The sequence below is a fragment of the Pediculus humanus genome, genomic scaffold (genome assembly GCF_000006295.1).
Source record: "Pediculus humanus corporis 1103172108220 genomic scaffold, whole genome shotgun sequence".
Lineage (NCBI taxonomy): Eukaryota > Metazoa > Arthropoda > Insecta > Psocodea > Pediculidae > Pediculus > Pediculus humanus.
Genome location: NW_002987790.1, coordinates 169,720 through 241,808, shown reverse-complemented (window position 1 = coordinate 241,808; position 72,089 = coordinate 169,720). Strand labels below are relative to the sequence as shown.

General features: G+C 28.7%; 8 protein-coding genes across 8 annotated transcripts; 2 read left to right on the top strand and 6 right to left on the bottom strand.

Moving 5' to 3' along the window:
- Positions 1-1,648: 1,648 nt before the first annotated feature.
- On the bottom strand, positions 1,649-2,658 carry Phum_PHUM449160 (uncharacterized protein; the record flags this gene model as incomplete). The annotated part of the gene is made up of 2 exons (XM_002429682.1): positions 1,649-1,744; positions 2,593-2,658. 2 exons carry the CDS (start codon positions 2,656-2,658, stop codon positions 1,649-1,651), a joined length of 162 nt encoding a protein of 53 aa, XP_002429727.1.
- Positions 2,659-8,597: 5,939 nt separating this feature from the next.
- Phum_PHUM449150 (protein tramtrack, beta isoform, putative) lies at positions 8,598-14,686 on the bottom strand (the record flags this gene model as incomplete). Its single annotated transcript, XM_002429681.1, has 2 exons — positions 8,598-9,338; positions 14,516-14,686. The coding sequence occupies 2 exons, from the start codon at positions 14,684-14,686 to the stop codon at positions 8,598-8,600; spliced, it is 912 nt and encodes a 303-aa protein (XP_002429726.1).
- Positions 14,687-16,755: 2,069 nt separating this feature from the next.
- On the bottom strand, positions 16,756-19,632 carry Phum_PHUM449140 (pentatricopeptide repeat-containing protein, putative; the record flags this gene model as incomplete). The annotated part of the gene is made up of 8 exons (XM_002429680.1): positions 16,756-16,993; positions 17,091-17,221; positions 17,316-17,414; positions 17,748-17,871; positions 17,970-18,352; positions 18,433-18,740; positions 18,864-19,166; positions 19,314-19,632. The coding sequence occupies 8 exons, from the start codon at positions 19,630-19,632 to the stop codon at positions 16,756-16,758; spliced, it is 1,905 nt and encodes a 634-aa protein (XP_002429725.1).
- Positions 19,633-21,159: 1,527 nt separating this feature from the next.
- On the bottom strand, positions 21,160-23,412 carry Phum_PHUM449130 (lztr-1, putative; the record flags this gene model as incomplete). Its single annotated transcript, XM_002429679.1, has 2 exons — positions 21,160-23,186; positions 23,229-23,412. 2 exons carry the CDS (start codon positions 23,410-23,412, stop codon positions 21,160-21,162), a joined length of 2,211 nt encoding a protein of 736 aa, XP_002429724.1.
- A 1,024-nt stretch (positions 23,413-24,436) lies between these two features.
- Phum_PHUM449120 (equilibrative nucleoside transporter, putative) lies at positions 24,437-26,811 on the top strand (the record flags this gene model as incomplete). Its single annotated transcript, XM_002429678.1, has 9 exons — positions 24,437-24,600; positions 24,686-24,840; positions 24,909-25,040; positions 25,129-25,203; positions 25,281-25,504; positions 25,589-25,835; positions 25,913-26,100; positions 26,195-26,435; positions 26,507-26,811. The coding sequence occupies 9 exons, from the start codon at positions 24,437-24,439 to the stop codon at positions 26,809-26,811; spliced, it is 1,731 nt and encodes a 576-aa protein (XP_002429723.1).
- A 689-nt stretch (positions 26,812-27,500) lies between these two features.
- Positions 27,501-29,539, bottom strand: Phum_PHUM449110 (uncharacterized protein; the record flags this gene model as incomplete). Its single annotated transcript, XM_002429677.1, has 5 exons — positions 27,501-27,608; positions 27,731-27,919; positions 28,007-28,281; positions 28,381-28,683; positions 29,527-29,539. The coding sequence occupies 5 exons, from the start codon at positions 29,537-29,539 to the stop codon at positions 27,501-27,503; spliced, it is 888 nt and encodes a 295-aa protein (XP_002429722.1).
- Positions 29,540-31,689: 2,150 nt separating this feature from the next.
- Positions 31,690-51,341, bottom strand: Phum_PHUM449100 (low-density lipoprotein receptor, putative; the record flags this gene model as incomplete). The annotated part of the gene is made up of 64 exons (XM_002429676.1): positions 31,690-31,809; positions 31,888-32,008; positions 32,091-32,276; positions 32,347-32,463; positions 32,552-32,721; positions 32,806-33,038; positions 33,145-33,333; positions 33,428-33,587; positions 33,672-35,318; positions 35,417-35,599; positions 35,683-35,850; positions 35,960-36,126; positions 36,202-36,346; positions 36,430-36,655; positions 36,731-36,948; positions 37,022-37,252; positions 37,327-37,711; positions 37,791-37,978; positions 38,076-38,278; positions 38,360-38,553; positions 38,640-38,829; positions 38,902-39,082; positions 39,165-39,358; positions 39,445-39,684; positions 39,777-39,947; positions 40,026-40,141; positions 40,238-40,352; positions 40,437-40,724; positions 40,828-41,017; positions 41,102-41,306; positions 41,391-41,625; positions 41,705-41,938; positions 42,012-42,256; positions 42,347-42,495; positions 42,586-42,851; positions 42,929-43,219; positions 43,307-43,480; positions 43,557-43,799; positions 43,886-44,066; positions 44,173-44,291; positions 44,376-44,606; positions 44,683-44,898; positions 44,975-45,138; positions 45,213-45,383; positions 45,462-45,666; positions 45,740-45,940; positions 46,017-46,262; positions 46,331-46,513; positions 46,602-46,869; positions 46,944-47,086; positions 47,168-47,247; positions 47,336-47,507; positions 47,585-47,714; positions 47,783-47,922; positions 48,021-48,213; positions 48,302-48,515; positions 48,788-49,021; positions 49,098-49,430; positions 49,514-49,668; positions 49,764-49,917; positions 50,001-50,235; positions 50,332-50,583; positions 50,651-50,773; positions 51,251-51,341. The coding sequence occupies 64 exons, from the start codon at positions 51,339-51,341 to the stop codon at positions 31,690-31,692; spliced, it is 13,812 nt and encodes a 4,603-aa protein (XP_002429721.1).
- A 10,972-nt stretch (positions 51,342-62,313) lies between these two features.
- Positions 62,314-62,998, top strand: Phum_PHUM449090 (Antolefinin, putative; the record flags this gene model as incomplete). The annotated part of the gene is made up of 3 exons (XM_002429675.1): positions 62,314-62,492; positions 62,593-62,776; positions 62,843-62,998. 3 exons carry the CDS (start codon positions 62,314-62,316, stop codon positions 62,996-62,998), a joined length of 519 nt encoding a protein of 172 aa, XP_002429720.1.
- Positions 62,999-72,089: the final 9,091 nt, after the last annotated feature.

Genomic DNA, 72,089 nt, shown 5'->3' with positions numbered 1-72,089 from the left:
ATACAAGTTCAGGCACTTTTTTTTTTTATATTTTATTCTTTGCTTTTATGACGTACTAAAGTTAGTGTAATATTATTATTATATCGAATAATATGTCAAAAATAAAGTCACAAAAACAATGAATAGTTTCATGTATTATTACGGGGGGGGGAGGGGGTAACACCGTTTCGGTATTGCGTGCGTCTCTTTCATCAAATTTTCCTTTTTTTCAAAAGTAATAATAATAATAGTAATACGTACGTAAAAAAAAAAAAAAACGTAAATAACGTAAAATAAATAAAAAAAAGATTTTTCAAATTTTCCTAACAAACAATTAAAAAACCGTAATAATTCAAAAAATGCATAAATTGATTATTTCAATGCAATACCGAAACAAGTCAAAGTGAATACTATAAAGAATACACATAAAATTCTATCTGTAACTATGTACTCTTTAAATTTATATGATAGGGGCTATTTTATATATATATTTTCATTTTTTTTGATTTTGTCGTCGAATTTTTATTGTACATAGATTATGTCTAAACAGGATACGGTATCACTGCGCCAAATATCATTCTTATAAAAATTTTTTAATTTTTTTTTTTTTGAAAATATTTAAAATTTTACTTTTCAACGGAACCTTTTTTTTATATAATATAAAAGTGACGATCGACAAAGAACCTTTACTTTTTTTTTTTTTTTTTTAAATTTGAAAACGAACGTGTAAATAATATTTGGCGATCAAGTGAATTTTTTTTTTTTTTTTTTTTTTTAGACATATTCTTTTCATAATTGCGAATATTTTAAAAAATAAAAAAAAAATAATTGAAATGTCTGTCTTACCTTGACCATCCCGATGATCTCCATCCTGTGTTCCGCCATAAAATTCTCCAAATTCTGAAACAAACAAAGAAGAAAAAAAAAAAAAACAATTTTTAACAATTTTCAACAATTTTTCTTTTTGGAGGAAAAATAATTTTCCGAACAAAAATTTTGCTTTGATATTTCGTACATAAAATAATTTTTAATTTCACGCCTCTTTGTAATAAATAATTGTAGAGGGGGGAGGGGTGGAGAAAAATCATTATTAATTCGAAAATCTCGAAACGACAATTTCTCTGACATAAATATATAACTCAAAACACGATTTGAAAACGCCGCCGCCATTTTGACAATAATTTCCAGCAACGAAATCATTTGCTAGGATTTTTAAATACATACATATATATATACAAATACAAAATACGCAATTTAAAAAATGGTGGTGGGGGGGAAAAAAGTTAAATTTCAATTATTTTAATTCAATTCTAAACGGAAGCAAAACATTTAAAACAATAAATAAAATTAAAAAAAAAAAAAAATATCAATATTATTGCGCGGCTGTAAATCGAAGATGATTTCCACTAAATAAACAAAAAATTATTGTTCGTAAATATAAAACCCACGTAGGGAAAATATTGATTATAAAAAAAAAAAAAAAAAATGAATAAGACAAAGAGAAAATTGCCAACAGGGCTAAACATGCCAACATGGCGTGAAAGAGAGAGAGAGAGAGAGACAAAAAAAAAAAAAAATTAAGCTTTTAGCCTTGTTGGCATGTTGAAATTACGCAATCTACTGTGACTTGAATGAAAAAACGCACAAAACTGAAGTCGAAACTTAATTTTTAAGGAGCTCCTCTGATACCTCCTCGCTCGCTCATACTCTCCAAACGTTTCTTTCTTTCTATTTCTGGCCCGACGACGTCCTCGTCGTCATCAAACTCAGAAAAAAAAAAAAAAAACCATTTTGAATCATTTTTTCCCATATTCAATTTTAAACTTCTTCTTTTCTTGCTTCTCTCTCTCTCTCTCTTATTTTACCCTCTTTGTCTGTTTCTACATCTCCTTCTTTTTTCTTTTTTTCTTTCAAACAAATGTTCTTGCCATGATAATGTCATAAGCGATTTTTATATTCTAATATAAAAAGAGAAACAGAAAGGGGGGCGCGGATGGGGCGGGGGGAAATAAAAAAAATCAAGTACTAATAAAGAAAAAAAATGACAGTAAAATCGCTGAAACCAATTTTTAAAAAATAAAATTTTAATAAAAATCTGTTTTTAAAAAATATTTTTTTAATTTTTTTTTTTTGTACAAAATATAATACGTCCGCCATCTTTAAAAACCAATCTTTTCCTGTAACTTTTTTTTTTTTATTTAAATTGTTGTACACAAAGCTACTTATTCATCATTAGTGTTACTACGGAAAAAAAAAAAAAAAAGTACCAAAAATTTCAATTTTTTTTTTTTTAAACTCAAAAAAGCAACCAAAAATAAAAAGAGAGGGGGGAGGGGAGAAGAAAGATACTTTTTTTCAATTTTCCCAAAAACTATTCAATGCCATTTAAATAAGAAAACCTCCCCAGGTATTTCTTTTTTCTTTTACAAAAAAAAAAAAAAAGAAACAAAAAAAAACCTTCAAGATAATAAAATACGTGTACGATTCATGCCATCTTCCCCCCCCTCCCCCCTAAACAATACCTAGGAAAAGAAAAACAAATTTAACGTTCTTCAGGGTAGTAACATCATCATCATTTTTACCAAACAAAGAATTATTGAAAGAAAAGAAAACATGTAAATTCACGTCCAGCAAATCATATTCGACTAGGTTTTCTCTTAAATAATTTTCCGACAGCATTTTTAATTATTGAAAAAAAAAACTTTATTATTCAAAAATAATAATAATAATAATAATTTTCTTTTTCCTTCCTTTGCATTTAAATTTTTCGTCGAAAAAACAATTTTTTTTTTCTTTTTTTTTTTTATTCATCAAATCTCGATATTATTATTTATACTTTGATGAGTAGAAGAAAAAAAAGAAAAAAAAAAAATCAAGTTATTAAGTAGTCATCAAAACTTTCAACTAAGCAATTTCACGGATTTATATATATGTACAAAAAAGAGAGAGAGAGAGAGAGAGAGAAAATCGCTCTTTTACCTTTATTATTGTTATTTTTGATTCGTTTGCGAAATTTAAAGTAAAACGAAATCAATATCAATTTTTTTACTTTTCTTTCTTTCTCGAATAATTCAAACGTTATTAATAATAATAATAATAATAAGCCTGAAAATTAATGCGAAAAATATTTTTCATCAATCGGACGTATAAAAAAAAAAAAAAAAAACGCAAACCATCAACTCCATAACGACAAACAAACAAACAAATCGTCATAATCATCATCAATTCAATGCGCAAATTTCAAATATAAACGTAAAATTAATTTTTAATTAAATTGTACCTTAAAAAAAAATTATCTTATAATATTGAAAAAAAAAAAATTTCACATATATTAAAACAAAAATTCATTTTTCATTCGCGAATTTCTTCTTTCAAATTATTTTCTAAACCGTCTCAAAAATAAAAAAATAAAATAAAATATATAAAAAAAAAAGAAAAGAAACTTAGGGTAACGTCATGACTTTCGATGCAATAAATTTGTCGCCAAGTACAAGGAGGAGATATTTAAAAAATTTAAAAATAAATTTTTTTTTTTTTTTTTTTTTCTCTCGTTCCTGCCTCTTTCAGTTTTACTTAGTTTTCTACGTTGTAGCATTTTTTTTTTTTTTTTTATTGTAAAAAAAAAAAAACTACAGACATAGATAATTTTCGAGTTTATTTCATCAGCCTCGATTCTTAAATTGTAAAAATAATAATAATAATAATTTTACACCGGATTTCTACACTTTCAGGTATTTTAATTGGTTGGCGATTGCTGAATGTAACACTAAGGCATTCTCATATCTAACGCATTCAACAGTCGGTCATTCATTATTATCATTATTATTATTATTATGGCTATATTTTACGTGAACCATGAGAAACGTGGTCATGATACATACACAAAACAATAACCTAATTGGAACGAGTCCATATCATACATACAGTTTTCTTTCTTAATTATGTACAATAAAATTAATAAAGTTAGAAAATGAAAAATAAAATAAATAAATAAATACATAAACGCGTTCGATACTGTTTTTTGTAGCACACGGACCCCACCATAATTACAATTTTTATTTCTTTTCCTTTTTTTTTCGTACGTCATTTTCGAAACTTCTCGAAACTTTTCTAAACCTAATACTTCAGGAGAAATATTAGGTAAACAGAAATCGATTTTAAGTTCAGATAATTTGCCACCGATAAAATAATGCATTCCATCGCATATCTAAAGGGTGAACGAATGCATCATGAAAACTTTCCCCATCGATTTAATAATAATTAAATAAGAGCAAAATATCTCAATAGTTCCTATTTAATGCGAGCAAAAATTTATAATAAAATTTAAAAAAAAAAAAAAAAAACGGGCGCAAATTAAAAAAGATGAGAAATATTTAAAAAGAAAAAAAAAAGAAAAAATTAATAATAACTTTCATGAATGCAAACATGGCAACACTTCACCACCATTTCCTTTCTGGGAAATGAATTAAATCGTAAAATAATAATAAATGCATTCATATGTGCACATACTTATATATATGTGTATACGCGGCGTATACGTGCGTGCACATATGCGTATATCACATATATATATTTTTATATGTATAAAAATTACGTCGGTAAAAATAAGTGCGAGAAAAACGAACGAATAAAAGAATAATTTCATCGCCGGAAAAAAAAAAAAATAAAAAATCCTTTTTTTTTCTTTTTTTTCTTTTTTTTTTTTTTTTCGTCTAGCGCAGCCATAACGAAGAGGTACATTTTATGAAAAACCTGATTCGGTCAATAACCTCATGAGTATGAATCGGACAAAAGCGAGGAACCGAGGCGTCATTGAATTCAAATTGAGAATCGCAGACAACTTACAATTTCTCTTTTTTTTTTCTCTCTCTCTTTCTCTCTCTTCAACAATCTCACTTTACCTATCCTTCTCTCTTTCTTTTTTGGAACAGGTATTCCGTAAAACAGAAACGAAAGAAAACTAGGTTTTCCATTTGAGCATTAGAAAAGAGAAAACGATTTTTCGAATCCGTTCCACACAACAGTTATTTTATATATTTGAGGTTCGCGGAGAGCCCCACAATCCATGTCACTTGTACACCAGCGGAAAATAAAATATTTTCATTTCCTTTTGACTATCTTTGTCGTTGTCGTCGTTCAGAGTTCGCTTTAGAGTCAGCGGTGTACGCGGATTCAAGGTTATGTGCCTTTTCACAGAACAGAGAGAGAGAGAGTGAGGGAAAGAGAGAAAGAGAGAGAGAGAAAGAGGGGGGGAAAAAAAAAACTCTAAACATGTGGCCAGCGCGTCCTCCCAGATTCTTTGTCTCTATAAATATAAAACCCGAGAAGTCGGGAAAAACTAAGTTTCTCCTCCTTCCTTTCTTTGTTTGACGCTTTTATATATATATATATATATATTTTTTTTTTATTGTTCGACAGAAAAAAAATCTATTCATCTTTTTCCCTCCTTGTGCCTTGTGTGTCTTTTATTTAAAAAAAAATATTTTTGTTTTCTATTTTTACACTGAAAATGTTTTCTAAAAAAATTAACCTTGAAGGGATTTTCGAGTGAAAGACGAGGAAAAAAAAACAAAAAAAAAAAAAACTTTTCATCGTTTTTTCTCTCTCTCTCTCTCTCTCTCTCTTTCTCTACCTTCCCTACCACCATTGTTCAAATTTATTAAATTTTTAAAACGGAAACAAAAGATTTTTCAAATGTGAACACACGGAAAAAAAAAAAAAAAAGGAAAAAAATAGTCCGAGTGTTTTTTTTAGAATACGACTAAAAACTTTTCACTAACGAAAAAAAAATTATTCCGATTAATCATAACGGAATTAATAAAAAAAGAAAATTCAAATCAACTTCTTTTTTTCCCCCCCCCCAAGTAAATTGTATACATTTTTCAATTTAAAAAAATTATTTTAAAAAATGCGACCCGCATAAATAATAAAAGAGAAAAAGAGAAAGAGAGAGAAAAAAGGGAGGAAAAATTTCATCTTCTGCTGACCACTTGGCCCGTATTTTTTTCCCCTTACCACCATGGAAAAACACAATAAAATCATTTTAAAATTTAAAAGTCTCGGTTATTAATATTTAACTTCATCAAAATTGTCTTCTTTGAAGGAAAAAGAAAAAAAGAAAAATGGCACGTTACAGAAAAATAAAAGAAAATCGACCGAAATTTATAATTTGGATAAAAAGAATAATGATGATGATGGAATCTTTGTCTTGTTAAGGTCACCCAAAAAATTTTTGTCAGTCGTAACAAAAATTAAAACCTGAGGCAAACCTGTATGTATACATCTACAATATTTAAGAGATTTCAGTTTTTAAAAGAATAGAAAAAATAAAAAATAAAAATTTTTTTTAATACAAATTAATTAGAACTTTCGCTCGATAATAAAAATTTGAAATATGTTTTTTTTTTTTTTTTTTTTTTTTTTTTTTTTTTTTTAAAGGAAAAATTTTCGGGGCGGGCCTTTTTTTTTTTTTTTTTTTTTTTTTTTGCTTTTGAAAAAAAAAAAAAAAAAAAAACATTTGTTTTCGAAAAATTAAATATAAAAAATTATAACGAGTGATTAAACGAATTTTTCTTTTTCTTTCTTTTATTTTTAATACGCAAAACTAATCGCGGCATTATTATTATTATTAAAATATTAATATTAATAATAATAATAATAATTCACATGTTAATCATTGATTTTATTCAACGAATATCAGGTGCATAAAAAAAAAAAAAAAAGAAAGAAAAAAAAAAACCAAGGTATGTGACCGGCATCGTATTAATTAATAACCGTAAAATGAAAATTCCAAAACCTACTTTCGTGGATGATTTCCCCCCCTTCAAAAGAGAGAGAAAGAGAGAGAGAGAGAGAGAGAGAGAGAGAGAAAAGAAAAGGAATAAAGTAAGATTATTATTATTATTATTAATCTTAGAAATTATCCCCGAATGAAAACCTGAATTAAACACCCACACATACCGAATGAATGCATTCTCAACATAAAAAATTGACCATTTGATTTGTAATACTCGTCCTTGTCATCGTCATAGTCGTCGTTGTCCTCAAAGTTGTATCAAAAAAAAAAAAAAAAAAAAAAGTGGTCACACTATTTTCCCCAACATTGTAACGCACGAAAAGAAGTTCATCATGAATTGTTATAAAAAAAAAAAAAAAAAAAACTCATGGAATTCGAATAAAATACGAAGGCAACTTTATATAAAAATTAGCATAAGGTTGATGTACTACTACTACTACCACTACTACTATTCTTTCTTTCTTTCTTTCTCTCTTTCTCTCTTTTTCTTTCTCATTCTTTTATTTTCTTTTCTTTTCTTTCTTTTTCTTTTTTTTTTTTTTCTTGGGTAAATGAATTTTATTCTGATTAGAAAAGAACCTAGCTAACGGTTTTTTTTTTTTTTTTTTTTCAAGCTTTCTTTCCCAAGTCTTGGTAAAAACCATTCAAAAAAAAAAATAATAATAATAATAGCATTTTTTTTTTTAAAGGGAAGCAAAAAAAAACTTATTCGAGTAATTATTTGGTTCAAGTATTAAATTTTATTGAATATCGAAAATTTCTAATAGGATATGGTCGATTTTAAAAAAAAAAAAAAAAAAAAAAAAAAAAAAACCTATTATTTTGCACGTAATTCTTTTTTCATTTTAAACAAGCGGGGAAAACGATTTAAAAAAATTAAAAAAATTAAAACAAAGAAAAATCGCAAAAAAAAAAAACAAAAAAAAAAAAAAACTTTTTATATGAATCAGCAAGGTAGCGAGCATTAATAAAACGCAAAAAGTAAAAAAAAAAAAAACCGAGTGGGCAAATATTAAACGATGATAATAATAATTTCAACAAATTTTCCCCTCATGTTACCCTGTCGTCGGGTACAAAAAAAATCTCACATTATAAATTACTAAAGTTACTTTAAACGAAAGTTACTTTAAAAAAAATCGTTAAAGTTTAAAGGAAAAGCAAACGTTAAACAGAAAGAAGAAGAAGAGGAGGAGGAGGAAAAAAAAAAAAAGGGACAGACTGGAAAAAAAAAAAAAAAAGAAAAAAAAAAAAAAGGACGAAAACGGTTTCCTACAAAACGTTATATTTGTATACAGATTTTACGTATACAAAATAACGAAAACTAAATGCAATCTACCAAATCAAAACCCCAAAAAAAAAAAAAAAAAAAAAAGAGACAAAAACTAAAGAAAATGGGGAGAACTAAATAAGAGGGGTTCTCAGCAAGCAGATGCAACGTGATTCCGCTGCCTGCCCTGCCCAGCCCTGCTGCTTTTCTCTCTGCCTGCCTGCCTGCCTGGTTGGTTGCTTCTTTGGGTGAGTCAATTTTTACTTGGGGTTGAGCCTGAACCCTTAACTATTGGGATTTTTATTTTCAAGTTTTCTGATGTTAAAAAATCTATTCCTTTTTGTGTGATTTTTTTTTTTTTCCTCTCAGTATATAATTTTTTCTTTTCCCTTTTTTTAAATTTTATTCAAAGATATGAATATAAAATATAGATATTATTAATGTGAGAATTTCACGGTTTTGTTTTTTAAAACAATCGAAAAGAATAGTTTCAAGAAGAAAAGTCCTCTTTTTTTTTCTTTTTTTTTTTTTTAAATAAATTCAAAAATTTAATTTTTAAAAAGACTTACCACCATCGTTGTGCGAAGGCCCAGCTTCTCCTAAATCCTCGTCCTCTAAAGTCAGCTCAACGGAGTCCTCGTTTATGTCTTCTTCTTCTTCCATTTCTTGTTTTAATTCAGTCTTGTCGGTGTTGGATTCCGATGGGGGTTGCTTTGACTCAGATGGGCTAGGCACACGAGGAACTGGTACTGAGTTGGGGAGATCTAGAGAGTTACTACTGTTTTCTTGATGGTTGTTTATTGTTTCGTGAGGAGGAATATTTTCGGTTTTAAGGGTATTATTCGTATTCTCATCTTGTTCTCGAGGTCTCTTTTTTTTCCTCAAAACGGGAGACATGCTACCGTCGTGAGGTTTATTCACTGGACTATCTTCAGGTATATCGACTAATAAAGGAGAAGATTTTAATGAATTTCTAACTGAATTTTGCAAATTGTAAGAGGCCCTCTTCGATTCGCCTAATAATGAATTTCTTAAAGGTGAATTTGGTCTATGTTGCTTTCTGTCATGATGTCTCTTATTCGAATGAGAATCTACGGATTTCTCATTTCCCCCACCGCTATCCGAAAGCCCTTTTATTTGCAATGACTCTGCAGCCTTAAGGAACGTTCCGAGCTGATCTTGCGAAATGTTAACTTCTCCCCGGTACATGTAGTCCATCATAGCCTTTAGTTCGGAAAATTTAACATCCTTAAGAATTAATATTGGATGTTTGTCGTAGTGTCGGCTTAACAAAGTCTGGAAAGAGAAAATTATAAAAAAAAATTTACTTTAGAAGAAAATCAATAGTAATTGATCATTACGGAGCATATATTATAAGAATTCATACAAGAACTTTGCGTTGCAAAGAAAAAGGTAAATAACATTAAAGAAAAGAACGAACGAACGAACGGTAATTACTACAACTATTGAGAGCAGCCAGCTTAAAGGAAATTGGGGGCGTAATTAGATAGAAAATACAAGAAAAAAAAAAAAAAAAGAAAAAAATTTTTAATACATTAAAAAAGACAACGTCTGCACTTTTAAAAAAATAAATTTTTTACTCAGCAATGCCGACAATACAATAATTTATTTTAATAGAGCGCATCCATATTTGATAATAAACATCATCAAAAAATGTTTTTGAAAGTAAATGTAAATAAATAACTTTAGAAACCTTATTCAAATCGATAACAACAAAAGACGGCAAAATTATAAACAATTCAATAAAAAAATAATAATAATAATACTTTAAAGCAATGTTTGCCTTTTTTATTTATTATTAAAAAAAAAAAAAAAATAACAATTGATAAAAATGGACTATTATAATGCAAGAATGCAAATTTTATGTCATTTTAGGTATCGCAATTCATAAATCATTTCAATTATAATTAAGTAAATACATTACGTATGACACATCTTTTTCACATTCATATAAATAAACTAAATAAATTGAAAAAATAAATTTCATGGGGAAAAATAATAATAATAATAATAATAAAATGTAAAAAATTGCATATACTTTTAAAGCAAGCTTTCAAAGGCATATAATACACAAAGTCGCATCGATTGCATTCTTAATGTACCGAGATTGCTCCGGGGTTTTCATACTATTCACAATTTTAACGTACGACGACTATAATCAATTCAATTTTAATACTACCTTTATAAAAAAAAATTATTTAATGGCGTAAAAAAGTTAAATCAAATTAATACGTAAGAAAAAAAAAAACCATGATGCCTGCTTGAACTTTAAATAAAATTTAACAATTATTTTAATTTAGGTCTAGTCCTAAATTCCATAAGGTAAAAAAAGAAAAACAATTTTTAAGTCAAGCCTAACAAAAAAAAAAAAAAAAACATTTTAAATAAAAAGTTTGCTTATTCTCTAATACGACTTTACTCATTTTAAAATACTCATTAAATTTACTACTATTAACTACTACTTTACGTCATAAAAATAAAATGGTAATTTTTATTTAACCTGTCGAGAATGCGGCAAAAAAATTTTAACTCAAGTATTTAGGAAACAGAAAACAGGTTTAACAGCAGTTTTCGTAAAAAAAAAAAAAAAAAAAAAGATCTCAAACATTTCAAACCGCAAAATTATAGAATAGAATTTGTTTTGGAAAAAAAAAAAGAATTGAAATTTCACATAAAATCTGAATTTCAACTCGGAGAGAACGATCAAATAAAAACAATCTTGTCAAACAACTTTTATTAAAAACCATAATTTAACAAGATGTTTTCACCCAATTTTTTTTCAAAAAGAAAACTATGGCTCCCTTCCCCCCCCCCCTCCATCATCCGTTTCATTGTTATTTTTTTTCATTTACATACACGCACACGCACATGAAAAAAAAAAAAAACTATGAAAAAATTCCTTCTTTTTATTTGGTCAAATCTCAAAAAACTTGCCAAGGCTTTTGTAAAACAAATAATATAAACTAGAAAATTTTTAAATTTAAAGGTAAAACAGTTTAATAGAATACCTGCATGCATGCTTTTCCCGTAAAATATTTAAAACTTCTTTTTTTTTTTTTTCTCGAAAGAAAAGAAATAAAAATATTTTTGGTGACGTGAAACGAAACGGTTTTATATGACCCAGTAAAACATGGTGTGTGTGTGTGTGTGTGTTTATGTGGCGATTCTAATAAATGCTTGTCCATCCGGCCATAATAATATATTGAACTCAACATGTCAACCATCCGATTAAAATGCCTCCCCCCCCCCATATTTCCCCACCGTAAAACCTTACTTACACTTATATTATTTATATTTCATCATTTTTAATGCGAGCGGAATTTCATAAAAAAAAAAATTAAAAAAAAATAGTTTGGGCAAATATTTTCAAACATGCAAACAACACTAGAAACAACATCGTTGAATATTTAATGAATAAATACGTGAAACCATTGAAATATGTTTGTTGGTTGTTATGCTTAGGAAATTTGTAATGAATCCAAGGTGCAAGGTTTAAAAGTCATTCTCAAAAGACACACACACACCGTTCATTATTTCCGACAGAAAAAAAAAAAAAAAAAAAAAAAGGTAATTAAAAGTATACCAAAAAATTTAATCTAATCAATTTTCTTTTTTTTTTGAGACATTTATAAAAAATTTATGTAAATTTAAGAAGAAAAAAAAAAAAAAAACCAAAAAAAAAAATTTATGCCAACAAAATATATGCAGTAAATTTAACTGCAGGCAAAACATGGTCATTGTCTTTTCTTTTTTTTTTTTTTTTCTAAATTTTTTTTTACACGAAAAACAATTCTCAATAGAAAAGCAAAAAATGGAATCAAATGTTTTTAATAAACGTTAGAAACGTTAACAATTCAAAGGTATCCAAGCTAAAAAACTATTATTATTATTATTATTATTTCACACGTGCATTGTCTCTCTGTTCGTAGTCATCGTACAACTTTCTACCAAATATGTTAATTATTAATACATTTTTTTTTTTTTTTTTATTAAAATTTCTGAAGAGCATAAGAATTATTATTATTATTATTTTATTAAACATCACTTTATCAAATTGTCTGTTTCAGGTTTTTTTTTTTTTTATACATAAGTCGTTGAATGTTTAAACTTATAACTTTCTATTTAAAATGAAAAAATCAGACGAAATGTTTTACATAAAAATAAATTTAATTAATTATAAAAAATAAAAAAAAACCGTTAACTTTTACTAAAAAAAAGCAACAACAAAAAAATTCAAATTAATAAAATACCTCAAAAGAACCAAAAAAACGATGATTATCTAAATATCTCTCGTGCATAATAATAATAATAATAATAATAATAATAATAATAATAATAATAATAATAATAATAATAATAATAATAATAATGATTTCATTAATACAAGTATGAAGTTTTCAACGATAATAGATTTTAAATCTAAGATAAATTGGTAAATAAACATTGAGGGAAATGGGAAAAAAATTTTTTTTTTTTTTTTACAAACGATACAGCATTCCATCCAATCTGTAAAAATGCCACACACGCACACACAAACACACACATTTGTTTCCTGTCTTATAAAATTTATTTATTTTTTTACCAACGCAAACCACTTTTAGCGGGTAGTCATTGATAATTGATAATTTTTCCCCTTCCAATTTTTCCATAACGAAACTAAATGAGACACAATTTAAATTTAAAAAAAAAACCAAATAGAGGTCAAGGATTTCTTTCTAAACAACATTTGAACCACCATTGAAATAGTATAATATCCAAATGCATTATTAGTATATATATATATATGCATTACTGTATGCAAGCAAGTAATCAGGGTTAAGGTTGTAGACATTGAACTTGTTTCTTTTATTTTTATTACAACGCACTACTACTACTACTACTACTACTACTAGTACGATTTAATGAACGCATGCAATGCAAATTCGTAAAGACGTACGCAAGTAGAATCGCGCGCACACTTTATTGATCTCAACAAGTGTGCAAATAGTACGCAATATTTTTCTTATTAACTTCTTCCCTTTTCCCATATGTTTATATGATAATTCAGTATAAAAAAAAAAGAGAAAATCGATACTTTTAAGTTTCACGCACGTTTACAGCAAAATGTATATGACGCACACAAAAAAATTTTTACTTGAAACTAAACCCCCTCCCCCCTTTAGTTAGTTACATTTTGACTTATGGTACAACAGCAAATATTAATTTTTGATTCACAAGTTAAACCTGTCGTTCATTTGGAAATAAGTTAAAATCCGCAAGAGATATTTCAATAATTCCCATCGACATTTTATTATTATTTTTTCCTCTCCTTCAAATTTGACTTTTTCCTAAACTTGTAATTTTAACGGTTTTATTAAATTATCGAAGGGAAAGGCAAACAAACAATGGGCTCTACATTATCTCGTAAACATTTTTTTTTTTTTTTTTTTTTTAAACTTATAAAACTGACATCGTAGAGAAGAAAATTTCGACGAACAAAATCAAAAAATATTTTATCAATAACCCTTTAACCACCATTGTCTAAAAAATATAGATAGAGAATTCAAAAAATCTACATCAATTAATGTTTGTATAACAACATAACCAAAAATAATTTCAAATCAACCTGCATTAAAAACTTTCTCCATAAAATTTTTATATCAAATTTTTAAGTAAATAAACTTAAACTTGATAAAAACTTACTAAAAATCATTATAATTAATTTTTTTTTTGGGGGGGGGGAAAGAAAACTAAGCAAGCATAATTACAAAATTCAAAAAAAAAAAAAAAAGGGGAATTCAAACAGAAAAAAATCTCCAGTGATAATAATGATTTAAAGTAATTTTTTTTTTTTTTTTAAATTGCTTTAATTAAAAAACTTTAAAGCTTAAGCATTTAGCAATAAAAACAATTATATAAATACTTTTACTTTTTTTTTTTTTTTTAAACTTTGAAAATAACAATGTGTGAAAACAATGAAAATAAACAGTAATAGTAAATAATGTAAGTTTAAAAAAAAAAAAAAAAAAAAAAAAAAAAAAAAAACAATATTAAAATATCTATTGAATCAAAAGTGATTTCATTTAAATACAAATAAAATTATTATTATTATCATTATTATTATTATTATTATTGTAATTAATTGTTTAATGTAATTCATAAGAAATTTAATGCCTGCCTACAGCTGCTATTTTGTAATGAATAAAATTAAATTTTCTAACCTTTTGAAATGAAAATTAACTACTACTACTGGCAAGAAACGACAACAATGCTGCTGAGCTTTTAATAATTTTTTATTTTGGAAAGATAATTAAACAAAAAATGCTATAATGCAATAATTTTTAAAAAAATATTTCATTTGTTATATTTTCTAAACTGCTAAAATTTTTAGTAATTTCAAAAAAAGGTTTCAGATATATAGGCGAAATGAAAAAGAAATGCAAGAGAACGACAATTTTTTAAAAATAACTTACTTCCAAAAAAGGACTACATGCTGCTAGTACAACTTTATGAGCTGTTAGCTGTTGACCCTCGGCAGCTAATGTACAGTCAACCAGCACACCTTTTTCCAGTAAGCCATCAAACACAGCCACTAATGTCGACTGGTGATTGTTCCATCTTAAACAAAATTGTTGATCTGTCATTTTGTTCTCTAGTTCCACTTAAGCTACCTATAAAACAAAAAAAAATAAAAATAAATTTTAAAAATAATAATACTATAATTTAATTTCACTAATAACTACACCAGAATAATACTAAGTGTAAAAAAAATTAAAAAAAAAAAAAAAACCCACTGAATAAAAATAAACAAGTATATTATTTCCAGTTTTTGAACAATTAAAAAAAAAAAAAAAAAAAAAAAAAAAATCACGAAAAATTTTACATAAAAACAACACTTCGAGAAAAAATTGTTCTGGACCAAACAAAACAACAAACAAAAAAAAAAAAAAAAAAAAAAAAAAAAAAAAAAAATGAATTTATCAAATTACGATGTAATAATAACTAAGCGAAAAGGAAATAGGCTTGCGATATGACCCCACAGAAGTAGATGTAGGACATGCCTAGGCCTTTAATAATTTTCCTACGGCTGGGTCTATGACCTGAGCATTAAACCTTAAATCAACTTTCTACATGTAATCATGTAGCTTTAAATTTTAACTTATAATCTAACCTCAACACATTTAAAAAACATTCACAAAAAAAATAAAAAAATAAATAAATTCAATTCAATTAAATCAAAACTATTCTTTTAGAAAGAAAAAAAAAAAAAAAAAAATTTTAAATGTTTTTTTAAGTATTCGTAATTTTACGAAGAGGAACTAAGATGGCGGCCATACCTAACAAGAGAAGCTTTGGGTGAAATCACAAAAATAAAAACTGGGGCACACAACCTTTATTTAGCATTCACAAAACAAATGAATTTTAACGCTTTTTTAAAAAATAATAAATTTTATCGAAAAAAAAGAACGATAATGAATATATTTTGTGAAACTTTAAAGTTTTAAATTTGTACCACATTACATTTTTTTTTTTTTTAAAACAGTGGAAAACCCAAGCTTGGTCTCTAAGAAAGATGACCTCATAGAGAGCTTTTCGGCGGCAATTTTCCTCAATTTTATTATATTTTCAGTTTTACCATTAGAAAATAAACCTTAAAAACCTTAATTCTAAAAACTACTAACATATTTCAATTAATAAATACCTTAATTTATAATTAATCACTTAAAAATCATTAATAACACACATTAATGTACATTTCGTTAAAAAACCTTAGGCTAATGTCACTTTCGGCAGCTGTACTGAGTACTCTGCTTGGGTGGATTGACGCGTCCGGAAGTTGCGTAGTTAGATTTTTTTCTTGAAAGAAATATCAGAGTAAAATTTTTTTTTTAAATAATATAACTTTTAATTTTTTTTTTTTTAAATTAAATAAAGTTTATAAAATTTTTTTTTTAAATTTTTTTTATTTTATTATTTTATTATCTTATTATTAATTAAAATCTTAATTGATTAAAATTTTGATTCGTAATTAAACTGACATTTCTGTTGAATTTGTTATTATTTGAATTCTCCACTGTAGCGCTGTTAACTAGCTTGCATTTCCGCTCGAAATTTAAAATTATTTTTCTATGGAAAAAATTACGAAAATCCATAATTTATTTTCCATAATTTAAATATTATATAAAACGTTGATAAATTATATAAATTTCGTTTAATGATTTAACTACTCGTAAATAATTTCTTCATTTTTTTTTTATTCACGTTAATACGTTAAACCACAGAAATAACTTTAAAATACTCCTACTACTATATACTATTTGATAACGGTTAATTTTCATTAGGATTTTTATTTATAATTATCAAATAATTTTTTATTAAAAATTATTAGAATTTTTCTTTTGATTGAATCGAATCAAAAAATTTTCACTATCCTCACTCTAAAAAAATAAATTAAAATCTCCAATTTTTATGATACATTTTAATACTTTTTCAATAGATTCATCAGAATCCATAATTTATTATATTAAATATTAAGTATAAAAGCTTTTTTATAAAGTTTTTCATATAAAACTGTACTCAAAGCTCAAATATATTTATTTAATATTATGTGTGATGACAAAAAAAAAATAAATAATATTTATTATTCAACAATTTTTATTTTAATTAAAATTCTAAAATTAAGAAAAAAAAGTATGTAAATAATATTATACATTTAGGAAGATGTCAATTCATCTTTTTCATTTTTTTCAAGTTGTTGTTGTTGTTGTTGTTGTTTGCTTTTAAATCTTTTGATTTTTTCAAATTTTATCATTTTATCAAGCTTTACAATGGCTTTTGCACTCAGTTCAGTTTCATCTTCTTTGGCAGCTTGTAAAATGGTTTTGATATAATAAAAATCATAAAGGCGACATGCCTGATGAATGAGAGCTCCAATTATTTCAGCATTTAATCTGAAAAAATTAAAAATGGAATCGAATTTTATTTAATGTATAAAATATAATCAATGAAATTTTTTTAATATAGAATTTTACTTAAATGGTAATTTACCTTATGCCAAAATTTCGAGCTTTTTTGATTAATTCAATTCCTTTCTCGTGAGTATTGCAACCCATTGCCAAAATACCAAAAGTCATTATGTCAGGACTGCATCCTTCATTTTGCATTTCTATTAATAAATCCTAAAAATTATGAAATTTTTAATTTGCAATAATTTTTTAAGAACAAAAAAATTAAATTATAATTAAAAAATTTTTATTTTCTACGTTTATGTACCTGTGCATCTTCTAGTCGTTGACTTCTTTTCTTTAAAATTGCATTGAAAAAAGGTGTATCTAATTTTAAACCGTGTTTCCGTGCCTCAATCAACACTTCCTGTAATAATAACAATCATAAAACTAATAAAAATAAATAAATAAATAAATAATAATAAAAATAAAAAATGTATCAAAGAAAATTCTTTTAAAAACTCTTTAAATTCTTAGAAAATCCTAAATGTAAAAAATTTACTTTCAAAATTTTTTATTATACTGATACTTACTTAAAGCTGACTAAAAACATTTTAACCTCAAAACTATTTCCTTAATATTTATTTCATTTAAAATAAATTTAAATTAACTTATGAATTTAAAAAAAGTATTACAAAGTATTTGTGTCATAAATAATACTTTTTAATTTATCAATCAAATAATTTTTTAAGAAATTTACCTTTTCAGCAGCAGCATTAGGATGCGTTACATCAATTAATAATGTGAATGTTTTAACATCTGGTTTTACTTCGTACATTTCCATTGTTTTTAAAAATCCAGACAAACCACCAAAGCATGAAAATCTAAATAAAAAATTTTGTTTTAATAAAAGTATAAAAAAAAAAATATTTAAAATATGGAATAACTAATCAAAGTGATTTTAATCATAAATTGACATTACCTTTCATGTGGATATCTCATACTAGAAAACGAAATAACAGATCCTAAGGTAGGCGTGGGAGCCAACAAATTTGGTAACTGAGCATTCAATTTGGACTCTGTTAAATCTAATTTATCATCATTTAATTCAACAACAACATCATTATTATTTTCCTCAGATGAACCTGAATTGCTTTCAATTAATTCAGGTTTAATATTAGTAGTAGTAGTTGTTGCAGATATTAAATTATTTTCTCCGATACAATTTTCTTCAGCCATGTTTGTTGATTTTACATTTTCTTTATCGTTTAAACTAGGAAATAAAAATTTTGTTGCTTCTTCTTTGTCGACAGGTATGTTTAAAATTTTTCTATGAACTTTTCCATCAACTCTGTTAATAAGTACCTGAAATGTATAACAATATTTACATTACTCGTGACAGTAATACAAACATAAATGTTAAATTTAAATTCAAATTGTTGTACCTTTTTTCTAAAAAATTTATTACTCTCTTTAATAATATCCTCTATGACATTATTTATAAGATCAGAATCGCCAAATGAGCACTCCCTGATACATCTTAACATCAAATTGAAATCAATAATATTTGGTTTTAGCTTGTATTGAAGCATTTTTCTCCAAGTTATTAAAGCATGCCTTAAACCAGCATTCTTATCGGATATACAAGCTTGTAGCAAAAAATGATAAGTTGAAATTTTAACTTTATCTCTGTTTTTTAATACTTCATCAACAATTTCAAGACATGTTTGAAGATCCCCATGCCTACCAAATGCTTAAAAATTAAACAAAAACTAATTATTGTTACACTATATACATATGTACAAACTCCTCATTTTATTTCATTTATAATTTTTTTTATTTTTCTTTTCGGCAATTACTAAAGTTGTTTGAATACCTTTGAGCATTGCATTATAATTTGTTAAATTGATTGAATAATTTTTATCATTGGCTAACTGTTCTCTAATGGCAGTTGCTTTTTCTAATGCGAAAAATGAGTTTTTACAATTAGCACAAGTGTTAAACATTGAAGTATACATTCCTCCATTAAGTATTCCATTTCTCTTTTTGTAATCTAAATACAGTCTATAATTTTCTTTAAGATTTCCTATTTTTGCATTATACAAAAAAATTCTATTATATAAGTGTGATACTAAAGGCTTGCCATCATTTCTCATTTCCACTTCTAATTTATATATAGCTTTATCATACTAAAAATAAAAAATTGCATTTTATAAATTAATTTTACTAAAAAAAAGAAAAATATTTAATAATAATAGTTTAATTATAGGAATTACTTCATGATTTTGTAAGTGTCGTTCAATTTCATCAATATAATTTTTAATACTTTTCCCAGGACCTAACTTACGGCGATTGTATTCTTTAACATCTTCATCATCATCCTTAATCATATTATATTTAAATTCAAATTCTGATAAATTACCAAATGTATCTTCATAATTTGTTTTATCTTTAGTGAAAAAATTGTTATTAGGTTTTAAAGCTTGAGCAACGCTTATTTTTTTTCTATTATTTATTAAAGAAGTTGAAAATGATTTTTCAACAAGTTTTAAATATTTCATGTTAAAATGAAATAGATTTTGTTTATGGGTTAAATTACGACAGCCACAGCTCAACATGAATTTTAAACCTTTTGAAGAAATCATTTTTAGTGTAAAAAAAAAACAAAAAATTAGTAAAAACTTATAAATAAATTCACGGCATTGTTGACAATGAAATTATTTAGTAAATAAAACTTAAAATTAAACAACTTTAGTTAAGTTAAATATAATTTCAAAATTTCGTTTTATAATTTACGTTACAATTAAACGTTCATGGTTTTTCGTTTGGTTAGGTCTATGGTTTAAACTTTTAGATAATGAAATTAATTGTATTCAGTTGAGCATTATCTTGGTTTATGCCAAGGTAGTGTCCCTATAAAAACAAATTCATGGATTATAATGTTTAATTTTCACTGGCCTGAAAATTTGTCAATATTTTTAGATAATCTTTGTATATACCATGTTTTTTTTGATTTAATATCTTTTTTAACTATTTTATTTACTTGGTGGTTTTGTAAATTAAATAATGCAGTACCGGATAACACAGATAATACTGAACAGGTAATAAATACATTTTTTAATAAAAAAAAAAATTTCTCTTTTAATTTTTTACTGTACATGTTTTTTTAAATTTAATTTGTTTTATGAAATCCTTACCAATTTTATGTTCCTTGTTTGAGAAATACATGACTCTCATGTAGTGTTTTTCTTTTTTGTTTTCCATTAGGTAAACAATGAACCTTCATATACTTCCATTAATGAACCTTCTGATGCTAATCCATTGGAAATAAATGAAAATGAATACAATATGCTTGATTGGAATGACGATAATATAGTTTCCAATTTGAAAATAATGAGACAAAAAGCATTAGTTAAAGAACTCCAATCGAAATTGACCAAAGATGAATTAGAAGAAGAAAAAAAGTAAATTTTTTTTTTTTCTACTATTTATATGTGTTTTATAAAATTCATTAAATAACAGTTTTTATATAATGAAAAATGTTAATACTCATTTGTATTTTTTAGAATGGAAAAAATGCAACTAGAAAAAATATTTCAATTACTTCAAGATCAAGAAGAAAAATTTCAAATGACATCAATGGAGCAGTTGCAGGATCAATTACACCTGTATAGAATATAAAAAAAAAAAAAAAATAGTAAAAATTTTATAAGTTAGGAATAGGTTTTATTTTTTATTATAACTTAATATGTAAATACTGTTATTTAAATAAATTTTTGCCTATTTATCAAAATTTATAAATTGTCTGATAGAAATTTTTTATTATATTTTGGTAACAAGAGGTAGTGCATAGGAAAATAATGCCATCTAATTAACTAGTAAAAAAAATTAAAAAATTTTTCGTTTTTTTTTATGGAAGAATAACTTCAATATAATTTTAACACAATCATTTTAAACACTGGTAAAGTAATATTAATTTTATAAGGGTAACTCATTCATTCTTTGAATTAATTAATATTCATTTTTCTTTGGAAGTTATAGTAACTTTCTAGTATTACTAATTATAATACTAGAAAGTTTTTTTTTTTTTTTTTTTTAAATGCTAAAGTGAAATTAAGAAAAGTGCTTTCTTTCCCTTAAATGATACATTATAGTAGTAGTAGTTCTTGTATTTACGACTTAGAGTCACTCATTTCAGTTGCTAAAGCTTCTAAAATATCTAACAACAATTCTTTGTTTAATGTTTTCATTTTGGATGACCTTGCAACTTTAGAAAAATTTTGAACTATCAGTCTGAGGGCATATTTTTTCATATCATTTGCACACATACTATCAGCAGCTTCTAAAATGGGTAAAACATGATCTACACTAACATTCATTTCTAAGTTTTGTTTGCAAAATGCATTTAATCTATTATTTGAGAAACCATAAAAATAAGGAGCTGAAAATAAATAAAGGGAATCCTCTGGAGACATTTTAATATTACCACAATAAATATATCTAAGTAAAGAATCAAAGGATTGTTTGGATGGAACGATATCACCGATTTGAATGTTAACAGTTTTATCGGCAGGCATGAAGGATCTAAACATGGATTGAAAATATGCACATCTAGCTGCCAAAATAGCTTTGTGAGCAGGGACTTGAGTATCTTCTACTTTTAAAATAATATCACAAAAATCTTCTCCCTCTTTTTTCAGATATGCCTCTAAATCCTCCTCTAAACTGGTTCCAACATTTTCAACATTATTTTCATTGCCTTTAAAAACTTCAGGCATTTGTCTCCTCCTTATTATGTCTATCATTAATTCTTTTTCTACAGTTTCAAATTCATCTCTCATAACTATTTGAGTAAAGTTTGATTCTCTAACAATAAATTTCAAACAATATTCTTTAACAAAGTTTAATTTCAAATTTGATGCATAGTGCATTGCAGACAAAACATTTTGATGATTAAATGTGTTTTCTAAATACTGCATACATAATTGCTGTAATCTTTTTAATTCCAATTCACAAGCTAATTTAAAAACATCCATAATTAACAAGACAATTTTTTTCGATTCTAAATTATCGACTAATTTTGTAGGATCTATTTCATCTTTATAAATAAAACTTAAAACCATTTTAAAAGCTTCAGGAACTGCTTCTGGTAATTTTAGTTGAATAGGAGTATCACAGTTTATTATTTTACAATTATCTGGTGTGCAACTTTTTTTATTCTGATTAATTTGTTCTTGTCTTATAATGTTAGCTAGAGGTTTTGATCTGGCTGTAACTAATGCTATATGTGCTTTAACACATTCTTCATTTGGTCCTAATAAAAATTCAACATCACAAAATTCTTTGTTGTCCAATAATCTTCCATAGTCTTCATGCAGAGTGCATTTCGGATAAGAAGATAATTGAAATCTGTACATTTCTTTAGTTCGCACATTGTTATCTACTGTACCTCCAAATACATACATGGCATCACCAACTAAACCTGCAGCATGAAATAATCTTCCACTTGGAATTTGACTGTCAGATGATGGGGTAATAATAGACCAAGTTTGAGTATCTAGGTCATAACAATGTAAATCATTTGGCAATATTCCATCGGCAGCCCCTCCAAACACATACAAATGCCTATCATATGCAATCATAGTGTGACCAAACCTCCTGGCAGGTGGAGAAGGTGCTTTTCTTAGAATGTGATCAGTTGATATTCTAATCCATGTATAATCTTTAAAATTAAACTGAAAAAGATTGTTGGTAATTTTAGCACCGCTTTGACCGGAAAAAACAAACATACTATCGCGAGCAACTGCAACAGGGAAATTGCAACATGTGGGGGGACATTCTCCATTCTGAGTAATTTTAGTCCAAGTTTTTGGAAATCCACCAACAAGTGGTATTGTCCACATATCATTCAGTCTTGCATTACCGTCATATCCGGCAAAAATCCACATCTTTTCATCGTACACAACGGCTCCGTGTGCCGACCGAGCAACTGGCCCCTTTCCAACAATGTTCCATTCCAGCCATTGGCCTGTTTGGAATTGGTATTCATACAAATCGTTTTTGTTTGTCAAATTAGAATTTGAATGAATGTCACCTGTATATCCACCGAAAACGTACATAGAATTTTCATGAACCACGGCCGAATGATGGTATCTCGGAGTAGGAGCTTTAAACGAATGAGCAACATGCCAAGATTTCTCTTTTACGTCAAATCGTATCAAGTCGTTAAGCATAACGTTACCTCCATCACCACCGAAAATATAAATTACATCTTTGTAAGCGACCAACGTGTGTTTGCTTCTAGCCGCAGCTGTGTACTTGTCACACTTTGAAATTTTCTCCCAAGTATGAACCCTTTCGAAGGGTCTAATATTAAGTGTCAAATTTTCCGGAGGTTCAGGCAGATGACAAATATCATGTGCCATAATATTTTTCTCGATTAACAACTACTAATGATTACTTATTATTATATTAAAACTGTTATTGAGTGTTTTGATTTTCACATTTTTATAAAAAAAGACTTATAAAATTATTTATTAATCATTTTAAATAATACTTTGACATTTACCTACCTACTGTCAATTTGAACATAAAACATATTTTCCTTTGAGAGTAAACAAAGGAAGATAATAAGACGACGAAGAGCGGGAAAATCACGCCCAATGGATTTTTAAGTTATACTTAATTCATTTTAAAGATTAATTAGGATTAATTTTTGTTTTATTATTATTATTATTATTATTAAAGATTATGTTTAAAAAATAATTCTTAATAGTTTTAAAGTTTTAAAAAAGCGAAAATAAGTTAATAACATAATATTTCAATTAATATTTAATAAATTCTTTAAATTTAAAGATAAAAAAACCGTTATATATAAATTACCCGGATAAATCAGAATTATTTTCAATTATATGAGTAAGCTTAAAGTTTATTGAAAATTTTTTTAATTGTAAATTACGACTAATAATGTATATATTTATACTTTTTTTTTTAGAAATTTTCAAAATGGAAAGCGTTAAAAAATTTTCCTTTTATGGAAACCAATTGGAGATTTTAAGATTTCCTTAAACATGCTCACAAAAAATTTTATTTTATACGCAGAATCAATAATTTGTGTTTGTGGAAAAAAAAAAAAAAATTTTTTTGTAAAAAATGATTTTTTTTAAATCATCATAACTTTCTTGGTGCATAATATTAAAAAATATTGCTTGCATTCCACTAAAAAAAAAAAAAAAAAATGTCAGTTGTAAATTTCAACAACATTGAAGTTTGAAGAATAAATATTTAATTTTTGTTTAAATTACAAAAGTTTAACAAAAAAAACTTTATTTAAAAAGGTATTTAGCTTTGATTATATTAATTTAAATTCACACAAATACGCAATCATTAATTATTTCGTTGCGATTTTGAATTTTTTTTTAAATAAAAAAATTGTTTTAGAAAAACAAAATGGACGAAAATTTAAGCAGAGGATATATTCAATTAGGAAAAACCGTGCATGATTTTAGATTTAATAGTGGATTTAGTCATTTGACACCTCCTGTTGATAAATTTAATATAGTTTATTATGCCCTCATATTAGCCGGTACAGGATTTCTTTTACCTTATAACAGGTACGAATTTACTTAAAGATTTCATGATGTTAATCATTATCAATAATATATCATTTTTTTAAATGTATTTTTTCTTTACCTTTAGTTTTACAATAGCTGTAGACTATTTTCAATCTCGATATCCAGGCACAACAATCGTCTTCGACATTTCTTTAGTGTACATTGTAATGGCATTCTTTGCGGTTTTGGGTAACAACATTCTTGTTGAAACATTAAGTTTAAATACTAGAATCACTTTTGGTAATATTTATTGTTGATGATGTCTCCATTACTTTTGATCTGTAAATAATGATGATAAATTTTTTCAGGATACTTGATTTCCTTCTTTACTTTATTATTTGCTGTTATTTTTGGTGAAATTTGGTGGGAAGTGTTTGGACCCAATACTACTTACACAATGACTTTGGTTGCTGTGGCAGTGGTTGCACTTGGCTGTACAGGTTAAGTTTCAATTGTAAAATAGTTTTGGTCTATTTATTAACAAATTTGACATTTATTGAACTTATGCATTCGATCTGAATTTTACAGTTCAACAATCAAGCTTTTATGGTTATACCAGTATGTTACCCAGTAGATACACTCAGGCAGTAATGGCCGGTGAAAGTAAATAAAAATTTTTTAAGAATCATTTGAATTTGAAAAAAAAAATCTCATCACCAACCATTTATTATATTTTTTAGGTGCTGCTGGTTTGCTAGTTTCCCTTAATAGAATAATAACTAAAAGTCTAATTGATGATCAAAGATTAAACACATTAATATTTTTTTTCTTATCGATTTTAATGATAGCAATTTGTTTTGCTCTCCATCGGTGCGTTAATAAATCTGATTTTGTGCAATTTTACATGACGATATGTCAAGATTCGAAAAAAATTATTTTAGAACCGAAAGAAGATTACGGCTTGGTAATTAATTAAATTTCTCAAATATATTTGTTTAAAATTTTTTTTTAAATTAATGGCTGAGCGTTTTTTTTTTTTTTTACGCAGATGGATCCGGGAGATGTTTCTGAACCTTGTAAAAATCAATATGGAATATTAAAATTTAACACTGGTTCTTCGACGACCGGAAGTGCATCAGAATATTCTAATACTGGACAATATTCATCTTTAAGTTTTGCAAATCCAGTTTACGAACCTAGAGGTTCTGGAGTAGGACCATCGTATAAAGTAGAAGATATTGTTCTTCAAGATAAAAATTTAAGAAAATCATCGGGAAAATTAAAAGGATTCAAAAGTAAAAATAAAAAAAAACCGTATTTTAAAAATTTGCATTTAAACGGTAATTTGGTAATTTAAAATATTTTGTTTTAGGGGGAATTTTAGCACGGTGGGAAGTCGCCAAAAGTATTTGGCCTTATATGTTAACCATAGGTTTTGCTTATTTCATAACATTATGCTTATATCCAGGTATCGAATCAGAAATTGTTAGTTGTAGGTTCAAAAGTTGGATGCCGGTGATAATAATGACAATTTTTAATGCTTCTGATCTTGCGGGCAAGGTACTTATTAAATTAATTAAAATACGTTATTATCAAAATCTGATTTAGGGATAAAATTTTTGTCGTTAAAAAATTTTTTTTTTATTTACCTTAGATCTTAGCATCTGTACGCCACAGCTGGTCAAAAACAAACATGTTGATATTTGCGGGATGTCGAGTTTTACTCATACCTTTATTATTATTATGTGCAATGCCAAGAGGTCACCCATATTTATCAGGTGAAGGATATCCAATGTTTTTCTCGTTACTTTTGGGTTTAACAAACGGTCTCATCGGTAGCATTCCCATGATTCAAGCTCCAAGTAAGGTTTCTGAAGAAAACAGAGAACTTACAGGTAAATAAATAATTATAAAAAAGTTAAAATAAAATTTAAAAAAAAAATACATGTACGATTTTTATTTATAGGAAATATAATGACGTTTTCGTACAACATTGGACTCACGGTTGGGTCTATAGTAGCCTACTTACTAGATGCTTTGGTTGGCGAAAGAATTTCCAATCCATGCGGCTTTAATTCATCGATAGAAGCAATTTCGTCAATAAAAAATATTTCTTCTTACACATTAGGACTCACTACGACAACCTCAACTTCTATCATCACACCTGGATTTTCGAAATCCACGGAAACTCTTACATCCACAGCGATTTCTATATTAAATTCTACATTGTCCGCAATCACAGATTCTAGTATTATATCAGCAACGGAATAAAAATTTTTATTTCCTCTTCGTATTTTTTAAATAAAACTAGTCTTAATTTTAGGAACATTTTATATTTGTTATAGATAGTTAAAAACAAAACTTTTTACTCAATCTAATGATTGATTGATTGATTGATTGATTGATAGATTATATAGAAACAAAAAAAAAATTACTGAATAAAAAAATGTGATGTTTTAAAAATGTAAAATTATTGTTTTTATAAACCGTTAGAAAAATAAAAATTAAATTTTAAGAAATATATATATATATATAATTGTGTAAATATCTTATTTAACTTAATGTTGTTGTACATTATAAAAATAATATAATCACTATATTATATATATATAAATTGTAAAGCTACTCTATTAAAAAAAAAATTAAAAATTTTATTTTTAAAAACTTACTAAATTAAAGGCTCAAGATTTTTTTTTTAAATAATTTAATAATTTCTAATAAGTAAGAAAATTTTAATTTATAAATAAATTGTGAGTGATGCGACAAAAGTTCCAGATCGGTAAATGTTTTTAAATTTTTTTTTTTGTGTTTTATTAATGTATAAAATCTATAATAATAATAATAATAATAATAATTTCGTAAAAATTAATTTGGGCAAACTTAAAAAAAAAAAAAAAATAAAAAGATAATGAAAAAGTCACTGAAATAAATCTCCTTTTTTTGAAAAAAAAAAATTCAAATTATAACGGCCAAGTTCCCAAAATAGCATCTTTAATTGCATCTACATATTGAGCTGGTACCCAATATACCCAATACCTAGATGCTTCGGTAGGACCTAATTGTAAAGCCTAAAAAAAAGAAATATAAAATACATGGTAATAGAGGAATGTAAAATATATTGATAGCTTTCGAGAGATTTATTTACTTTTCCAAATTTTAATTATTTTTCTTTTTGAAAAATGATACAAACCATTATGTGATATTCCTCATGTTCTTCGATTGCTTCGCTAACGACATTTTTTATTGAATGCATTGGTATTTTATCAGTTCTTTCTTTAGTACCGATCCATAATTGATCCAATTCTAATTTAAATGTGAAACGAACTTTACCGCCATGTTTATTCAACATTCCCGATATGGGAAATTGTGGTAATCCCTCCTGTAAATCGTTTTTAAATAAAATAATAAAGAAAATTTTAGTGATTAGATACAATAATAATAATAATAATTAAAATAAAATAATCACTTTGATATTTTTTATTCCGGGCATAGCATCATCTGGAACTCCAGTATCGAGAACTTTTCTATGAATTTTTTGTTTGCAAAATGGTTCTTTTGTTGTTGTAGAAGTTTTTTCATCTGAAAAATCTAACTGACTAGGAGTAGACACAGCGAGGACATCATCTAATTTTGAACCGACCACCATTATTTTAGCACCTTTTGTAACACCTAGTTCTTTTAAAGTTCTATCATCTTTGGCTAAACCCTTAATCATAACTTTTTGCATAGCACGAGGAACACCTACAAAATAAAAAATTTCTTACTTTTCTTTTTATCGTTGCAATAATTAAAATTTTTAATAAATAACCGAAAAAAAAAAAAAAAAAAATGAATAATCACCAATAATGTTTTGAAGATGATGTTTAAGCTGCATCACAGTTTGATTTAAAGGAAAGTTAATATCATATCTATTTTTATTGTAAATAATTTTAAGAGGTGTTTCTTCTTCCAATTCTTTTTGATCGAAACCAGTGGGAAAACCTGATTCAATATTTTTACTTTCATTTTTTTTATCTGCATCAATAGAAACTACTTTACTATCTGAATTATTAGAACTTGCATCACTATCTTCTTTTAAATTAATTATTTCATTAATATTTTTTTCTTCGATTAATTTTCCACTTTTAGTATCCAGGGTATCCCCTTGTGTGATATCTATTAAAAATAAAATAATAATTTATGCAATATATTAAACAATTAATAATATTTTAAAAACCTGCTACATAAATTTACATAAGTAAATAACAATAAATAAATTTATTTTAGGTCAATTACTTTGTACTGACTAATATTTTTTTTTTTTAAATTTTAATTCGTGTTAATAATTTATTTTTTATTTAAATGTCATTTTAAAAAAAAATTTTTAATTTGTATCAATATTTTTTACAAAATGGACATAAATGCATAATTATATATACAATAGGAAAGTAGAATGAATGAAATATAAAAATATCTCATTAAATAAATAAACTTAAGTCAAATTTCCCTTTTGATTAATATTTTACTATAATTAAAAATATGTAATTGCAAATTTTAATGGAGTAAAAGTATTTAACTTTAAATTATATAATTTTTCATCATTAAATAAAATTTTATTTTAATAAAATATTTGATAAAATAATAAATAATTCTTGCTAATAATTATATATATATATATATAAATTAATTATTTATTTTTATTGATAGGATATAATAATTGTCATCGTAAAAATTTTTATTAATTAGTTAAAAGAATTAATTTAAAAAGAAAAAAAAAATTATTATTTAATTATATTGTCAATTCACTGAAAAAAAAGGTTATTAATTAATTTAAAAAAAAAGAAAAATTATCTTAAAATTTATTTAAAAAAAAAAAATCTTTATTGTGAACAATTTAAAAGAAAAATAAATAAATATATTGTTTAACATTAAATAAAAAAAATAATTTATGTAAGAGTCAAAATAAAATTTATTAAAATAAATAGTCAAGATTTACAAGTCACTTACCTTTTCCTTCCATGTTGATTGTTGACAGCTTTTTTGCTAGATTTATATAATTCAAATATTGGCAACACTGATTTGGCGGAATTTAGTAATTCTTCGCGACAAAATTATTTTAGTTTTTTGTGAAATTAAATTTTGTAATTAATGTTTAAAAAAAAAAGAAGAGGATAAAATAAAGGTAAGTTTTTTTTTTAAATGAAAAAACATTTACATTTTTCGCATCATTTATATAATTTTATAATGAATGTTTTACATTTTCGTATTTAATCAATTTTTCAATATTTTATATATATATATATATATATCTATATACTTTTCGCCATTTTGATTTTGATGGTTGACAAATCTTTTTTTTTTTTTTTGGCATTGTACAAAAAGTCATAATACAATTTATGCTTTTTTATTTTAATTTTTCTTACTAAAAAGCAGAAAATTATTAATAATTCGAATGCCTGATTTAAATGGTATTAATAAATGAGTTTAAAGCACCTCTAAATTAATCAAATTTTGATAAGTTTTTTTTTCTTCCCATTACTCTCTTAAGAGTATTCACACATTTCATTATACAAAAAAAAATGTAACAACAATTATTTAATTTAAAAAACTTAAACTTATGTCAAATTAAATAATTTATTAATGAAAATTTGGCACGTAAGTAGTAGTAGTAGTAGTAGTAGTAAAAAAAAAAAAAAAAAAAAAAAACTTATCAAATATGGCATCAATTACAATTAAAATTATTAATATTTTTTTTTTTTAACATAAAATTTTTCAACAAATTTTTTTTTTTTTTTTAAATGATTTTAACATGAGATTCATAAAATGATTGCAATCAATAATTAAAATAATTCAAGATTTGTTAAATAATAATAATATTATTATTATTATTATTATTCACCTTAAATATTATATCAAATTTTTCTTTATAAAAAAAAAAAATTATTATTATTAACAAAAATTTTTTTTAAATTTATTATAAACTAACCTAAAAAATAATAATAATAATAATAATAATAATTAAAAGAGAGCTGCTTTTTGTTTGTAATTACTTTAACAATTAGATAAAAAGAAAGAGAGAGAGAGACAATTGAAATTTTTATATTATACACAAATAATAATGATAGAGATAATAATATTAATAATTTTTACATAATTAGAAAGGCCTCTTAAAAATTAATAATGATAAAGTACATAATTTTTAATCACAATTTTTTTTTTTTTTTTTTTATTAATCTTTCTTTTTCTTTTTCTTTTAAACAAAAACAGAATAATATTTAAAGTTGCCTTTTTGTTTTATTTTTACTTTTTCTTCCCACAACCTTTTGAAAAAAAAAAAAAAAAAAAAAAACAAAAACATGCAGAGCCCATAACAAAAAATTTTTTTAACTTTAATTTTATTATCATAATATTCAATATGAATAAAATGAATTGTAATTATTATTATTATTATTATTATCATTACAACCGCCATTACTTTCAATTGGGGTACTGTTACACTAATCATTACAAAAATAATTAATTACAAGCTAAAAGATTTTTTATTTATTTATTTATTTTGATCGTTGCTATAAATGAACAATCTTTGGACAGACAAAATTATTTATATTTATTTACATACGATTTATTGTTTTTTTAAAATTATTATTATTATTATTATTTTTCTATATTGTTTTTAAACAAACTTAACATTTTCCATTTAGTTTTCAACAATGCCGGTGATTGGAAATTATGTTTTTCGATGACGTATCGATTAATCGATTTTTTTTTTTTTTTAATAATACTCGTGACTAGATAAGGTTTATATTTCGTTTCAAATTATTGTAATCAATAACGATTCTCTTTAAAATTATTATTATTACCATTTAAAAAAAAACAATACAAATAATAATAATAATAATAATAATATGTAATTAACGAAGCTCAGGGGGTGTATTTTAATATGTACTCGCTTTGAAAACTAATTAAAAAAAAAAATAGAATAGAGAGAGGGGGGGGTCGTGCGTACTGAGTATTATTATTACCTTTACGATACGTTTTTGAAAAACGAAATTCAATGATACCGATGATGATGATGATGATGATAATAATCAGATTATAATTCGAATAAAATCATTAAATAATAATATTTAATAACCTGAGTACGATTTTTCCAGTCGCGTTTATCATTTCTTACACGCATTCGTTATCCAATGGTAGAGGTTCCCCGTGTAATTCGCTTAATAAAGTCTTTTTTTCTTCTCCTCCGCTGTACAATGATTCGTAAACGGGATTTGCAAAATTATTCGAATTCTGAAAAATAAATATCGTCAATATTTGTTAGATAAGGGGGAGGGGGAGGGGAAATCAATTTAGGTTTGTTAATTTTACTTTTGCATCCCCACTCGTTTCGGGAGGATCTTCCGTTTCGTCCATGTCTTCTCCTCTCAAATACATAGGATTACTTATTTCTACGTTTTCGGTCATTCTCACGTGACTAAAAGCAGCTCCTCTGAAAGTAAAAATTTTAAATGGTATTAATAGATAAAAGGAAAAATTGAACGAAGGAAAACGGGAAAGTGGAAAATTTTTACCGTCGAAATTTCACGACTACAAAATAAGCTCCAGCAATTATTAGCAACAGGAGTAGGAGTACGGTGACGGCGATCAAAATCCCTACGGTTATGGTGTTGGGTGATTTATTATCATCAATGTTGACGAGATTTCGAGCACCTCTCACGGGTGTTTCGCATCGGACACCGGTAAAATCCGGTCCGCAACTGAAAAATAATTCAAATTAGAAAATGAAAAAAAAAACTTATGAAAATATTTAAGAAAAATTATACTCACGCGCATACGCGGGAAATGGAAGGATTGTCGCTGTGCTCGCAAGTTCCACCGTTGAAACAAAAATGATCGCAACTTAACCATTCTTGACAGGTAGCACCGCCCCAACCCACGGGACATCTAAAATCAAAACGATTTTTTTTTTTTTTTTAAATCATTTGAGAAAATTTCTATGTTCTCGTAAAACGAATTTAATTTCAAATTTAACCTGCAAAATTTTTTGCCTTCGTTGGAGTAACACGTTCCACCATTTCTGCAGTACGCGTCAGTGCATTTGGAAACGTAAGTTTCACACTTTGGACCTGTTCTGTCGGGAGGACACTCGCAATAAACGTTTCTACCGTTCAATCGACAAACACCATTGTTTAAACAGTAGCCCTAAATCGAAAAATGATTGATTGTTAGTTCATCGTTATGAGAAGAAGAAGAAGAAAAAAGAAAATTTTTTAAAATTAATTTTACTTGACAAGCGTCGCGATCACATTTCTTGCCGCTGTAACCGGGAGGACAACTGCAAACGGGTTCTCCGGATATAATCGTACAATTTCCTCGAGCACAGAAATTTTCACAAACCGATCTAGAACAAGTGGGACCAACGAATTCCCTCGGACACGAACACTCTTCGACTCCGTTTGTTTTCACGCAAATTCCATTATTTTCGCAACGGAGATTAATGCAGTTTTCGCAACGGGTACCTAAACGCGAAAGAATAATAAATCGTTAACAAGTTAGCATCGCTCCCGTCGCTCGAGTCGAAAATTTTCAAAAAACATTATATATATATATATATATATATATTACCAATAAATCCGGGAGGACATTCGCAATGGGGTATTCCCGATGGAAATTTAACACAGTGTCCTCCGTTAAGGCACCGGTCCTTACAAAATTCGATACGTGTTTCGCATCGTTCTCCGGTAAACTCAGGACCGCAGTGACATATTAATTCCTTATTTGGTCGATTATTCGAATTTACTTCCACGCAAATGCCTAAAATTATTTTAAATAATGAAAAAATCGATTATCGTAAACTGGATAAAAAAAATTAATCATTATTAAGAAGTCTATCATCTGAAATATTCACCTCCATTTTTGCAGTATTGAGAACATTTAAATTTTTGACAAAAGGTACCCTCGTAATTGGGATTGCATTTGCATCTCGGTCCGGCACTCGTCATTTCGCATTTACCCTCGTGACAGAATAAATCGCACTTTTTATCGGGAACCATTATTTTGCAAATTACCTATAATCGTAAAAGAGTTATAGAGACGAAAATTTTGAAAACTTTTGACCATTATCATTATTATTATTATTGTAATTTACTTACCGTTGAATTTGCCAAAACGGTTTTTTGCAATCCGTCCGGACACAAGCATGATTTTTTCACTATGTTAGTTTTTGTATTCGAAGACCCGATGACGCACAAAGAACTTTCGTGACAGGAACCCATCGGACACGGATTTAAAAGTCCTTTTTCCTGTTTGTTTTCCTGAAATATCACGATATCCGACATTCTATTTCGAACTCCCTGAATGACGTTTTTCGTTTCGCCGCGGCCAAATTTATTCATGCGCAAAACGTTTTCGTTTTGATACGAAGAAATATATGCGAAATCTTCAAATATCTCGAGTTTGTACGGTCTGAATGAGTCCTTATTGAAAGCTTTTACCACCATTCTGTTGTCTCCGTTGAAATCGACACTTTCCAAAGTGTTCAGCTTCGTGTCGACAAAATACAAAACGGACGATGGATAATCGATGCTTATTCCGCTCGGACAAACGACATCCTTCGACACGACTAATTTACGATGACTTCCGTCCATGAAACTCCGTTCGATTTTTGGGAATTTCAAATTGCAATCCGTGAAAAAGAGTAGAGCCATTTTCGGTTCGAGAGCTAAATCCATGGGTTCGATCAAATTCGTTTTTATAATTGTCGTCTTTTTACGGCCATTCAATGTGGATGCCATCAAAAACGCGGATTTTTCATTTGGTATTTTATCTATGTAATACAATCTACCGACGACCCAATCGATAGCAAGTCCTTTCGGATCGTGAAGTTCACCGACGACTAATTTCAAAGTGTCCGAATCTCGTTTAAATCTCAATTGTTTTTTCATTTTGTAATCGTATTGCGTTTTGAATGCTAAATTTTCCGCTTCGATAAAATCGTAATTAATTTCTCTTTTCGAATCTGCGTATTTCATTCCGAAAATATCAGCATTTTGTTTTAGTAAAATATTTTCTAAATCGCACGAAGGGTTTGGTGGTAAAGGAGTGGATTCCGACGGGGATACGATTTCTCGTTTCAATCTCGAATTGTTTAAATCGTCTTTACTCACAATCATTCTCATTATGGTCTTTTTGACGTAGTCGGTAAAGAAAACCGTTATTTGACTGTCGTTGTAGAGAACGTCGACGTTTTTAATTTTCAAATTTGTTTTTGCCAAATTTAATTGTCTTTCGCTTCCACGACTTTTGTACGGGCTTAGCACTGCCATATCGGTATCTCTAATTACTATTAGGCCAGCTTCACTTCCCATTGCTTTACACGATTTATGTACATCGGAAAATTCTCCTTTTTTTTCGCTTTCGAGCCCCCTGGAATCTTTTTTATCGGATGAACCCGGTTTGTAATTTTTCGATTTTTCTTTCGTTCCTTCTTTCATTTTAGAAGTGCTCGTTTCTTCGAACGTGAGAGTGTAACCTTTTTCACATTGACAAGAATAAGAATTTTTTTTCTCGATACATTTTTGCGAACAAGAACCGAAAGAACAATAATGTTTTTTTTGATTTAAATCCGAACAGTTTTTGTTTTCCAATGCGCATCTTTTCGAAGTGTAAAATTGACAATTTCCTTCATCGGAATTATCGCCGCAATCATTGAATCCATCACATCTTAATTTTAAAGATATGCAATCTCCATTGCCACACCGAAATTGATCGGCTGGACAAATTCCTTCCGCCAAACAAAACTAATTACGGAGGGAAAAAAAGCATGAAAATTAAATTTATTCTTTTTTTTTTTTTTTGAAAATGAGATAATTGTAGAACAAAATGGCCGATGACTTACCTCTTTGTTTTCGTCAGAATTGTCTCCGCAATCGTCTCGACCGTCACATAGGTAGTTTTTACTAATGCAAATATTTTTCGAGCATCTATGTTGTCCGATTTCGCAAGGCATAACGGCACACATTTTAGGGTCTTCATCAGATCCATCGCTACAATCGTGATCTCCGTCGCATTTCCAAATACTCTGTAAATTTTTTTTTTGCTTTGTTAATGAAAAAATTAAATTCGTTTGATAGATGAAAATTAAAATAAAAATTTATACGTCACCTCTATACACTGTTTGTTTTTGCATGAGAATTGATTGGGTAAGCATGAAACGGTACAGTTTGAGCCTACGCAGGTAGCATCTTCTTCTTTGCAATTCGGATCTGATGAATTGCATCCGATGGATTTGTAGCAAGGTTCTCCTGGTAAGCACGTAGCATTGCAATTAAGCTGGAAAATTAGAAAAAATAATAAATAATTAAAGAATGAAAGAAAAAATTTCAATTAAAAAAAATTTTTTTTTTTAAATGAAGGACACAAAGCAATTGAGTTCACTAACTTCGTCGCTGAGATCTTCACAGTTATATTCTCCATCGCATCTGTACAATCCACGAATACATTTTCCGTTTCCGCATCTAAATTCTGATTCTGAACAATTTCTCATCGTGCAATTCATTTCATCCGAGTTGTCGCCACAGTCGTTGTCGTAATCGCATCTCCATCGTCCTGACACAAACAAACATACTGCGTGTAAATATCAGAAATTTTTGGGAGTTTTAAAACCAAACGGATGGTTTTTACCTGGTATGCAAAGGTAATTGGCACATTTGAAATAAGACGGTTCACAAGAATGGTGTGCACATTCTGGTGGTTCATCTTCACCGTTTGGACAATCGGCATCGCCATCACAATTCCACGAAGATGGAATACACCGACCGTTGGAACACTTTTAAAAAAAAAAAAAAAAACAATTTTTAATTTATAATAAAAAACAAACAGTTCAAAACAAAAAAAAAAAAAAAAAATTACTTTGAAATGACCACTCGGACAAGTTCTTTTGGCACAATATTCTCCTTCATCGGAATTGTCTTGACAATCATCATCTTCATCACATAGCCATACAAGAGGAATACATTTTCCATTATTGCAAGTGAATTGATTTTCTGAACAAGTTTCATTGGGACAATCGGCTTCATCTTCCCCATGAACGGGACAGTCAACAACACCATTACACCGTTTGGTACTCGGAATACATCTAAAATACCAACGTGGATTTATTAGGGGAAAAAAACTATACACTACACATACATGTTGGAAGTTGTTTAAAAACCTGTCTTGAATTGTGTCATTTCCTTTGCATTTAATCTGCGTGTTCATACAAGTGTATTGATTACAATCTCTTTCATCGGAGCCATCAAAACAATCAGTTTCACCGTCGCAAATTTCTATTGGATGAATACACCGAGAATTATTACATTGAAATTGTCCAGGCAAGCAAGTGAATTCCGGACAATGTTCCGGTTCGTCGGATCCATCTGCACAGTCTTCCTAAAAATCAAAAAGATAACATTAGATTTTTTTATTATGTGGGGCAAGTGGGTGAGTGAATAACTTAATTTACCTGAGTGTCGCATCGCCACCAAAAAGGAATACATTGATAAGTAGAATTACAAACAAAATGAGACGATGTGCAATTTGCGATGCAAGATGAATTATCGGGACCCAATATAAAATTTTCTGGGCACATGCACACGTGAGAATTATTCGCAGTCAAAAGACACAAAGTTGAACAATTGCCATTGTTTTCGCAAGGATTGTGTTCCAACTGCGGTTGTCTAAACGGATGATAAACCTAACAAAAAAATTACAATGGACGAAATAATTTTATAAAAATAATAATAAAATATCACGTGTCTCGATATTTACGTGTACATCCATCGGACGGTGAACTAATTTGACCATAGTTTTACAATCTTTACCACTGTACTTATTACACCTTTCAACAGTTTTCAATTCCCAATCCGTCCAATACAAATAATCTTCGAAAACTGTCATGGCGAATATGTGATGGAGTTTGGCATCGGGATTTGAATTCCTACTCAAAATAATCCTGCGATTTTTACCCTCCAAATCGCACATGGCAATGTAATCCTGTCGAGCATCCCCGTAAAACAATTCCTTCGTTTCGTATGATATCGTCAAAGCATTTGGCCAACCCAAAGATTCGTTGACGAGATACCGGAAATTCGTTCCATCCATGTTGGCCTTTCCTATAAAAGGTTTATCGCCCCAGTCGGTCCAATACATGGCTCTGAAAATTTTACAAAAAATTTTTATTTTGATTTTTCCACCAACTCCTTTTCATTTTTCTTTTGCTTGTTTAAAATTACCCTTCACTTGGATTTAACGTAATCGCTCTCGGCTCTTGTAGATTCTTGTTGATTAAAACTCTTCTGTACCTTCCGTCCAATTTCGATACTTCAATCGTATCCAAAACTTTATCGCACCAATATAAATTCCGGCCCACCCAATCGACGGCTAATCCATCCGGATTTTGAAGAGAAGCAGAATGAAGTATCTGTCAACAAAAAAAAAATTAATAATCGCAAAATAATATTAGTGCTGTAGTTCAAAATTTAGTAGATGAAAATGAAATTTTTAATTTTTTGCAATACCTGATAGGAAGAATTATCGGAACAAAATCGTTTTATGCTCGAACCTAATACGGTGACGTCAGACCAATAAATACAATGTTCCAGCCAATCATAATCTAATGCGACGGCGTTCGTCAAATTATTTGCCAAAAGTGCTGCATGACCGTTGAAATTTATTTCTCTGATGTAATGAAAATTTGTGAATATGAGTTTGGGTTCGATCGCTGAAATCACATTCCACCATTTTATTTAATGAGAAAAAAAAAAAAAACAAAGAAATAATTTGACAAATTTTTTCGTCTTACTCGAATTGACTTTACACGACCTTCCATCGGCTTTCAATGCGTAACCTACGTCACAGGAACACACAAAACTTCCCAACGTGTTTCTACAAAATTGTGAACAAGGTTTTTCCGGCAATTCGCATTCGTTAATATCTCGACACAGCGACGTGTCATTTTCGTTTACTTTAAAACCTTCTTTACACTTGCACTCGAACCTGAAACGCAAAGACATAAAAAAAATTTTTAATGATAATAATTATTATTATTTTCAAAAAATTTTTGTGCGTGTACGCTTACTTACCCTACTTTTTTATCGATGCAAATGTGACTGCAAGGAGGAGGATCTTGATGACACTCGTTAATATTACATTTTATCTCGTCGGAAAAGTCTCCGCAATCATCCTGACCATTACAGAGGAGGTACTCTTCGACGCAAATTTTATTTCGGCATTCGAAATGAGTTTCCGGATTGCACACAAAAGTCTTATTAGCTAAAAAGAAAAACGAAATGAAAATTTTTTTTTTCAATGCCGTCGGTTTTATTTTATTTTATTTTTTTTTACCGCATTCTGCCAATTCTTCGTCACTGTTATCGATGCAATCATTTTCTCCGTTGCAAATCAAGGATTTATTGATGCACAAACCGATTTTACATCTGAAATGATCGGGTGAACAAAGGGGCAAACACGAGGTTTGCTCGTCGGAACCGTCTCCGCAATCATCGTCTCCGTCGCAGTACAAATCCTAAATCAAAAATTTTTATCATTATTATTGAAATGGAAAATGTTTTGATGACTGCAGACGACGCAAAAAACATTTGTCATACCTCATCGATGCAACGATGATTCAAACATTGAAACATATTCAAACTGCAAGTGTGATTCGAAGGAGAACATCCTTGATCTACTTGTTCGTCGGAGCCGTCGGTGCAATCGGGTTCGCTATCACATACCCACTTTTTAGGTATGCATCTTCCAGTCGAATTACATTTGAAATAAGATAAAGGACACGTTCGATTTTCTACAACAACAACAATAATAATAATAATAAATAATTCAAAATCAAGTTTTTAAAACATTTTAAACGTTATTTAATGATGGACGTACGACAATTAGTGTCTTCATCGGAATGATCGGAACAATCTGGAGTCGAATCGCATTGCCAAGTCAATGGAATGCATTCTCCCTGTCCGCATTTGAACTGATCTTTTCTACACGAATAAGTACAATTATGCTCGTCGGTACCATCATCGCAATCATTATCACCGTCACATCTCCAAGTGATGTTAATGCATTGTCCGTTGTTACATTTAAATTGTTTACCACCGCATTCCTTGGATTTATTATCTGATCATACATAAATTTTTTCCAAAAAAAAAAAAATAAATTTAAAAAAACAATAAAATAAATATATATAATATTCCTCGTGGTTAAATTACCGGTTACTTCTTTTGTACAATTTTCTTCATCGGAATTATCCCAGCAATCATTTTGACCGTCGCAAATCCAAGAGCTTAAAATACATGCTGTCGTATAATTACAAGGAATCCACTGTTTCGAAGAATTTAAATTCAAACCCAAATTTGGAATACCCAAACACTCGTGAGGTGCTGGCATAAGAAAAAAATTTTTTTTAAAGATAAAAGCAATTGAATATTCCAATAAATAAATAAATATTTCAAACTTACGACATCCTATTTCATCACTGGCATCCCTACAATCTGATTCCATATCGCATCTATAATTTTTACTTATGCATTGACCATTGGCACACTTAAATTGATCTTGTTTTGAGCAGGAGCAACTTGAGGGGGGAAGGAGGAGAAAAGAGAAAAAAAAACAAATTAGTTTTTACGTAAAAACATATTGATATTGTTTTTGTTGTTGTTCTATTTCTTACTTTTCGTATTCATCGCTATTATCACCACAATCGTTGATTAAATCACAGACGCTCGCATTAGGAATACACCTGTTGTTGGCACATTTATAGTAACCTTCGTGACAAACTCTGGAAGCTTAAAAAACAATAAAATAATTATTAAAAAAAATTTTTTTTGATCTTTACCACAAAAAACTACCATCACTGACTAAGTGCTAACCTCCGCAATAAGTTATAAATTCATCGCTTCCATCTTCGCAATGTTTTACATCATCGCAAGTGAGTTCGAAGGGTATGCACGTTCCGTGAGAAGAACATTTAAAATGTTTTCCATTTTCATCGCAAGTACCATTTTCGTAAACATCAACCACGGCTTCCACGCATCTTTTCGGATTATGAGCTAACACTTCTCTGCCGGAAAAACAAGAACAAATAACGAATCCGCTTGCATCCAAATTGCATTTGTCTTCGCAACCTCCGTTAGCAATCAGACAAGGATTATTATGACCTTTAAAATAAATAAATAATTTTTTTTACAGACGTTAAGCTTCACGTGGTTCATTTCAAACAAAGGTAAGTATATATAGCCAAAAATTAATGTTATATTTTACATTTTGCAGTGTCGTCGTGAACGGCAACTATTCCCATCGGTCGAGGAATGTCTTTTCTCAAATAATGAACGTCTTCTCCGGTTAACTTATTCGCTCTGACTACCGCATGGAGTACCCAATCCGTCCAAAATAAGTAATTACCATGGACGGCCATGTCAAAAGGATGTTGAGGAGATGTATTACTGAGAACCTTTACAAAAAAATTTTTAAGGTAAGTGAATATTATTATTATCGATGACTGACTACTTGAGAGAAAAACAACAACAAAACCCACAACTCGATTAGTTCCATCTGTTTCACAACGTTCGATTTTATCCAGTCTAGCATCGCTCCAGTACAATTTCATTGCCATAAAATCTAACGTTATAGCATTGGGCATTCTTATATTTGTTTTTATTATCGATTGAACCATGTATCCGTTTAAAAATGATCTTTGAATTGACGGTGCTTGATGATTCCAATTCGTCCAAAATATTCGTCTAAAAAAAAAATCATTTCGAATTTCTTCACGATTAAACAAAAAAAATTTGAAAACTCATCATCATCATCATCATTTTACGTACGAGTTACAACTGTCGGTAACGATTCCTCTTGGTTTATCTTCTTTTTCTAAATTAACGACGATTTCAACTTTGGACAATTCGATTTTAGACGATTTCGTTGTATTCGAATTGTACGGTTCTATGTGTGGGATAAGTTGCGAGAGATTCATTCTGGAAATTGTTGCTTCATTATTACAAGTCCAGTAGAGAGTTTGTCCGTATGATTCGTATGATAATCCTTCCACGGAACCCTGACCTAAAATTATTATTATCCTTTATTCCTTATTAATCCTTTATTATTATTATTATTAGTAGTACACGACACAATAACTAACGATCAATTAAAACGGTATGATTGGTTCCGTTAAAATACACGGCGTTTATGCTGCCACGTTGTATATCCGAGTAAAAAAGCAAAGACCTTTGATAATCGTATGAAAGACCAATGGCGTTTCTCATGAGTTCTTTATTTTGAATCGATGGAAAAGGAGCATTTAAATTATTTTTATCGCTTATGTGTATCGAATCTATTCGTATCACTCTCGAGTACATAATGAAACTGTTGTAATCTAAAACGATAAAAAATTTCATTTTTGAAAAATTCCTCATATTAAAATGAAATTTTTTAAAAACTTGTGTGACCTTCACAATTTTTCTGATCTTTGGCTACTTGACCGTGAGCACATTTACAAACGGGATGAGTTCCGTTAAACAAACACAATTCGGCACAACCCCCGTTGTTGAATTTACAAGGATTCACACCCATTTGTTTAGCTTTTGAAAATATTTCGATGTCTTTTAACGAATCACCGACTCCTTGAAGGAGAACCGTGTAATCGGACAGGTTGCTTAGGGGTGCAAATTTTATACTTCCTCTCAAATGAGTCCTAAAAATTTAATTTCGAAAAAAAAAAAACTCAATTTTTTGAATTATTTCACCGAATGAATTAATTTCTTAAGGACAAGCATATTCTTACGTGTCAATCCAATACAAGTGTTTATTGTAAACGGTAAACGCTTGAGGGTTATCCAATGAGTGGTCTAGCAAAAGAGTCCTTTCGGACCCATCGTATTTAACCCTTTCTATTTTATCGAGTGCCGAATCACACCAGTACAAATGTTTAGTCTAATAATAAAAATGAAAATTACAGTATTAAATGTACTTTGGTTTTTTAATTACTTTACTTTCGGATAGAAAATTTCAAATCCCACTCACCTCCAAGTCGAGTGCTATATCGTTTATGGTACTTATGGAACCACTCGTATCGTTCACTAAAACCATTCTATTACTACCGTCGAGTGCGCTACATTCGATCCTCGGCGATTTTCCATTTACCGCCCAAAATAGTTTTCCTACGACTGGATCGACCGCGATACCTCCCGGTTTGCTTATTCCGTCGGAAATGACAACAAACCTGTTTGAACCATTCAATCTAGACACTTCGATCACGTTTAATTTAGGATCAGTCCAATAAATATTTTCTGAAAAATTTAAGGATTTAAATGAAATGACACTCATAAACTTTTTACTACAAACGATAGGAGAAATTTAAATTCACCTGCTATCCAATCGATGGCTAAACCTGTCACGAAATCGCTCCCCGTGTTTTCCATTGTTTCATACCGTTCGATGACCGTTTCTCTATTCGTACCATCCCTTTTTATCTTTGTGATTTTTCCCTGATCGCTGTCACCCCAAAATATTAGTTCTTTGTCGTATAAAAATCCCAAATTCGTGGCCATGGATACGCGCGATAAGGGTCCCAAAACTTTTGTGTAATTGTCACCGGGTGGTAGAGCCAATCCTTTTACTTCCCAATTGATGGAATATATAATAAATTCTTCGATGCCTATAATTTGATTATAATTTATATCAATGCGACGGTAACGACGACCATTAGTATATCACTAAACGATTTTTTCAACTTCATGGATACCTTTGCATTTGGTCGGATTATTCACATCGACAAAATAACCGGTGGCGCATTTACAAACTCTTTCCGTTTTTGAAATCGGCAGACACAAATGCTGACAGGGTTCTTTATCGTTTGTGCAAGCGTTGGTACCCGTTTGAAGTTTAGGATCGTAGATTCTGATAGATAGTATATTTCCTTAGGGTGGAAGAAAAAACATGTCGTGAGCGATGATAACATTTTAAAATAATAAATAACGGTGGTTAATAAATACCCGTGTTGTTTCTTAACACCGTATCGTTTCCCCCGGTAGTCATGTCGGCTTTGTGAATAGCTTGATCTTCTTGATCCGAGTAGTAGATGGATCCGAAATAGGGTACCACGGATGTCGGCCGAGCTGCATTCCCACGTAATATCAATAATTTAACCGAGTTGTTAACAAAATCGTAGTATTGAATCGAACTCGATTCTATGTTGACCCAATAAAGTCTATCCGTCGCTAAATCAAAAACTAAACCTGGAAAAAAAAAAAAAATTCGATTTACTGGAATGTGAATGATCGGTAATCACCGGTTAAAAATAAATTTAAATCGTTAAGCTTACTTTGGGGAGAATGTAGAGAGGGTTGATCGCGCTGAGATACCAAAATCACCCTATCGAAACCATCCATTCTACTCTGTTCGATAATGTGAAGATCATTTTTAACGGAAGACCAATAAAGGGTACCATTTACCGGGTTTAAAGATAGAGATCGAACTTGAAATAGATTACTTCCGTTTATAATCTGTCGTGCAAAGAAGTTAAAACTTTAAAAATAATATTTTTTTTTGGAAAAAAAAAAAAAAATTGATTTCTTATTTGAGATTTAAAAAAAAAAAAATACTTGCCACGGTTATGAATTCTCCTTTTAAATTGCAAACCGAAATGTGATTTTCTCCCGCTCCCGAAGACGTCACAAATAAATTACCGGAAATCCAATCAATGGCTAAACCGTTGGGATGTTCTATTCCTATTTAAAAAAAAAAAAAAAAATTTGAAAAACCGTAAGAATTGTAATTTTTCAGGTTCGATTAAAACAATTCAATTCGCTTACCGCTGTCTATTATAGTTTCCGCAGGGCCCCCAATTAAATTGGACGTTTTCACTTCGTTCATTTGTACGTCGGCCCAATAAATTTTTTTATTCGCGGCATCGAAATCGATGGTTGCCGGTGTTATCGCGTGTGGAACATTTATTGTAGGAATCGTGTGATAATAAGCGGATGTCAAATCGACTCCCCGAATTTCGTTGGCTCTTGAAAACAAAACTATTCTCTCGTTGACAACTGAAAACATAGGAAAGTTTAAACCTTTCGAATCTTTTGACGAAAAGCAGACGATGCTCAATAATAAGAAACTAACCAATGCAGGTTTTGTTGTCCGATGATAACCTCATCACGTGCGGACAATCGCAAGTATAGGTATTATTAATATTTATCAAACAGAGATGACTGCATCCGCCATTGTTTTTTTCACATGGTGAGGGTCTATTAACGTCGCGGGGTTGCCGACTCGGATGTAATATTTGTATATCAAACGGTTGAGTTAATGTTCTTTGTATAATGTGCAAATCCGAACCTGTCAAAAAAATTTTAAAAAATCTTTACTTTAAAAAATACGAACGTTCTAAACGAGATTTTTCTCTTTTGCATACCATTCCATTTATTGGCCCGAATAACAGAATTGGATCTCCAATCCGTCCAATAAACATAATTTTCAAATATGGCAATAGCGAACGGATGACTAAGAGTTTCGTGACCTCGTATGACTTCTTTGTGCATAAGTCCATCGTACGTCGTTGTGTGAATCGAATCAGATCTATAATATTTATTAACGGTGTGTAAACAAAATTTTTTCAATTCTCCATAACCCTAAACGGCATTTTCAAATACCTCGCATCGATCCAGTAAATCCGTCTGAGAACGTAATCCAATGTTAATCCGTTGGGCCATGCTCCATCCGTTATTTGATCGACACGTAAAACTCTTTTCCTATTGGTTCCCGACATGGAACATCTTTCTATTCTTGGAGCGTGAGCATCCCAATCAGACCAAAAAAGGTACCTGAAACGTACATTTAAAATTCATTTCAAAACATCAACCCACCAAAAAAAAAAGAACAAATGAAGCCATAATACGAACCCATCTCTAGGATCCAAAGCTATCGCTCTCGGAGAATCCATATCTCCGGCGATCAAAGTCTTTCTGAAGGATCCATTAAGTTTTGCTACTTCTATTTGATCCAAATTACTTTCGACCCAGTAAAGATTTTCTCCTATCCAATCGACTGCTAAACCTTCCGCGGTTGCCAAACCAGTTTGCACAACAACCTCTATATTTGTTAGAGCTGTAAACATTTGTTTTATTATTATTATTATCTATTGCAATAAGTAAATTTGTAGACATATTGGAAAACTTACATCCTCCTATCAAAGTTCCTCTGTAAATCTTATCATCTACCACATCCGTCCAATATATCATGTCGGCTGCTTTCGTATGATAGAAATCGAGAGCTATCGTATTTTTTAAACTCGATATTAAAGCTTTGACGGTAAAATTTCTAAGTTCGACTCCTCGTAATTCGTGACGATTTGAAAATATAACTTGAGGAATGGCTCCGTCTAAATAATAATAATAATAATAATACAATTAGTTAACTTTTTTGACTTAAATAATGACACGACGAAAACTTTTTACCTTTGCTTTTGCACGTAAAACCATCGGGTTGAAGCAAATGATCATCTTCGCATTTGCATTTATGTTTGTTTTTAAGAGGTATGCAATATTGCGAACAAACTCCCCAGGATTCGCAGGGGTGAGATTCCGAACAAGTCGTGGAATCGGGTTGCAAATGCAGGCCTTTTGGACAGTAACAAACGAATCCGTTGGGCGCGTTCTGACAATAATGACTACAGTGCGACGTAAACGAACACAGTTGCTCTTCTGTAAATGAAATTTACCTTTAATAATAATAATAATGATAATGATAATAATTCTTTGAAAACACAAACCGCAACGTAATCCTTCATCCGATCCATCCGAGCAATCTTTTTTATTATCGCACAACTGTGAGACTTTTATACATTTAGTCCCGTTGTCGCAAAGTCTGTGTGAAGGTTGTTCGCATTCAAAGGAAGGCGTGGGAGTAGGTGGGGTTATAAAACAAGTTCCGCTTTCGGTGCAGTTGTGAATTTCTAAAAAAAAAAAATTATTTTCTCGATAAATTAACAAAAGAAAAATCATTAGGTATCGCGGGGGGCGAAAAAATGCGTTCGCACAAACCCGTGCAATTTTTTTCATCCGACCCGTCCAAACAATCATTTCTTCCATCGCAAACGAAATTTTTACGAACGCATTCGATATTATTCCAACATTTGAATTCGTGAGAACTGCAAAAAACGGCAAAACCGTTCGCGGGTCGATTAACGGTTTTCGATTTTTGATCTCCTCCGTTTTCGCACTTCTGTTCGTCCGACTCGTCCGAACAATCGATCACTCCGTTACATTTTTTCGACAGCGGAAGACATATACCTTCGGCGGGACAATAAATCTAAAATTTACATTAAAAGCATAAAAATTTTAATTTTTAAATAATACCTTGACGGTACTAAATTTAACTCTTACTTCCGAACTGTTTCCGCAAATTTCCCCACAGCTTTTTTCATCGCTTCCATCGCGACAATCGTTATCCCCGTCGCAAACAAATTCGACGGGAACGCAATGAACGTCGCCGCAAACAAATTCGTTGGCCAAGCATTCGGATCCCTCTGAAAATATAATAATAATAATAATAATTATTATTATTATTATTTCATTCGTAAAAAAAAAAAAAAAAAAATGATACGTACTACAATTAGCATGTTCATCAGACGTATCATTTTCACCGCAATCAAAATCAGAATCGCATGTCCACGAGTAAGGAATGCAACTGCAAGTAAAAATAAAACAACGTTCACGCATTACAATGCTCCAAATGTGGAGGGAGAGGGAGGAAGAGGGGAGGAGAAATATCATACCGTCCGGTAATTTCGCATAAGAATTGCGATGAATTACACGTCGTATTTTTACATCTTTCCGGTGATTCATCCGAACCGTCGACGCAATCCCGATCACCGTCGCAAGCCCAAAAACTTTTAATGCACCGATTACCGTCACATTTGAATTCATCATCGTTACAAGATCTTACGGCTGGAAATGGAAAGACGATAACGATAAAGTCGGAAAAATCAAATCCCGAATAAAAAGAATTGAAAAGGAGGACTCACCGCAAACACCTTTGGGATCTTCATCGGAACCATCACCGCAATCTTTTTCTCCATCGCAAATAAATTTACGATTTACGCAACGATGACTGTCCAAACATTGAAATTCAGTTTCTTTGCATTTTGGTAAAACCTGGATAAAAAAGGAATCATTGACAGTCTTTGACGATCGTTAAAATAAAAAAAAACTTGAATACTTACTCTTGAAGTTGTGGAAACATCAGGTACGCATTTTCCATTTTTCATAGTGTAATTATCGGAACAAGAACATTGTATTTTATTCGGTAAAGAAAAGCATAATTCTTCGCAATCGCCATTTCTAACGGAACAATCACTCGTTTCTGAAGAGAGAGAGAGAGAGAAAAGGATACAAGTTGGAAAGAGAGAGAGAGAAATAATTATACAAATTGGAGTAAAACAATAAAAAAATTTTCATTACCGTTTTGCGAATTCTTATCGTATATTTTAACTTCGAACAACATGTATTTTTCCGATGCTAAAATTTCTTTCGTCATATTTTTCGTCAAGTGTAAACGATTTATGGAACCTTTTTGAAATTCCGTCCAGTAAAGAAAATTATTATGGTATGCCAATCCGTACGGATGATCCGTTTTCAAGTCTGAAAATATTTTCTGAAAAAAAAGTATTATTATTATTATTTTAATTTCAATTCGAAACGGAAAAAACATCGAATAAATTTATATAAATTTTAAGCAGTACTCTTCTCCCCGTTCGATCCAAATTGATTCTTTCAATGACTTCTAAAAATGCATCGCACCAATATAAAACATCGTTTGTAAAATCAAATGTTAAACCGCTTGGCCAAAGTGTATTTTCCGAAATGAAAACCTCTCTTTCGTCACCGTTCAACAAAGCTCTTTCTATTTTTCCGATTTTGTGAACCATCGGTGTCCAATCAGCCCAATATAGGTTTCTGGAACAAAAAATATAACACAAATGTAATAAGGAAAAAAAGGAAAAAGGAAACAAACAAAATAAATTTTTGAATTGTTTTTTTTTTTTTACATTTAGGAACGGAAAATTTAAAAGGCTTCGGGAAAATTCCTTTGGAAAGTCAACAATTTTTTCCGTGGGGAAATTTTTCAGGATTCGGCAAAACTGTAAATTAAAAACGTTTTTTAAGAAATAAGTTTTACGATTTTTTAAATTTTTGGAGAAATTCAAAAAAAAAAGTAAAATAACCACCTGTGCTTATGATCTATGGCCAACGATCTCGGCTGGAATAAATTTCCAGACACGATCGTTTTGACTATGGTCGAATTACTAACTTTGGCCACTTTTATCACGGCCGATCCTTCGTCGGCCCAATATATGTTATGTCCCAAATAATCGAATGCTATGCCCTCGACGTAAATCAATCCTTTACTAACGACGACTTCTCTTTTCGAACCGTTGATGTGTTGCCTTTCTATGCTATGCCTACAATTTAAAAAAAAAATTAAGACTTGTTTTGATATGGAAAATTCATCCTCAAGGAATTTGATTGGATGCTCACGTGTCGGAAAAATAAATGTATTCATTTTTAACGTCGAAATCGATAGAATTAGGTCTCGTGACATTCAATATGGGCATCATGACTTCCGTGAAATAAGTCGAAAGCTTCGGATTTGAACTTTCCGCGATTCCTTTAATCATGGGCGGCCGAGCTTTTCCGTAAACTATAAAAGTCGACGGAGGTTTTATTAGGCAACGACCTTTAACCTCGTGATAACCCGTTTGACATAAACACTGAGCGATTGGAACGCCTTTGTGATATGATGGCACGCAAATATGTTGGCATCCACCGTTATTAACCGTGCATGGATGATTAACGATGGGTTGTCTTTGCCTGGCGCAAAAAAAAAGAAAACAAATTTTTAAAGTTTCCAAAGGCTTTCGAAACAATAATATTTCGCGTTGTTGATTTTGTACCTGTGGACCGCATGTATGGAAAACGGACGACTGAAATTTCCTATCGTTTCGTAGTCATTCGAATTGAATTTATTTAAACGTATTATCGTAAAATTTCTCCAGCTGGTAACGAATAAATCGTTTTCGAAAACTGTTATGTCGTAAAGGTTTTGTACCTGATATAAACAAAATAATAATATATAATGCACATCCACTCTGTCGAGACGAAGAAAAGAAATTAATTCGAATTGGGGAAAAAACAAAGACTTACTGGAACTCCTTTTCTAATGACTTTTCTATTTTTTCCATCGTAATCGATACGTTCTATGACGTCGAGATACGTATCGACCCAGTATATGTGCTCGCTAGGAAAATCAACGGTTAAACCGTATGGATAAACTATTTTTTTGTCGACTAACACTAACCTGGAAATGCATTATGGAATGAGTAGAAGAAGAAGAAGAAGAAGAAAACAAAAAAAGTTTAAACTTGCAAAACCGCTATTTACCTTTGGGTACCATCGAGCAACGCTCTTTCTAACACGGCTGCATCGTCGCTCCATTTTGTAAAAAATAAAAATCCTTTCGTGGGATCCAACGTTATCCCTTTCGGACGACTCAAATCACTGTCGCATATGATTGTGCACGATTTGAGAGTCGAGTTACAAAGGAAAATCATTTCTCTCGAATCGTCCAAGAAATACCAATTTCCCGTCAGCCAGTCTAACACTAAATGAGTTTTTGCTGGAAAATTTACAAATAATTTTTTTTTCATTAGAACAAATCAAAAATTTAAATTTAAATTTAGGACATAACGAAATTAAAAAAAAAAAACCGTACAATGTAATGGAAACATTATGGATTTGGGTAAATCCCAACTCTTTTCGAAATTATCCAAGCTGACGCATTTAAAACTGGGATTCGTAGAATTTCGACGAACGTAACAAACGCTCCTGTTCCTGTGATCGAAATCCAGGGATAAAGTTTGAACGTTGAGATTTGTGCTTTTGGAAACGAAACTTCCGTTTAAATATATTAAACCGATATCGGAACTACTACTGTATAACAATGATGGCGGTTCCTCCGGAGGAACTGGAATGAATAAATAAATTATTATTATTATTACGTTCGTTCATTCATTCATTCATTCAAAACCTACCGTTTTGAGCAAAACATCGAACGCCACGTTCTGTATAACCGTTGACACAAGAACAAGAAAATGAACCTTGAGTATTGCGACAGATTTGATCACACGAACCTTCAATTTCGCATTCATCGAGATCTAAAAAAAAAACGAACGGGATTTGTTTACACGAACAAAATAATAATAATAATAATAATTAGCATTTAACTTTTAGTAGCCATTTCCGGTTTCGTCGTTAGTTGAAAACGTCAACAGTGAGAATCATTTATCATTTTTCAATTTGTTTCCTTTTTTTTTTAAACAAATATATCTTTTTAGAAGGATGAGGGTAACAACTGATACTCCTACTCCTACTTCTACTCCTACTCCTACTACTCCTACTACTACTACTTGTAAAACAAATTGACGTCACTGTCACATTGATTACTACTGATAATTTAAAATTGATAGATTTAAATGTTAAATGATACTGACAAAACATTTTTGACTTTACGTCGGAACGTAATTAATTTTTCTTTCGAAGACAGGAAACAATTGATAATGATAATGATAATGATAATAATAATAATGTTAACAATGATAAATTTAAAACGTTTGCATTAATTCACGACTCACCTATGCAACTGTTATTTACATATTTGAGCCCTTTCTCGCAATAGCATTGCGGACCCGACGGAGACATTGTGCATTTATATGGGCATTTCATCGTGGAACAAGATTTCGTTTTGTACAAACAAAACAAACTTTCATCTCCGTAATCACCGCAATCATTTTCCTTATCACAAAGCTTTGAAAATTCTATGCATTTCAACGTTTCCGGACATTGAAATAAATATTCTGGACATGATGGTGACGTCGTCGTCGTCGTCCCCGTCGTCCCCGTCGCCACCGTCGTTGTTTCAACTGAAATTTTTTTAAAATAAATTTATTATTATTTGTATAAGGTTGTTATCATCATCATCGATATCATTTTTTTTTTTTGGGGGGGGGAGAAGGTTTTAATTTCTTTACGATTAGTTTTGTTTTTTATTTACAAACTATAGCATAGATATTTACGTCAACGTTTCTCCCGTAATCGGTGTCATTAAAATTTTTTTATCAATATTAATAATAATAATAATCGTTATTATTGGGTTCAGTGGATATTTAATGCTATATTCGTTCGAGATTCTTCGACGAATATAAACGATAATTAACGACTTCCTTTTCCGTTACTTTTTCCTCGTGAACGATTACTTTTACTTTCATTTTCATCGGATAAATAATAAAACAAATTGGAAGAATCATTTAACCGGAATAATAATTTTCAATCGATCCAGGAAAGGGAGAGGAGGAGGAGGAAGAGGAGGAGGAAAAGGAGGAAAAAATTTAATCATTAATAACGACACGACGAAACGTAACGCAAATTCGTCGCATTTTACCATTATTATTATTATTATTATTATTATTATTATTATTATTATTAAGCCACGTAGTATTTTATATCACCTTGTGAAATATAGAAAAAAAAAAAAAAGTTCTAGGACACCTAAAAAAAATTTATTGAATAACAATAATAATAAAAAAAAAGAAAAGAAAAAAAACTCGTTACGTAATTGTCGATCATCATCATCATCATCATCATCATCATAATCAAACACAACAATTAAAGGTCAAAGTTGAAAAATTTTTAAATAATGGCGACAAAACAAAGCGACAGTTTTTTTTTTTTTATTAAAAAAAATTAATTATTTAAAATGAAAAAGAGAAGAAAAAAAGAGAAGAAAAAAAATTATTGATTTTCGATTATAAATTAAAAACTCTCATTAACATATATATAAAAATAATAATAATAATAATAATTTTATATGATTCTGAAGAGAGAGAGAGAGACAGAGAGAGAGAAAGAGATTAACAAACGAGTTAGGATTATTATTATTTTTTTTTAAATCCATTTTTACGACGAGTTTGATAAAATTGATAATTCGACTTGGATGAATACATAAATAAATGAAAAATTTTATATACGATGGAAAATTCCATATTTTGGGGATTTCAGGTATAACCGAAATCATTTAATTTTTGTTTTTTTAAACATTCGTCGATCGTCCATATAAAATAAACCATAATGTTGAAAAAACAACAACAACAAAAATTCGTCAAAATGCTACGCCCTTTTTTTTTATTTCTCAGACAGTTCTTTCCTCCTCCTTTCCCCCTAAACAAAAAAAAAAAAATTTTTTTTTCTTTTTTTAAATGCCTCGAAACTCGTTAATCATCATTATTATGTTAACCTCTAATATATACATAAATAAATTCAAGCGGTTAAAACAATCGGTTGCGGTCGTTAACGTATATATATATATATAAAAATTATCATTAACAAATATTCACTCTCTTATCATCACCTTTGATATGGAGAATAAAAAAAAAATAATAATAATTAACCGTAACGAAAGGATGTGTGTGGAAAAGAATATTCTATCGCTTATCGTTTTTAAAATGTACAAGAGAGAGAGAGAGAGAGAGAGAGAGAGATAGGGGGAAAAACAAGTGTGTATGGAAATACAGACTTTGCGAGAACCAATTAATCCTTCTAGAAATTCATTCCATAATACATATGTGTTAATTTTTTTTTTTTTTTTTTTTTTTTTTATTACAAAAAAAAATAAGATACTACTAGATTTTTCTTTTTTTTTTTTTTCAAGGTTCGATTCGAGTTAATTGAATCGGTAGTTAATTTTATTATTATTATTATTTTAAGGTACGAGAAACTCGTAACGCTTATAATGCCACAATCGCTCGCTTGCTTCCTTGCTCGCTCGGTAGATTTTTTCATTTACATTTTTATTTAACGTATTCCAAGTTTTATACGCCTTCATCAAATAATTTAAAACAAAAATCGAACGATATATCGATATATCGATCTATAACAATTCGATAAATAATTTTTTTAAGCGAATAATAACAAACGAACCGAACAGAACCAACCAACAACCGATCAACACCCCCCCACCCATTTTACTTCCTCTTCTTTTTTCCTTTTCCTTTCCTTTTTTTCTTTCCTTTTTTTAATTAGTTCCGATCATTAATTTAATTAATTTAAATTATTTTAAAACGAAAAGTAGTGCAGTGCACCACACTTTTATTTTCTCTATGGAAAAAAACAAAATGGTTTCTCATTCTTGAACAACCTCTTTAAGTGGTTTGGTTTCCTCCCCGTTTGTTTCGTTTGTTGTTTCAATCCGAAGGCATAAAATTTATTCGATAGGAAAAGAAAAAAAAATTGTGACTGGAATATATTTATCATTAATTAATTTCAATAATATTATAAATAAATAAATAAATATTTTGTTGTTGTAAACTAATCGGTCGATAACACATCGGGGCTCCTAACTGGAAATATTAAAACAAGACTTTAATGTAACCTTGACGAGGTTTTCTTTTTTTTTTTTTTTTTTTTTTTTTTTGCTTCGAAAGGTCATGATTAGAAAAAAAAATGGACGGATGAACGATGACGACGACGACGTACGGTACAAAAAAACATATAAACAACATCACTTTTCATATTTTCACGCCATTATCATCATCATCGTCATCGCCGTCATCATCATCGTCATCGCCGTCATCATCATCATTATTATTTCCCTTAAATTACAAACGACGACCGAACGGCAATAAAATAATTAAATAGTAGTAGTATTAAGTTCGTTCGTAATCATTTTATATGTCGGGAAAAAAAAATAATAAAAAATCATTGTTGCCAACTCTAGCAATTAAAAAAAAAAAAAAAATCGTGATTTGATTATTATTATTATTGTTATTAATATTCGAATTCAGTAACGATCGATTCATTTACGAGTAGGAAAAAACATTTTTTTTCTTTTAACGCCAATTTTAAAATTTTAATTACGTTCGATTACGTTCGTTTTTTTTTTAAATTTTTATTTTATCACACGCTTAAATTTCCCAAAGAAAATTTCGGGTTCGATTACGTTTGTGTCGAGCTAACATTTTTACGAAACAAACGAACAAACAAACAAACGGAAAACCCTTTCGCACAAAACGAAATTTCAAATTTGTCAAACAATAAAATATTATAAAACATGATCGCATCAACGTTTCGCCCCCCATTTTATTCGAAATCGATACTAATAATAATAATATTATTAATAATGATGATAATAATAATAATAATTTAATTATCATGAAACAAAAACAAACAAACAACCAAAAATTTAAGCCAAAGAAGCAAAAAACAAAAAAAAAAACAAAAATTTCAAATTACCATCATCATCATCATCATTTTTATTATTATTATTATTATTATTATTTGACGTAACAAATTATTAACTCTTAATTTCGGCGCCTTGAAACGCGTTCTTTAACGTTTGTCCATTTCCCCCCCCCCGCTCCCCATTTTTTTTGCGCACAAAATCCAAAAAAAAAAACAAAAAAAAAAAAATTTTTTTTTTTTAGTGTTCGGTTGTTGTTGTTGTTTTTGTTTTTGTTGTTGTACGCATTGGAAAACTTGCACGGCAACATTATTATTATTACCTAACAACCGAGACTTTGGTTAGCCTATGAATGCTCATATTCTATTCGTAAAAACGTAATAATAATAATAATAATAATAATAATAATAATAATAATCTCGGGTTTTTGGCACGATTTTATTTTATTTTTTTTTTTTTTACCGTGCAATTTTTTTTATTTTTCTACCTGAAACTTTTAAGGTTCATTATTATTATTATTATTATTATTTTTAATGTTTTTATTTGAATCATCGTTTAAACCACCGTGGAAAGAAAGAAAAAAAAGGAAAAAAATTTTTCTTCTTCCGAGACCTTTATGCATTTTTTTTTTTTGTTTTTTTTTTTTTTATACATCATCAAGTTAATAAATTACAACGATTATTACTAACGTAAAGTAATCTTTACACTATTACTACTACCACCACCACCACCACTACTACTACTACTACTACTACACGGCTAGCAGACTGAAAAAAGTCATTAACAACAAACGTATGTTTCATCATTTTCCACTCACACAAACACATACAAACACAAACGAATACAAATATGCTCGTAAAACAACAACACAAACGAAACCCTTCCCCTTCTCCCCACCCCACCCCCCGTTTTTTTTGTATTCAACTGTCAATTTCATAAAGTTATACCACCTTATTTAAAATCGAAATTTACTACATATCATTAATTATTATTATTATTTTTTTACACCGAACGCCCGGTTTGTCGCAATGAATAGTTTAAAGTCTTAAATAAATAAATAAATAAGAAAAAATGATGGAAGGTCATGCCATTTGTTTTTTCCATTTTTTGTCTTTAAACTTTCAGGTTTCAATCATTCACTACACTCTCGAAGATTACTACCGAGAAACCATCAAAAGACTCCCCCTCCCCTCCCTTCCCTCCTTTTTAAAAAAAATGTTACCTCACAGGTTCTTTTTTTTTTTTTTAACGTTTGTTTGTTTCGTTTTTATTTTTTTCCGGAGCTTGTATAAACTTACACAAAAAAATTTTTTTTTTTTTTTTAAATTGAATTATAAGAAAATGGCGACGGGACGTTATCACACATTCGTTTTAAATTGCTCCCTTATCACAACATTAAAAACAAAACAAAATCAATTTTTAATAATTTTTTTTTTGTCAAGTAATTTTTATCATTACGTGGGGTTCCATTTTTTTTTTTTTTTTTTTTTTTTTTTTAACGAAACGATTTAAACGAAAAATAAAAGAGAGAGAGGGGGGGGAAACGTCCAGCTGCGTAGTTTTATGTTACTTCTAACAAACAAGGTTCAGGTTAAAAAAAAAAAAAAAAAAAAAAATTTGTTATTTTCAATAAAATAAAAGGGTCTACACGTCACTTTTTGACATTCACATTTTCAAAAAAAAAAATTATTATTATTATTATTATTACTTATTGAATTTGCTAAGAAAATAATAATAATAATAATAATAACGCTAACGCTAAATACATTTTAACAATTCGAATTTTATGTTGTCCCACATAGAGGATTCACGTCGCCATTTTTTTTTAAAAATAAACCACCCAAAAAAAAATTTTTTAAAAGCGCAAAACTAAATAATAGATTCTTTTTATTTATTTTCTATTAATAAAATTACAAAATAAACTTTTTCGGTGAAACTATTAATTAAATTTGTTATTTAATAACGAAAATAATAATAATAATAATATTTGTTTTGAAATGAAAATATCAAATCGTTTAAACTAAACAAACATACATAATCCTTTCATAACAATTTACTTTTTTAGTTTTTTTTTTTTTTTTTTTTACCGAACGGGGAACCCCTTTGGACTTAAATTGTTAATATTAAAAAAAAAAAAAGAAAAGAAGAGTTTAAAATACTGAACAACAAACGACAGGAAATTATTATTATTATTATTATTTGAAATAATGTTTGTAAAAAAAGAAACAAATTTACAACACGTTGTGAACCGATTTGACTTTTGTTATTTGGTCCATCATCGTCATCATTATCATCATCTCTTTGGTAATGACTCGAAAATTTTTTTTTTGCAGACATTTAAATTCCGATAGAGAGAGAGAGCGCGGGGGGGGGGGGGGAGAGAGAGAGAGAGAAAAAGAAAGAAATAAATAAGCAAAAAAAATAAATAAATAAAAACAGAGACAGTGATTAGGGAAAAAAAAGAAAAAAATTGCTACGTTTGTTATCAAAAATAAATAAATAAATAAAATTATCGATCGATCGATCGATCGATATTATTAATTATATAAATAAATAAATAAAAGAGAAGATGATTTCGTACAATCGTTTGCACAAAATTAAATAAATAAAGTCGGCATTTTTTTTTTTTTTTTCTAATCAATGCCAAGGCGTTTCCATTTTAAATTCGACCGAGAAATTGTTTGATGCTACTCGAAAATAATAATAATAATAATAATAATAATAATAATAATAATAATAATAATAATAATAATAATAATAATAATAATAATAATAATAATAATAATAATAATAATAATAATAATAATAATAATAATAATAATAATAATAAACGAATTTCAAGTACCATAATTTAAATTTTAAACGATACGTCGAGTCAATAATTTTTAATTTCGTGTTTCGTCTCCCACAAAATGATATCGCGAAGAGAGAGAGAGAGAGAGAGAGAGAGAGAGACAAATGTATAATTTAAAAAAAAAAAAAAAAAAACGTTCAATAATTTTTTTATCATTAAAAGGTTTCGTTAAGGTATGAAATAAAACGTCATCACTCAAATCATAATCATCATCATCATCATCATTATTATTATTATTATTATTATTTGTTTTTTCCCGCGCAAAAAAATTTAAATTTAAATAAAACAAACGATTTCTTTCTATATTTAACACTGCACAGGTAATTTAATTAAATGCACCTTTTTTCTTTTTTTTTTTTTTCATCGTTCTTAAAACAAACAAACGTAGAGCAAGCAAAGAAAAAGAAGAAGCAAACAAACAAACAAACAAACAAACGTTTTCTTTGTTTTTTTTTTTCTATCGAACATTTTTCGCATTGAAAAAACGACGAAATAAATAAATAAAGATGGTCAAATTGCAACAGAATCGTAAAATTATTCGCCATTTTTTGTATTTTTTTGAACTTTTTCCACCCATTTTTTCCTTTATTCGAGTGTTTTCTCTTTTTGCTGTCGGAAAATGATACGTCACGCGTGACAATAATTAACCATATCAAAAAAAAAAACAAGTCGAGGTAATGGAATTGATAAGGGAAACATTTTACACATAAAATATGGGGGGAAAATAAAAAAGTCGTAGTTTTCGAATGATATTTAGGGTTAAAAAAAAAAAAAAAACGATAAGTTTCCACAAAAAAAAATAAAAAAAAATATAAAGCCACGATAATAATAATAATAATAATAATAATAATAATAATAAATCTCGCGTTTGATATCACAATAAAATTCCGTCACGTGTTGTTGACTGTACTCTATCATTACATGGAAAATTTAAAATTTTTTTTTTTTTTATTGTTATTTTTTTTTATTTATTTTTGTGGGAGGGGGAGGGGGTACGGAAGCGGAAATAAAAGGCAAGCTTTTCGGTAGTCGTTTTGAAAAAAAATAATAAAAAAATCTTTTATTAAATTTTGCAATTTAATAATAATAATAATAATAACACACATACGAGTGTATACGTGAAGAATTGGATTTAAAAAAAAAAAAAAAAATTAAATTGTCGCCGTTTCAGTCGTCATCGTCGTCACTTTTTATTTGTTTGTTGTTGTTGTTGTTTCTCTCTCTCTCTCTCTCTCTTATTATTATTATTCAAAATAATTAAATTTTGAACTTTGAACTAACAAACAAACGATAAAATAAATTGATCGAAATCCAAATTTTTTTTTTCCTTTTTTTTTATCAACTAAGTAAAATAAATCTTATGTTATACGCGTATACAAATATATTTACCAGTCGAAAAACGAACTGGGGGGAGGGGGAGGGGGGGCAAACCATTCGATAGTTGGGATCCAGGATCCAGGACGATAAAAAAATCATTTTTTTTTTTTTCCCACATCGAACTCAAAAACGTTTAAAAAATTTAAAATTAATTATTTCACATGTGTTATAATAATAAAAAAAAAAAAAAATTCGTTAATTGTTTCCTTTTAATTTTTTTTTTTTTTTTTTTTTAATTCACTATAAAATTTAATAATAATGAAAATAATAATAATAATAATAATAAACGCTTTCCATGAGAAAATATTGTAACGATAACAGTAGTATTAATAGTAGCAATAGTCGATAATTAATCAATCGATCAATCAATCAATCGATTATATTTTATGAGAACAAATTCTCGCGACATTGTTAAAAATAATATTTTTGCCGGGGAGGGAGGGGTGAGTGGGAGGAGGTGGAGAAGGGGAAAGGGGAAAAACGTTGTTGTTAATAATAACAGTAATAAAAACAACAATTTTTTTTTCCCCTTTTCCTTTTGCTTTTGATATCAATAATTAATTGAATTGAGTGAGTGAGTGATTGAGTGATTGAATGAGTTAATGAATTTGTGTGTGAGTGAGTGAGTGAGTGAGTGTTATTATTATTATTATTTTTTTTTCCCTTAAATTCTCAGGGAATCAAATTGTAAAATCATTGAGACGACAAAATGAAAATTGTAAAACATATTAGAAACACATTCTCCCTATCAGAGAATCATGATGTAAACAATGTAAACAAGTATAAAAGTCAATTTTATCTGTTGGATGTTATTGACTACTACCACTACTACCACTACCACCACTACTGCCACGACTACTTTTTGTTAATATAATAATTTTCCACTTGGTTTGAATTATGTAATCTTCAAGTCAAACTATAAATGTAATAAATTTTTTATCTGTGGTTTTTTTTTTCAAAACATACAAAAATATATTCTGGTGTGGTCTCTCTTTCTCTCTCTTTCAATTGAGTCATATGGCATAAAATTAATTTGAAATAATGAAAAGTTATTACAATGAAAGAGTAATAATAATAATAATAATCATATTGAAGTTTTTTTTCTTTTAGACTCTCTAGTTTGAAATTTCATTATCAATTTCATTTAAAAAGAAAGAAAGAAACACTTGAAGTTGCAATTATTATTATTATTATTATTATTATTATTATTAAGATTAAAAGGGGTCACAAAAGTGCAATATCATGAAAGAGTCAAAAGCAAATTAATATTAACCACCATATAAAAAAATAATTTATTGATTTACACACACAAATAAATTATTAAAAAAAAAAATTGGCAATTTTAATAAGTTTTATGTAAACTTTTAAATAAATACATTTTCATGTTGAATGAATGAATGTTTTTATATTGAAATAATAATAATTGATAAAAAAATAATTCAAGAAATGATTTAAATCAGGGAATGTTTTTTTTTTTTATATTATTAGTAAGAATTTGTTTTTTAAATAATAATAATAATAATACACACAGACACACACAAGACATTGTTAAATAACATTAAAGTTGGCAAGTTATTCAATTAAAAGAAAATAAATATTTTTTTAAAAAAAAAAATTATGACAAAAAGTAATAACATTGTTTTAATTATAGTTTACGACCCTTTTAGTGAATTTTTAGTTTTTTTTTTTAATAAAACAATTAAATTGGATTCGGATTTGAAACTTATAATATATAAAAATAAAATAAATAAAATAAAAAAATTAAATCAAAGCGTCCTCACCATCACCTTTTTCTCCGGTTTCTCCTAGAGATTTATCAAATCTCAAATGAGAGAGTAAAAAAATAAGAAATATTTTCAGTCTCATAATAATAATAATAAGGTTTTCTCTCCTGGAATGAGAGGTATTTTATAATAAACTAAAGCCCACTCCGTTAATCATATTCTAACGAACAAAACACAAGTGCTTCAAGAGCTACGCCATTTTGCACACTGAAAACCATATAAACAAACGTATAGTGTTGTGTTCTATTGCTAAGAAGCTATTTAATTTTTTTTTTTTTTTTTTTTTCTTTTCTCTCCTCACTCTGACATTTCTCCCCTGTGTTTGCAATTTTTCTGGGACTTAAAATTATAAACGAATTTCGTTCTAGAAAATATTGAAACAAATGTAAAGTAAACAATTATTATTTAAAATTCATTATTTGAATTTTTTTTTTTTTTTTCACGTAAGTATTAAAACGTTGGCACGAATTAAATTTTCACTCGGTTACGATTCGAATAAACGCGTAATAAATGAAAATTTATAATAAAGGTTTTCGTTATTCGTTTGAATATTAAAAAAAAAATATTTTCATAACGGTTGCGTGGTCAATGGTATTTAAAATTACGGTTATTTTAAATGTCGACCGATTAACTGATAATAAGTTTTTAAATGCGTTTTCTTATTTTTTATCATTCACAAATTATGTTTGACTATGAATTTATTTTTACTTTTGTTTGCGCTTTACAGGATTTTTCATTCCGTATATATGCTTCATTATTATTTTGTAACTCAGCTCAAATGATGATTTTACATATATGATAATGCTATTCAAATTCTAAGGATTAAAACATTACAGCTCACACTTTTTAAATAATTACTGATTAATATGTTCAGAATGATATAAAGTAAAATATTGTATTGGATCATAACTTTGAACATTAATTGAAATTTGTATGTTGTATTCGTTTTAAAGACAATCGGTAACAATAAGCAAATAAACAGTTTTTATTAACGATTATATATATTATCGATAGCACATTCAGTTTTTAGCATATAAATTAAAACGAACAATGTCGAAAAAAATTAATTCTGTTGATAATATAAAATTGGAACCCAAAGAAGAATGTAAGTGGTATGCATAAAACATATTAAAATGATATTAATTAACAATTTTAAATTATTTATTATTATATTTAAATCTAAGGTAAAGAATATGATGCAGCTTTAAATGCTAGAGATCGTCTAAAAGGAGCATTACAAGACTTACAAGCTTTACATAGTGATAATTCGACTGATTCAGAAGACTACAGAGCTAAAACCTCATACAAAAAAAGGTTAATAAATTTAAATTCTAAATATTTATTTTTAAAAAAAATGGAATGTTTATTTAAAATTATAATAAAATTGTCATACCTTTGTATACACACGCTCACACATTTAATTAAATTTTTAGCGAGAGGGATAAATGTATGCCGAAAAGAAAAAAACATAAATTGGGGGGAATAAAAGAAACTCCATTTCAACATACATTTGTTATGAAACTTTTCGACAGAAGTGTTGATTTAGCACAGTTTGAAGAAAACACTCCACTTTATCCGATATGTCGAGCATGGATGGCAAACAATCCGAGATCATTTGTAAATTCAAGGTTTTAAAACTAATAAATAATAATGTATCGAAAAAAATTTTCTCGAATCCAAAACTCACTTTTGTATATATATAATTATTATTTTCTTTTTTTTGTAAAGATTAAACAAGGATTCTTGCAAAAAGATAAAAAAAGAAGACAAGAGAGAAATAAGTAAGAAATTTAAATTAGAAGATTTATTATTAAAAGAAGTGTACGGTTTACCAGCTCCTCTACCATCGGATAATTCGACTGTACCATTACCCACATTTCCAAAAAAAGAATTTGAGCTTCCATCGGAAAATGTAAGTTTTATAAAAATTATAATTCACCCTTTTTAAATTTACTTGATTGATTATGATTATGATTAGGAAAAAAATCAACCTACGAAAGAAGTTTTATTGGCAAATCACATAACACATTGGACAGAAGTTAAAAAAAAAAAGAAAGCAGAAGCATTTAAAAGAGAACAACGTTATGCACCGAGTAAAAAATTATTAAGACGTATATTTCACGGAGCACAATAATTAATAATCGATAAGAGTATTACATTATTATTATTATTATTATTATTGTAAAAGAATTATCCATGATGTAATTTAAAGAAATTTCATAACTTACACATTATTGTTTTTATATTAAAAAAAAAAAAAGAAGAGGGAAAATATTTTATTGATCGGTGAGAAAGAAATTAATTAATTTAATGATAGTTTATTATTATTATTATTAATATTTTTTCATAAAGTATTCGAATAACGCCATTTATAAAACAAATATTATATTTAAACCAAAAAAAAAAAAAAAAAAATGTAATAATTTATCATCGTAATTCATTTGAAAAAATCAAATCAAATCTTTTTTGTTAAAAATAATTAAAGAAGGAAATTAACGAAACACATATTACATTAAAGTAAATAAAATCCATAATTTTTTTATCATTATTATTTATTTTAATTAACTTTATTAATACATACATTATAGATTTAATGTTAATTAAAGTAAAGGGGCAGACTAATAAACGTTTATAAAAGGTATTTTTTTTTAATTTTTAGTTTAAAGGGTATTTATAATCGTGTAAAATTAAAAAATTTATTTTATAATAAATGATTATTGTAATTATTAAATAAATATTCTGTATTATTATTATGTCTAAACACTTCAAAATATAAAAATTATTCATTTACACTTGTTTTTTTTTAAATTTTTATATTGAAATAATTTTGTACAAATACTTTTACCAAATTAACAAAAAGAAATAAGGGCAATAATGGATTTTGTTATAATTTTATTTTAAACAAATTAAACATTTGGGTTTATTTACAATTATATAGTTAGTTACACATACATTTTTTTAAAAACTTATTTTCTATTCAACTAAAATTTTAGTCAAGATGTAATAATGGCATTAAGGATTTGTTTTGTCATAGAGTAATTAAACAACTCGAAAGTTTATCGTGCGGCAAACGTGTGACAAAAAATAAAAAGTAATGGAAATTTATATATGAAAAAAATAAAAATGCACGTTTTTAAACATTTTTCAAAACATTTACCGGATTTCTATTTCATTTATTTTAAAACAAATTTTATTACGTGAAAATATAAAATTAATACGTCAAACAGGTTAAAACATATCGAAGAATTTGAAATTTAAAAAAATCCGTTACGTTTAATGAATAATGAAAGTTGAAAAAATTTACAAGTTAAACACGGTATGTGCTGCCAATAAATCTCCTGTCGGTCGAATAAAGAATTAATACAAGAAAAACGTAAAATGGCGGTCGTGTGTGTGTATTAAAAATTTTCGTGTTTTTTTGTGAGTAATTCTGTGTTTATTTGTGTTGATTTTTGTTTTGTTTGCATTAATGCCGAAAAGGAAAATATGACAGACGTCACAAACTTAAATTTGGTAAGTTTCGTTACGGTTTTAACTCAAAAATTACATTATGGTTAAACTCATTCATTGAGACCCAACTAGGTCAGAATCATCAATTTACACCAGAAAAAAAAATTTTATTATTAATTATTATCTTATTATCTAGTTTTTATATTTATTTAATTCTATGCCGGAAAGTAAAAACGAAAAAAAGGAAAGAAAAAGAAAACGAATCGAATTCTATTTATATTTTGTGCGTTGTGATTTTAACGGGAGCATACATATATATACATTTCATTAGTACTTAATATTAATTCAAACCTATAGACACGAGCAAGTTGAAAACTGAGTAAAAAATTTCCCCCTTCCCCCTTCCCTTCCCTCACTCCCTCTCCCTCTCTCTGTCTCACTATTTGAAATTTTGACTCTGGCTCACTAATAATAATCAAGGCCTCTACAATCGACCTTGCATTATATTTATTTTATATTTCCTATTTGAAAAAAAAAAATATCGAATCATATCGAATTTGCAAAAATATTAGTTATTATTATTATTATTATTATTTAGAGAGAGAAAATAATTTTTTTTTTTTTTTTTCTTTATTGGTCATATTAATTTTTATTTAAATATTTTTTTTTTTTTACATTTTGTTTATTTACGTATATTATAATAATAATAATAATAATGATAATTTTCACGACGGCGGTGTTTTATGGCATTTGTTTACTCTCATGGCCATTGTTAATACGGTGTTTAACCCCCCCGCCTCCTCTTCCACCCTTTTTACAGGTAGAATCAGGTAACACCTGATAATAAATACTTAAAAATTTATTTCGTTTTCATTTCCACCTCCCCTCCCCCCGCTTTTTGTTTCTTGCTTTTTGTTTTTAATAATTTTAATTTTTTTGTGTTAATTTTTTAATATGACGACGACAGACGATTCTAAAACGAAATGACTGTTATTATTATTATTATTATTAATACTATTATTATTATTATTATTATTATTATTTGCGTTCGATTGTTTGTAATGGATATTTAACTGAATGTGACACTTTAAAAATATTTCCCTGTTATCCATTACTACAAGTCAAGCTTTTAAAAGTAACACAATCGGTAAATGACAACAACAACAACAACAACGACAATGATAATGATAATGAAAGAAAAATAACTATCATTATTATTATTATTATTATTATTATTTGGGATATCCGGAAACGTTTAAAATTTTTTTTTTATTTGTAATTTGATTCGATACACACACTCACACACTCATATACGATGAAGGCGAAAGAAAAAGGGAAGGAAAGGGAAGGGGGGGGCAAATATAATTTTTAAAGTTTCGAATTTTATGGAATCGTTTTCAATTTTTAAAAAAAGTAGAATTTGCTGTTGGAGTTCAAAGGTTAAGGTATCGAAACCGTTCGGGTATCAAATACGAATTGTTAAAGCAAAAGGTTGCAGAAAATAATTGAGAATGATCGGTCGTAAGGTAATGATTAAGGTATTCTTCTGACACCTTTCCTGCCCCCCAATTCAATCGAACTTATTTCGTGTGCGTGTGTGCGTGAGTGTGTGTGCTGATTTGTCGAACCTGAAAAAAAATTTAAGTTTTCAAAAGTTGTTCCAATTTTACTAGGGGGGGGAGAGGGGGTTTATAATTGTTTTGGGGTTGTTGTCTCGCCATCGAGTTGTTAAGTCATTTCGCGATTTGATTCGCGTGAAGGATATATTCTAACCCTATAAATAAAGAAAAGGAAAAAGTTTTAACGAGTTAATATCGATATGATTTCATTTTCTCTCTCTCTAACCGTTCAATTATGTGATGACTCGAACGCGCCGTCGTCCGTTTATTTTTAATAGTAAGAAAAATAATTCGAGAATCGAATCCAAAAATTTTTTTTTTTTTAATTACCACCCGGCGATGGATTTCCGTCTTTTTCGCGCCGTCTAATTTCCCCCCCCTTCCCACCTACCGCAAAAAATTATTATTATTATTATTTACCGAACGTTTTTTTTTTCGTAAAGGAACAAATTACCTTTTTTATTAAAAGGCTAATTGGGTAGTTTATTTTTATAAATTTTACACGAGGGATGTATAAACTCCATTTTGGGTTTTTTTTGTGTTTTTTTTTTTTTTTTACGAGGAAAAACGAAAATATCGAATTTACGCGCGTGTATTGTCTTCATTTATTATCACCCGCGCCATTTTTTTTTTTTTTTTGTTTCAAATGGTTTTTTGCCAAGGGGATAAAAATAGTAAAATATTCTCATTTCCTTTAGAAAATCTTTTTTTTTTTTTTTTTTTTTTTTTTTTCCCAAAAAAAGAAAAAGGAAAGGATTATTTGGGTCGGCGGGGTTCGTTGACTTGTTATTTATTAACTATTCATTATATATATGCAACCACTCGCACACGCACACATGCACATAAATGCATACGTTTTTATTGTTTTGACGTGCTTGGAAGATAGGTTAGGAACGGCGCCTGAAACGGAGAACATCCCGGAAGAAATGTCCGGAGGTCTCTCTTAAAACGAACGAACAAAAACCCCAAAGGAATTGTGTATATAAAACATCATCATTATTCACACATTTGCATATTAATTTTAGTTTTCGTTTTCGTTTTCGTTTTTTTTTTTTTTGCTATTATTCAAGAGAGCGAGGGCGGTGTTGTTTCGGTTGTTGTCGTTATGGATTATATTATAAAAAATTTATAATCCGGAGAAAGAGAGAGAGAGAGAGAGAAAATTAAAGCTTTTTCATTGTTTGTCCTTTTCACGAATAAAAGTACGTTTTTCAACATCAAAAGGAAAATAATGGATTGAATAGAAATGAAAAGAAAAGAGCGTAAATGATGATGATGATGATGATGATGAGAGAGCAGCAGCACATTTGACCGAATAATTCGTCTGACGATGAGCAATTTTCCGTTTTTTTCCCGTTCGGGTGCGTGCGTGCGTGTGAGTTTTTTCGATTTCAAAACAAGCGATACATTTCGATCTGATATAAAAAAAAAATGAGGAGCCTCCTTTTTTATTAAATGTCCTTGTAAAAGCGTGAGATTGACTGACTTTCTTCCTTTTGTTAAAGGGATTTCTTGCATCCTTACATTTGTCCACAAGACTAAGACAATTTGGTCGGATTTGATAAACCCAAAGGGAGTGAAAATTTATGACGTCAAAGAAAATCCCGGAGTCGATATTTACGACATATATTTTGTGTTTTAGTAAGGTTGGCTGCCTGCCTCCCTGCCTCCCCGTACACACATTTTATTTTTGATCCGCGTTAAAAATCGTTTGTTATCACTTTCTCTCACGAGCTTGCCTCTCATTTTTTTTTTTTTTTTTTTTTTTTTTCACAAAATGTAACTTGCGAGAGATTTTAGATAGTGATGAAATTTATTTATGTGGCGAAAAATATTGTTTTATTAAATAAAAAAAAAAAAATTCAATCCTTTGCGTGGAAATATAGGAAGAAAGGTTTTTTTTTTTTTCGTTCGGTGCCAAAAGAAATAAAATCGTTACAATGTTTTTTCGTTAAATGCTTTTCAACGGGGGGAAGGGGAGAGGGGGAAATTATCGCTTCGATAGCTCACGTAATTGTTTATTATTATTATTATTATTATTATTATTACTACCACTCCTTGAAAAGTTTCGCTGCAGGAATGAAAAAGTTTGTGTTTCAACGTTATGATTTTTATGTGAAAAGGTCTCACTAAATGTTGAAAATGGAGGGTGAATATAAAAACTTTTTTTTTATTCAATGAGGCTCGTTACAGTTTTCCGGATTGTGTGTTGTTTGTCGTTATTTTTTAATTTTCACTTTGATTTGACCGATAATAATGGGGAGTTCGTATTATCAGAATTGAGATGTTTAAAGGGAAAATTTTTCATAAAATCGTGTGAAAATTTCTACTCGTATCTCGTTTTTCTCACCTAGAACCTTAGGCGGGGGGGAAAAAACGTTACAACAAACGCAAAAGGTATTACGTAAAAATAGACAAAAAAAAAAAAAAAACTTTTGATCTTATTTGAAAATAATAAGCTCTCTCGTGTGGGGAGAAGAAGAGGAGGAGGAGGAGGAGAGAAGCTGACCTTGTTTTGTTACGTTCGAAGCAATGAACTTCCCAAATCGGCCTTGAGTCCCACAAACAATGGACGATGACACAACAATTCTTTTCTTCGGCTTACCTAAGAGAACAAACTAAATTTTTTTTAAAGACTGGGAAAACAAATAAATCGTAAAAAAGAAAAACAATTATTTTCAATTTTCCAAAATGTTTTATGTTTTAGACTTTGAGTTTAAAAAAAAAAAGGAAAAGGAAAGAAAAATGTCTATTTGAGTAAAAAAAAAAAAGGAAACAAGATGAGTTTACCTGTTGCATTTATTATTATTATTATTACTATCAGGGCAAGATTTTATTAGTAATAAATACACGTGAAATTTTCTTAATTTTTTAATATAAGGTGAAGAGGCACACGTGACGTTCGGGCGTTCGGCAAAATCAAAAATTTTTTTTTTTTTTTTTAAATCAACCCGGGTATTTCCCTTAACTCATTGCCTAAGTGACGTCACAATCTTGAGAAGTGGTTTCATTTTGTTTTTGCAAGTGATAACAAACCAAGTTATCTAATAATAATAATAATAATTCAATGTGTTTTTCCTATCGTGTTGTTGTCGGTCGCGAACGAAACATTTTGCGCGACGATTGTGTTGTCGTCGTCGTCGTCATCGTTTATGGTAGGCGTTTCTTAAAAAAAATTGTTTTCTTCTCTCTCTCTCTCTCTCTCTCTCATCTCGGCATTCAATTTTTCAATTATTACAAATTCGTGGTAGAAGGAAAAAAGTTGTCGTTGTTTACAAAATCTTCAACAAAAGAATTTTTTTTCATAAAAAAAGACGTAAACGTTTACGTCATGGTTGAATTCATTCAGTTTCCGAGTGTTTGTGTTTGTCTGTGTTTTGTGTCTTTTGTCGAGAACTTTGACTCAAATAACTTTATAATCTTTTGTAATTTCGATACTCGAACGAAAGTTACGAATAAAATTAAGAGCCGAAAAAAGAGAAAGAAAGAATCATCTTTGATAGCCTTGGATTGAGAGTTTGAAGGTTACAACTTTGATTTCATTCATGTCGTTTATTAAATTTATTTATTTATATATATATATATATATAAAGAGAGCATATGGTTGATGATAAAGAAAATTGTTTTGTAAGATTACAAATCACATAATAACATAAGGCATTCAGTTGTTGTACGAACGGATTATGCGCGTCCAACCTGTTGTCACCCGAGGGAGGAGGGGGTTTTATATTTCCGGTTTAAGCCTTTCTAGCCGGATGTTCAATTTTTTTTTTCTCGAAAAATTTATATTGTTTTCGTCAAAAGTCTGACAAACGGTTTAAAATAACATTTCCATACATATTTTTTTTTTTTTTTTTACTCTTTTGGAAGATTAGATAGTGTCAGTCTAATAGAATTGATGATTGTTTCTGACGAAAAGGGAGGATAAAAATTTATTGAAACAGAATCTGTTTTGATAAGTTTTGACATTTTTTTATTTTTGGCCATGTTTAAAAAAAAAATGTACTAGCTGGATATAATTTAATTTTATGTAAGAGTCGATGAGTGTATTGTGTGTGTATGTCAGGCGTGTGCTTTGTCATTGATGATGAGACATAACTGGAAGGTACGAATTTCTTCAAAACAGTTCTTCAAACATTTTTTATTCCATCTCGTTTGGAGAATTAAGTTTACCGTTATGAATTTTTAGGCTCTTCTCTCTCTCTCTCTCATCATGACCTGCACATTGCGATGCGAATTAACCCAACGCCGAAAATTGGCAATAAAAAAAAAACAAAACAAAACAAAAAAGTTTTCACAATGTTATGGTCGTTTATTTTATTTTTATTTTTAGTCCAGTCGAGATTTTTACTGGGTTTTCTATTATATATATATAAATGCGTTGATGGGAAAGGGGGGAGGGGGGAATTTGTTTTTCATTACGTAAATTCTAAATGCGAGAGAGAGATGAAATATTTTTAATTGGAAAATCATGTTAAAAAGTTCACCCCTTTTCCCTTTCTCCCTCCCACCTCAGTTTTCCGTTTGGAATGTAAATTTTTTTTTTTTGTTTTTTTCCCCTCGTTCGATGGATCGATCGATCGATCGAATAATAAATGAATAAATAAATTTTTTTCGTACGTTTTGTTCGAGTACTAAAATTTATTATTGTCTTGTTAGTTTTTTTTGTGCAGAAATGATTTTTTTTTTTTTTTTTTTTTTTTTTTTTTCAAATAGTTAATTATTGTATTGACCAACTCACGCGGGTCGTCGTCGTCGTCTAATTGGATTCGGTTAAACGCATACAAATTTATTATTTATTTCTTTTTTTCTTGTCCTCCTGCCTTTCATAATTTTTTTTAGTAGCTTAAGATAAGTTGCCGTTTCCAAGGTAAAGAAGGATCTCTCTTTCTCTCTCTGTCTTTCGGTCGATCTGACCGTGCGTGCGTAAGTGCGTGTGTGAGTGAGTGCGTGCGTGCGTGCGTGGTTCGTAACATCCGTGAAATAAAAATAATGATGATTATGTAGAAAATAACCAAGCGATCGGGGTTTACACAATATGAGAAAATATTCAATTTAATAATAATAATATTATTATTTTTCTATCGGTAAATAAATATTTTGGAGGGAAAAATAAAAATAAATAAATAAATGATGAAAAATTTCCGTACGTCGCGCACGCAAGTACCTGGTTCTTCATAACTAACGAATAGTTTTTTTTTTTTTTTATAATGAATTTAACATTCCAATCATCGTCTCCAAGTTGTTGAACTCTCTTAGTCGTTTCCAAGGACAGTACAGGTTCAGTGTCCGACCACGTGGCTTTTATCCTTGCTTTTCCCACTTTTGTTTCCCGCCACAAATTTGTTTTGTTTTTGTCTTTCTTTATTGCATTATCGCATTAGTGAGCGCACAATAATAATAATAATAATAATAATTTTACGCGATAATAGTTCTTCTTTTTAAGGTGTTTGCTTGTATATGTATCTTTTCACATCACATATCCTTGAGTATTTTCCTTTTTGAAGTTTCACACACTATTTTTTTTTTTTTTTGTTATCATATAAAACAATAATAAGGGTTTACATGGTTTCCTTTTAACCGTGAGCACGTGTTTTAACTCTATTATTATTATTATTATTATTTATAAATAATATAAAAATAATTAATATTTAAATTATCGTTTTTGAAAAGAATGTTTTTAACATAAATAAATAAATAAAAAAGTTACGAGTTCGTTTACCAGTTTTTTTTTTTTTTTTTTTTTTTTGAAAATGTATTATGGAGACCAGTCATGGGAAAAAAAGTAATTTTGAATGAATATTTTGAATGCATACGTACCTGTTTTTTTTTTTTTTTTCCCGCCAGAAATTCTAGTGAAGAATGTGGTTCTCTCTCTCTCTCTCTCTCTTTTTTCGTTGCTACTTTTTTTTTGTAATCTTGCCCCCCCCATCTATTTTTAGCGTAATTAAAAAAAAAAATTGCGTTTTATTTTCAAACTTAATTGCTCGCTCTCAAGTTCCTTGAACCTTCTTCCATATTTTTTCGTACTCTCTTTGTCTTGGGCATGCATATACAAACTCGTTTCCCTTTTTGTCGGTTGAATTTATTTATTTACTTTTTTTTACGTGTACGCACATTCCACCGTGCGTGGAATCTAGTTGAAAGATTCGTGCG